Source organism: Syngnathus acus, chromosome 12 (assembly GCF_901709675.1).
Source record: "Syngnathus acus chromosome 12, fSynAcu1.2, whole genome shotgun sequence".
Lineage (NCBI taxonomy): Eukaryota > Metazoa > Chordata > Actinopteri > Syngnathiformes > Syngnathidae > Syngnathus > Syngnathus acus.
In genome coordinates this window covers 9304426-9376514 of record NC_051097.1, presented here as the reverse complement: position 1 = coordinate 9376514, position 72089 = coordinate 9304426, and the positions used below count along the sequence as shown (strand labels likewise).

The 72089-nt window shown below is 40.9% G+C and overlaps 3 protein-coding genes across 6 annotated transcripts; 1 reads left to right on the top strand and 2 right to left on the bottom strand.

Moving 5' to 3' along the window:
• Positions 1–13835: 13835 nt before the first annotated feature.
• Positions 13836–22334, bottom strand: smad2 (SMAD family member 2). 3 transcript variants are annotated; one of them, XM_037265608.1, is made up of 11 exons: positions 22174–22333; positions 20242–20777; positions 18893–18982; positions 18553–18746; positions 18296–18430; positions 18106–18180; positions 17969–18022; positions 17649–17861; positions 17434–17571; positions 16862–17006; positions 13836–16789 (listed from the first exon to the last, which is right to left on the bottom strand). In XM_037265608.1, the coding sequence occupies exons 2-11, from the start codon at positions 20496–20498 to the stop codon at positions 16666–16668; spliced, it is 1425 nt and encodes a 474-aa protein (XP_037121503.1). In that variant the 5' UTR covers positions 20499–20777; positions 22174–22333; the 3' UTR covers positions 13836–16665. The 3 variants fall into 3 exon arrangements, with proteins under 3 accessions (XP_037121503.1, XP_037121504.1, XP_037121505.1); XM_037265609.1 differs by having other exon boundaries at positions 20242–20612; XM_037265610.1 differs by lacking the exon at positions 18893–18982 and having other exon boundaries at positions 22174–22334.
• Positions 22335–23471: 1137 nt separating this feature from the next.
• On the top strand, positions 23472–25037 carry LOC119131296 (N-acetyllactosaminide beta-1,3-N-acetylglucosaminyltransferase 2). The gene has a single exon (XM_037265611.1). It carries the CDS (start codon positions 23492–23494, stop codon positions 24821–24823), a length of 1332 nt encoding a protein of 443 aa, XP_037121506.1. The 5' UTR covers positions 23472–23491; the 3' UTR covers positions 24824–25037.
• A 12345-nt stretch (positions 25038–37382) lies between these two features.
• On the bottom strand, positions 37383–67291 carry LOC119131215 (ephrin type-A receptor 5). Of its 2 annotated transcripts, XM_037265455.1 has the most exons (19): positions 67019–67290; positions 65026–65090; positions 60033–60747; positions 51326–51481; positions 50624–50962; positions 47227–47351; positions 46611–46700; positions 46233–46302; positions 45983–46085; positions 43914–43981; positions 43343–43468; positions 43088–43273; positions 42958–43019; positions 41459–41526; positions 41218–41364; positions 40310–40460; positions 38924–39117; positions 37720–37884; positions 37383–37646 (listed from the first exon to the last, which is right to left on the bottom strand). In XM_037265455.1, the coding sequence occupies exons 1-19, from the start codon at positions 67104–67106 to the stop codon at positions 37535–37537; spliced, it is 3030 nt and encodes a 1009-aa protein (XP_037121350.1). In that variant the 5' UTR covers positions 67107–67290; the 3' UTR covers positions 37383–37534. The 2 variants fall into 2 exon arrangements, with proteins under 2 accessions (XP_037121350.1, XP_037121349.1); XM_037265454.1 differs by lacking the exons at positions 37383–37646; positions 37720–37884 and having other exon boundaries at positions 39062–39117; positions 41223–41364; positions 67019–67291.
• Between the last annotated feature and the right edge of the window lie 4798 nt (positions 67292–72089).

Here is a 72089-nt window from a genome sequence, read left to right as displayed (position 1 = left end):
CTTTTACCACAGCTCGACATTTTGCCTGCGAGCTGTCAAATGAACATAACGGAAACAAGCATTAACATATGTGACGGCACAGATCTCAATTCTCAAGTGTCATCGGCAGATGTGTACGCATACCCTCATCTCGATACAATACGGATAAGCTAATAGCCTCTGAGGCTCCCAGTCTGCTTCTGATCTCCATAATATCACACACTCGGGGAAGAAAAAAAGTCTACCAACACACATCTAATATCATTTGTCAAGATGCACTCGGAGAAAGAGAAACGTATACATCCATATATACCGTAATTTTCGGACTATAAGTCGCGTTTTTTTTTCATAGTTTGGGTGGGGGGGCGACTTATACTCAGGAGCGACTTATATACATATATATATGTTTTTTTTTCACTTTTCTGGGCATTTTATGGCTGGTGCGACTTATACTCCGGTGCGACTTATAGTCCGAAAATTACGGTATATAAATATTTGTATATACATCGCTATATAAATATATAATTCTCAGGTGGTCTATGATAACGGTAAAGAAAAACATATTGTCACGGGCCCGCCAATAAATAAAAAGGCACGGCAAAATCAGATTCAGTGGGTGGCTCGGAGATGATCTGAGGAGATCTGATAATCACCTGAGGGATTTGCGCGAGCATCACAGTGTCTTAAGTGTGCTGTTTGATCTCAGGCGGAAAAGGGAAGGGAAGGGACGGCCGGAACACTCTAGATGAGCTCGGAAATGGACAGTTGGACAATGAAATGTCAACGAATGGTTTTAATTTGCTGCTCGCTGATGTGGTCGAGCTTCTGAATGTGTGTCACTTGTCTAGACACACACACACACACACACACACACAAACACACAAGCAGTGTTTGCCAAAGGCCATTCTATGAATTGTCTTGGTTTGGATCAGAGATATTGACAGCTTTCCCATTGGACCTTTTGAAATGCATCATTGTGACACACACGCACACACACACACACAAATTGTCTGGGGTGCGCTCCACTAATCAATCTCAAATTACGACCACATTCTTTCTACCTGCTTAAACGGAATAAAAGCGGCGGGTCGGGTGTGCGACTCTTCACTGTCACACAGCTGACCCACCCTAACCTTGACCTCTGACCTTTGGCGGGCCTCGGTGTAGCGTTCAAGAGAGGGGAGTGGACAAACGAGAGGGTGAGGTTGATGACGGGGGGGATCGATAGATATGTTCTCTTGGTCACGCCTGCTTGATGGCAACCAAAGGCATTATAGATCAATTAGGTGTGACATCTGTTTAGCACTTTCTTTGGGAATGATATCACCTTTTAATTAAAATGGCAATCTACAGGTTAACCAAATTAAAAAAAAAAGCTTTTTAAAATGATTATTCTTGTCTGGTTACAAAAGGATGGATGCATAATTTTATTTTTATTTATTTATTAGTTTTTTTAATTTATATATATTTTTTTAAAATAGTAAATTAAAGAAAACAGTATGAACTTCACTAAAAAAGCTTCACTAAAATAAATAAATAAATAAAAAATGTGCAAGATGGTTTCCATTTGTTTTTTAAATTTCTAATTTGTCAAATTTCGTAAACGGGACACGTTCCGCTCGCTTTAAGAAATCAGCACGTCTTACACCCCAATAAACGCATCTCCCCTTCGCTCCTTCAGCCTTTTGTCTTTTATTGCATTGTCAAATTCTCTCGAGACAGAGGGGCGCCATCCCCCCCCCACCCCATGTGTTAAGTGTGTGCATGTGTGTGTCATTGTGTTGTCTGAGGAGTAAATGCGGAGTTAAACAGATATATCCAAGCGTAAAATCTAAAAAGGCTCCCCAGCGGGTGCCGGTTTGGGGGGGGCTGGAATCAAATACGTATCAATTTAGAGGCCGGAAAAAAAGACACAGGATTGCGCTCCGATAACAACTTTACATTACACAGCCATTTTGTCAGCTGTTAAATTGCATTTTTCTTTTTTTTCATAAAGAATATTGCACACTCTTTCTTTTAGCCCTGCGCTGTGTGCAGTGTAATGCTCTACTTGATTATCTCATTGTTTTCTGTAAGTACAAGCCCAGATTGAATCAGCCTGCCCTCCATTGTCTCTCCTCAGCTGGGTGTGTGTGTGTGCACGCGTGTGTGTGTGGCGCTGGTAATGAATGGCCAATCTAGTCTATCTAGAGAAAACCTTCTCATCACGCCGCTCCCGTAATTACTAAGCTGGGTGAGAAAACGACGCTCTTCTTTATTACTTTGCAATGCAGTGCAAGCAAAGCTCACAAAATGAGATCAACACACAACTAGTGTTTTGTGCGTACACAATCACTTTGCAGGAGTCGTTTACTGCAAGTGATGCTCGCCCACCTTAAGTGACAAGAACAGCAGCGTTATTTGGAAGAAAATGTTCGACGTACAGCTGTATAAATTCACGCAAGGGCGAGATTGAAAGTAGGAGGAGTGTCGCAATTTCCAGACATTGGCGAAAGGCACTACTCGATAATTGACAGTAGGAAAATTAAGGCAAGTGAGAACATTCGGATTTGCATTGCCAATGAAATTATGTGAAATTTTGTGTAAAATTTTGTATGTGTGACCACAAACGGTGAAGCAAAATATATAGACAGACAATATATCAATAGTACATAATGTCGTAGCTCAGATAAGAACGGATAATAATCCAAAGCCCTTTTTTTGCAATGCTATATCAATAAACATATTTTAATAAAGCAGCTCCTCTCACTGTTGTTCTCCGATGAGTCAGTGTGAGTAAGGGAGCAGCGCAACAGAACCTCCATGCAGCCAAAAAGTAAAAACATCGCTTATGCAATAATCATCCCGCCAATTAATTGGCCTGACTGTAATTATTTGAACAAGAAACAAAAACATTCCTGCAAATGAGTGGTGAGTGAGTCAACAGTGCCCGTGCGGCCAAGTACCTCAAAACACCATGAATCAAAATTTTACAACTGAGACGATGCACAACAAAAACAAAGAGTTTTGACCGGTGTCACGACGTTTACTTTTTAACAACCCTACTTAACACAGCGAAATAGTATATTATTTAGCATTATGCGTGTTTCCGGTAGTCATGCATCCTAAGTCCTCCCTCCTGCTGGGAGCCATCAGACCGATGGACTAGCCCTGAGGCTTCTGGGAACAATGAAAGGAATAATAAAAGATGGCTGCGAGGAGAAAACAGAATAGAAGAAGGGATGAGGACAAAACATCTCCTTGCATTATAACTTGTGTTACACTTAGATTATTTAAATTGACTAGGAAGTTAGATCATCTTTCAAAACCTGCACAATTTATATGTTGACACGGCTTTAATTGCAGCGAAATAAGGAAGTAAGTAACGTGAGCCTTGATAATAAACTCTCCGGGATGAGTCCATTAGGCGCTGCTTAGCGGCTGTAGCAGGAGTGATTAGTACAAAGGCAGCCATCCATAGAGGATGACAAATAGCAGCGGAGACAGAGCGTGATTACAAGCGTGGATGAGGCCAGAGACAGTATCAACACGGAGCATGACGGATGGCGCCTGCAGCAGCGCAGTCGGTGCCGCCTCGTAATTAGACCTTCCTGCCATTAGCTGCATCGTTGCTATGTCACAATTAGCCGCCTGAGATGCTAATAGGAATAAGGTACATATATACATACATAAATTATCTAGAAATATGTTCAATATTTTACATGAAATATAATATAGATGTGTATGTAAATAAATATATATGTATATAAATAAGTATATATAAATATAAATGATCTAGAAATATTTTCAGTATTTTATATAAAATATAATATATATATATGTGTATTTATGTAAATAAATATATATGTATATATGTAAATAAATATATATAAATATATATGTAAATAAATATATATGTAAATAAATAAATATATATATATATATATATATATATATATATAATATAAAAGAAGGAAATAGAAAGAAAATAACAATCCCAATGCGCATAGCTACCCGTACGCACACACACACCAAGTCAGTGAGTGACAAGGCCTCATTGCAGGTTTAAATTGAGGCTGTGAGGTGCGTGTGTTGTTCATTAAAGCCGAGTGAATCTCGATTGGTTTTCATTAAGGGGCCGGACCACACCGACGAGATGGTTAATCTAGATAGCGACGCTTGTCCGCTCAAGGCCTCTCTCCCGTCATTTGTTTTTTTTGCCTCCTCCAATCTCACCCACACATACACGCAAATGGACAACTGTATATATATACACACACACTTTAAAGTTATTTTCCAACACATACCAAACTAGATTGTTATTTATTAAGCGGAGGTGACAGGTACTGAATAAGTTGTTTTCTCGCACAGTGTGCATGTCCAAGCGCCACCAATTTTCTACACATCCATTCGAAGCGTGAGTTTTACCGCAAGGAGGTGTCCGCACATTTTTGTTCTTTTGGATCGTGCATGTCGTGTGTGTAGAGTGCAGGACAATTGCTGTGTGTGTGGTTATGACTTAAGTCTTATTTCCAGGGGCCGTGTCCCGGCTAAACAGAACTGACACAGTTCTGCTTGGACCACTTATCTGTCACCGGGAATTAGACGCTAACACATACCGTGAGAAATGAGCTGGAACACGCACACGAGCCACACACACATACACACACACACTTTTTGCAACTCACATATGTAGACACCTGGACCTTGGACCAGCGTGTGGCTTACAGATACAACGGACACTTTAGAGTGCCTCATTGTCAGCCCCGAGTGCATGCATGTTGCGGAAATACTGAAGTTATATTTTTAAAAGTTTGTAAGGAAAATATATAAAAAAAAAAAAAAAAAGGCCAAGTTGAACCAAGAAAGACTTGTCTTTTGATTTTTCGTGATAGTATTCCCACAAGCACATACACAAAGGAGCTTTTAGAAAGTGTGTAAGAAGTATGCCTCGGGGCCCAGATGGGATCGCCAATATACGGCGTCTGATCTCGCCGTCTTATTATTCCGGTTCATCCACTCGCTCTCCTCAAGTGGGTCTGGCTGCGCTTTTAGCCGTGCCTCCATTCAATCTTTTGTAGGCTCTGAGAAGCAGTCCTGTCATTCCGAGAATTTGTACACGACGTCTTCTACGTACATGGAGGAAAATTACATCTCGGAAAATCTTGGCTCTTACGTTCGAGTGGAACTGAAGATTTCTTAAAGTTATATAAAATAGATTTTGCGTTTAGCCAAGTGCCGACACAAAAACTCACTAAGTATTATTTTTTCTGTTGCTGAATGAATTTGGATCATTTCCTATTAAAATGAATTTAACCTTTAGCCTCGTCTATAAGTAATCGTCTCTTAATTGAAAGATGGCATCCTTGTCAGCCGTCACTGCATCGTCGATAAATTTCATCGTCTCCGTCGTTAGTCAATTAATCTTTAAATCAGTGAACTTGGGCCTGGTACGGAACGACATATACGTCCAGACGGGATTTATGTCACGAGCATACGAACATTTCTAATCACAAAGGCAGCATTTTTCTTCGTTTTAGGATCAAGCTCAATTTTTATTGGCTTCAGCGTCACAGATAAACACATCAAGGCGAGTTTGTGTGTGCGCGAGTGCGTATTCCCAAGACCCCGACAGACTATCAAGCATCTATCTATCCTTTGAAACAATCAATATTTATAAATCCCAAAGGACCTGTGGTATGAAGCTATAAACAAGCAATGGAGTAGAGTACGGATAGACCACGAAGCACCCACACACACACACACACACACACACACACACACACACACACACACAAGCGGCAACACATTAAAGTGCTCATGCAATCAAGATCACTTCGACAAATGAATAGAAAAGCTCGAACACAGGCAGCGATAGTGAGAATTAGTCAAAAAGGTCCTAATCACGTGAATATTATAATCATTGATTATCACCACAAGTCTGCATTTAATTACCAATTCCAAAATGTTCAAAAAGTTGTCTGCTCTGGATTTGTATTACTCTTGTAACTTGAATTAAGATATTTTTTATAGTAATAGAAATAATTTAGCCAGGTGGAAACAATCTAGCCTGTGATGTTTAGGGTCAAATTCTGAGAATCAGACATTCGTGCGGGGGCGGAGCTAATACACAAGGAGGGGGATGAGCATCCTGATGCTAAATTTAAATCTCAAAACTAATTTTAACACTGCAAACCTCTACTTTAACTAGTTGTACTAGGTTCATCTTGTTTTTTCTTTTTCAATTACTTCACTGGTTCTTCTATATCTAACAATTTGTTTTCTACTTTAACTGTAAAAAAAATATAACAAGACGCATTTTTATAAATGACAGAAACTTTTCAAAGCATTACGACGCCTCAGCTGGCTTCGATGACGACCTCGGGCGAAGAGCGCCGTTTAATACTGAATTTGTTGTGTCATCCGAGCAGGTGGAGGAAACATGGTGTGTAATTAACATGTCATAATCAATGTGGGGGAGTTTGACACCTTGTAATCACTACGGGGAGATTAGCCTTGGTAGCCTCTGGACACACATGCATTTAAAACACACACACACACACTAATAGTTCAACATGCCTCCACTCAAACAAATGGTCAAACACATGCACGCAGATTGAAAACGCGTGCTCATGGCGGTTCAGGCTCACATACGCGGGGAAAACGCACACACCAGCACGCAAAAGAGGGCCCGTTTAATATCATTTACATAATGAGAGAGCAGCCACAGTAATAGCTTTTCCTTTCTCTTATTATCATAATTTCACCCTGGGCGCCAAATGACAGAAAAAGAGACAGCAAAACCAGAACGGGAGAGCAACACGGCAGCCGCCGCCGTGCGTCGTCCTTGCTACCTTGAAACAAGTCAATGTCAAGGCCCACCAAGTCTATTGACTTGCATGTTACTCTACAAAGAAAAATATATGTGCAACTTTTTTTTCTGATTGTACAAAAAAAAAGGAAAATTAATTATATAAAAAAAAAATAAAAATGCAGGTCATGTATCTACATCTGTAATTGTAGCCCACAAAACCACACACGCAGCATAAAATGCACCATTTTAAAAGGCAGGTGCATGTTCAAAAATCAATATTTAAATGTCTGAAATTGAATTGAAACCCCGAGGGGAGAGGTGGGTCATATTCGAGTGAAATCTAAAGAGTACATCATCCATCCCTTTCATTTTCTCCTCTTTCTTTCTCTCCTTCCTGCCTTTTTGTCCGTTCCCTCCATCGCCATCCCTCCTGTTCTCTTCTGTATTGACAGAGCAGGAATGCATTTTGCTAAAACATTGACTTATGAATCATTGATGTTGCTGTTGAGGTTTCAGTGGCGCGGGGGCAGCCGGATGTAAATAAGTGAGGACGAGCTATGGTGCATAGCTAGATGATACTTAGCCTGGCCTCTGAAACATTGATGAGATTGTTGGTGTGTGTGTGTGTGTGTAATGCGATGGCTATTTAAGAAGGCTAGATATGATAGTTGTTTACAAGTCCAGACAAGACACTTTAGAACTAAGGAGGAGGGTGAACAAAGAACCACAAGGGTTCCCTTCATGATACAACGTATTGGCATAGGACAAATGCACAAAGTGAGTGACGGAACAAGGAGCCGGGTGAAAGATGACAAATTATTTTACTTCTCCAAGGGGACAAAAGTGGAAGATATAGTGGTGGCTTGAGATACGAGTTTAATCAATTTCGTGACCTCGTTGAAAACACCCGTATTGCAAATCATCTTTTACAATTGAAATGAATAGGAATCCCATTAATCGGTTCCAGTCTTGGGCACTTGGGGGCAGTATAAAACATACATACATCAGTATATTGAGGCATTATTATGAATCCCACAACAGCCCTGTCCAGTGAGGCATGTCATGCCTATAAGTCAAGTGGGACTAAGCTCATCAGTACGGCACTAATATCAGTCGTTCGAAGCAAAGCAGAGGATGAAGAATATATGACTGTGTTGCTTGACTATTTATATTCAGTCGGGTTGATTTAAGGGTTAAATCACTGCAGCATAGATGCTAATTAGAGTTTGCATTAAGCTAGCAACCTGAAAGGCTAAGCTCCAAATAATGTGACAAAATAATTCTGTGTAAATTACCTGTCACATGATACGAGTTATTTTACTATAGTCTACTCCACAAGCGTCAGACTCCAAAATGGCCATCATGTAAAGTGCAGCGTGCAGACACACTAACATCCTCATAACCAATCACAGTTGTACACCTTCATTAAAGCATCATTCAGACCTCTTAGTGCTTGGACCTCTCCTTCTCAGCGCCGATCATTTAAGTCCACTATAAACTTAAGTGTGGTCAGAACGGCTGCATTATGCATCAGTTGGGGTCAGGGCGCACTGACCTGTGTTGGTCTTGACTCTAACCACACATTGTCGAGATGAGACGTATCTGTTGCCCACTGTGCAATGCTTGCACACTGCATGCTCTGCCCCACTTTACAATTTAGAATAATTTTTTACAAATCAGGATGTAGCTTATTCAAAACAGATTGTCGCTTTAGCCTCTCTATTGTTATTTATGCAAAATGGGTGGTTTGAGAAATTGACTGGCTTTTCACTCTCAGTAAGAAGCAAAAGTGTGATTTTACCTTATATTATGGATCCGCTGTATCTTATTTGCCGTTTGTAGAATGTTAGCGGTTCCAGTTGGCCTTGAAGGTCATCACACAGAGTTGCAGCTATAAAAAAAAATAAAAAATTACAAAAATGGCTGCTGCTCTATTACATGAAATTTTGTTTTTAAAAAATATATGTATTTTTTAAAATGATTTAGAAAAATATAAGATATTTTTCTTTTTTTAAACATTATATTTAAAGCAGTGGCTAACTTTCAGAATGTTCTGACCGCCCGTTCCCCTGACATCCACATGGCACTTAACCACATCGTGAACCTCCATTATCTTTTAACCACAGAAAATAACAACACCTTAAGTTTAAAGAAACAAAGTCTCTGTAGTCCATTAGCTATTCACCGCAGAGCAGAGCACTTTGGACTGGTGTTTTACTGTTAACCACTGTTTCTAAAACGCATTACCGTACCTACTTACCGCAGTGTGTGTGTGTTGTGTGTGCGTGTGTGTTACTGCTGGCATGTTGTAGGTCTCCATAGGCAAACATGTAATGCGACACTTTAATGAAAGGAGCAGGAAGGGCTAAGGTGGAAGAGAAAGAGATGACACGGGAGAACAATATTGAGCCACATGTAAAAAAAAAAAAAAAATGAATGTGAAGAAAATGAAGACATGGTGGGATATCAATACCAGTAAACCACTAAAGTCACATCAGAGACTTGAGGAAACAATATCTCAGCTGATGTTACTTAGGGTGACAAAGGGTAAAGGGGGTAGAGAAAAAAAAAAAGGAATGAATTGTAGAATAATTAACTTCCACCGTTGATCGGAATTGAATTTTCAACAAGTCGCATCAAAGTATCAATAATGACGGAACTTGGGCTTAAGAACCCCGACCTAAACCCCATCAAAACACCTTGAACAAATATCTGTTGTGTTTGATGCATCAGTTTAAAATTGTAGGGGAAAAATCTCCTGGCTGAAAAGTGGCGAATCCTCACAGAGAAGCAAATAAGTTCAAGTTCTAAGCAAATGAACAACCCGGCGGGAGACGAACAAAGAGAGCAAGTGAAATTGTGAGAGAAAGTCCGACTTGGCGGCGGCAGTACATCTTGATCAACAGATGACTGATCATATCGGCGCCGGCCATCTTTCACCCGCCGCCGTTTGACGACACGACGTGACCCTCGTGTACACGCGTGCGCGTGCATCCATTTCCCCCCGACGTACCCCCAGGCGGGAGCATCAATAACGTGCGGCCTGGCCAGGGGCCTCTGTTTACACACATACTCACAGGCGCACACACATGCACACGTTCATTCATTCACACATATGGGCTGAGCATGTGTGCGACTACGCCTCATTCTGACACTCCCATATTCACGTAGCTGTTTGGTTTTGTGTGTGTGCATGCACACACACACACACAATATGCCCGTGTGGCCTCGGGCCTGAAGACTACACTATAGCAATCCCCACTTCAGGGCTCCCCAATTCTCCTGCCCCCATCTTTAGTGACTAGATGATGGAAAATAAGTGAAAAAAAAATAAATAAAATAAATATAAAATATTAGGGCTGCTCAATTATGTTTTTTTTTTGTTTTTTTTATCGCGATTATTCAAATAATCGATTATTTTGGTGGTGGGGGAAAAAAAACCCTAAAATGTTTAAACATGTAAAAAAATATTAAGACAAACTGTAATTATGTATAGGTTCCTATTTGTCCAAATAAAATTTATGAAATTTGTTATTTTAAAATGTAAAAAAAAAAAAAAAAGGTGCAAATATTTAGAAAATATATACAATTTTTAAGTTTCCTTGTAGATATAAACAATGCATTCAGGTTTTTTTCTTTATATTGATGCCAATATTTTAATTGTGGAGTGTATTAATAATTGTAATTGAATTTCTATTATTGCACAGCCCTAGTAGGTATCATCTTGAATTTAAGAAAAAAACTGCTAAATGCGTTTCACTTTAAATACTGCCAGTCACACACAAAAACACACACATACCCGATAATTATTACCTTTCCGTGCTTCTAGCTCTTGCCGGGCCACCTGACAGCTTTTCTTAAGTGTGTATATTTCCTTATTTAATTAATTAAAACAATTATCAATGAACTTTAAATTAGACAAGAATAAAATAATCATTCTGCTGCTACTCTGTGTGTGTGCGTGTGTACGCATGTGTATTTTAATAATTAGCAGGCAGTAAAGCGACTGTGTTAATTGCATTTAGGATCCTGCCCGGGGAGAGAGGGAGAAAGAGGAGGACGAGGGGGGTTGGAGATGATCTTATATTTCTTGCTCCCAAAATAGACAATTCCCATGTATTCTTAGATATAAAATGGAGCAAGCGCACACATATCATCGCTCACACGCACACACGACACTCATACGCACACGCAGAGGCAGAGGCGCCCCGGGAGGATGGCGCTAACCTTAATTAGCCTAACACTGTGGTGAAATTGATTGAAATGCAGAACATCAATTATTAAGTTTAACTGTTTTCATAACCCTACACACATCTTACCTCGTATCAAATGTAGAGGAGGGGGGGGGGACAACAAAAAATATTAACCGTGTGAATTTCAAGCAATGTCACAAGATTCTTTGACGCTAAGTAGATGAGATTGAGACAACAGCACCTCTGCTGGTGGCAGTCCAGAAGTGCACTCTATCGTGATGTTTTTTTCCATTATTCGTGAATATTTTCCAAATTAAAAAGAGACAATTTGCTTTGACATCTACGTATATTACTATTCGTTTAGCCATCATGATATCAATGGACAACTGCTGTCGTGACCTTTTGACCCCAATTCACTCCCAACCGCACATCCTGCTGCTGCTTTGCGCTTAACGGCGTGTTGTTAGTCTAACGTCACACTCGCAGGTGAATTAAAAATGACTTTGAACCCGTTCACACAACTTTGTGGCGTGAATTGATTAGTGACCATTAAGATGCTCCTATTGTGTTGCCTCACATTTGACAGAAGCCGATTAGTCAAGTGTGTATTTGTTTTTTACTTTTCCAATAAATGACTCATGTTGCTAACCGGACGCCCACACCCTGCTCATAAAATGTTCACCAAAAATGTCCCCCTTGTCCACCCTGTCCATTTGGTAGCTCAAGTGATGTCATCAAGACACCACAGAGGTCTCAGAGTTTCAGAGAGGCCCCCCCCCCAAGTGCACCCTGTTGCATCACTTGCCAAGCTCGCTGTCTCGTCTTTGTCCCAGCGCTGCATCACAGCCACGCACTGACTCAATGGAAAAATCATTCCGGACTAATTACATGGTTCAGACTCCTCCATCTCTCTTCTCCATCCTTCCTTTTCTCTTTGCGTTCTCACTTGTTCTCTCATAACGCTCCTGTTACCAGATCGTGGTAGTCTTGCACCAGCGGCCAGCCATAACACACAACAACAGCGTTTAGAAGGCGCATTGTTATTCGTTTGGGGTCGGACATAGGTTAGAAGCCAGTCTTAATTAGCTGTCATAACTTATACATGATTACCTCTCCTCGGGTCATACGGCCTCTCAAAAAAACACACACACACAGTGTCTGCTTGAGAATTAAAACCAAGAGCAGGGTTTCTCCATGAGCATATCCAATGTCTCTTTGGAAAAAAAATAATAATAAGAGCCCACACATGCATACATTGCTCCTTGTCAAGGATAATTAATTAGTATCAATTGAATTTTTTATTGCTTTAGTCATATTTCCAACCCAAATCTAAACGCTTACATATTTCCAATTGATTATGAATATTTAATCATCAGTCGAATATGCCTGACTGTAATTTACCAACCCGAACTTCCCCGTAATTATTGGAAAGCATTTTACATTTGCACAAGATCAGACGATACGGTTACAACAGATCCGATCAATATCCTGACGCCACAGTCGCAACGTCTACATTAACCAAAATGCAACTACAAGAGAGAGACCTGATTACCACAATGGTATTAGCGATCCATATTATGATTCCAGAAAGTTCCTCCACATTCAGGATATTGTATTTATTTGTTTGGGAAATGTTTACCGCACTGTAATGTATTGTCCTGGAAGAGGACACTTGGGAGCTGATGATGGGCAAAGAGATTGAGCAGCAACAAAGCAAGCTTCATAATTCCGTGCTAATGGTCGTTCCTAGGAAATTACAATGTCAAATGACCAGTGAGCTAACCCCAAACGTGAAAACTGAGGAAGACATGCTGTCACAATTAATCTCTCTGACATCACCATTACCAATAAGTTACTAGTGAAGTATATATAGTGGCAAATTGGGATAACAATTTTTTTTTAATTGGAATATTGTGAAATATAAAAAAAAGTTAGATATTGAAAAAAGGAACTCGAACCTCAATCATCTTACTACAATCTTTTCTTTCATGTTATTTAAAGTCTCATAAAGTCAGTAATCGTGCATAAATCCTGTGATGCTTTTTAAAGAAAATAGTTCAACCATATTAATTCAAGTGACAGTAGCCTACTTATTTACTTCCCTCGGGTTCAGCCTGTTTCTTTAGTGTACTTTTACCACCCCCTTGCGGCGATTGATGCGCAATACAACCAAGACCATAAAAAGCCTTAATTTTCCAATATTTTTTTTGTCACACTTAATTGCACTGCAAAAGTAAACAAAGCATTCGTGCATTTAAAAATACATAAATAAAAATGGCTAATAAATGCCACAAATGTGTCTAAATAAAATCCCGTGGTTTCATTTTGTCGAGAGAAAGCTGCTAAATTCCCGATTTGCAATTAAACAAATAGGCATTACAAGTGTTGCTTTTCAAAAATATATATAACTCGGTAAACCTTTAAGTGATATTGGAAGAAAAGCAACGTGGACAATTACAATTTATTCATTCAAACTAGGTGTGCTTAGCTGAATTAAAACTTCAAACGTGTCAAACCTATCGGTGGTGCAACGTCAGTGGTCTTACCTCATCCTTGAACTTGAAAAGATCACAAATGTTGGGTTGTGCATGATCATCGTCCTTCAGAAACATGCTTAAGTGTCATCTTGTCTGATTTTCTTTGGAGTTTAAATGTTAAACGTGCAGCACACCAACTTCACCTGGTTTAGGATTTGGCCACGCCCTTTCCTTATCACCTGTCCACTCACAAAAAGCAGCATGTCAAAATAAAAGCATGCTCGTAAAACTTGCAAACCATAATTATAGTTTATATTAAAATGGCTGTAATTTCTCTGAATGATTGGCTGATCAATTTGAATCAATGACTAACTTGACACACGCAACACACACTTTGATTTGTTACAGTTTTATTAGTGTACACAGAAGTTGCTCGTTCATAATTGGAACGTTTATGAAGTTCAGTGTTTGAAGAAGAACAGACATCCTTGCAGCTTATTTGCTGAACAGGAAATACTGTTTGGAAAGCAGAGAAGGGTGGATGGGGAGGGGAGGGGGGGGGGGGTGAATAAAAGAAATAGCATATAAAGAAAAACAAAGTAACTACACAATAACACCACTAGTGCCATGAAGCAACTTTCCCCTGCAGAGTAGTTTTGTCAAGAAAAAGAGAGGCTCGTTTGGAAATCCACATTTGTCCTTCACAGAAGAAAGAAAACATTGTGATTGCTTAGCCTCAGCTCATGCTCCGTTTGCAAAACATTTTTTCTTTTCGGGAAGCGAAAAAGCCAACTGCAGAATAAGGTGGCACTCATTTGAAAGAAGAAAAAAACAACAACACAAAGGCTTGCTGGAACCTGGCAGTATGCACACAATGGTAAGAATCGAAGGGGAAACAACTACTATTTTGAAAATACTTCTGAGAATACCATCTGAACAATCTGATGTCAATGCATAGAAACAAAACACTGCATGTGTCACCGATACAACAACCTTAAGGAAAAAAAAAATTCTTTCTATCCTGTACTGACCTTGGCATTGAGAAGTCCAGTAAAGTATTCTCTAAAAAAATAAAAAGACATGGAACATAGATATAGAGCGATAAACATAAATGCCGCGGGCTGGTTTATGTACAAGTGATTTCAATGGATCCATACAAAGGGGAAATTAATCAAGAAAAAAAAAAAAAAAAAAAGGCCGCCCTAAGTGAAATTCATTCACTCAACTCGGACCGCGTGTACATCGCCGTTTGCGTTCACACGCAGAATTTAGGAAATGCGTCGGTCCGTCGTCGGAAGTAAACAATGAATGTGACCCCGGGATGGAGCGAGACAAACACAAATATTTACATGTCCCGCCGGTCATGTTGTGCTTTTGTGCTCTATGTTGGGCCACACGCGAGCAACACATCAAGAAAAAAAAAACAACAACCGGAATGTTGCTAATATATTTTCGATGGAAAAGACACGACTGGAATTCTGTATTGCGCAACTGCTGGTTCACACCCATGAAAACTCAGGATGAAAACAACAAATAAAAATAAGGTCATATCTTATTTTTTAAAGGGGTTTCAATTTTTGGGAATGATTGATTTTAGGATTTCAGAATCAAGCAACTTGTACAAACTTGCATTTAGTCTTTGGGACAGCATAGGGAATTTGCCGTAATGGTCCGAGTGGTAATAATTTGGTTATAATTTATAGATTGTAAATTTATGTAGAAAAGTAATTTCAATTTAATCGCATTTTCATGAAAAGTAGAGAAAAATACAAAGTTGATATTCGGGACAATGATCATGTTAGCTAGTTTCCGATGGGCAAAAAATGTCAACATATTCATTTGTATAGATATAAATTTATATATATATATTTTTTTGAATCACCAATACACAAAATAAAGAAATAAACCACAAATAACTGTGCAGCATAATTGCTTGGTTTAATACTTAAAGCTTAAATAAAGTTTAGTTGGAAAACGTTTGATTCTAAATTGTTCTCCGAGCTTGTAGGTGAGGACGAGAATGAGCGCTTACTCCATAATAAGCCAATTCAGACATAATAAATGACTTTTTTTTTTTTATAGTGACCATTCCAAAAATATTCAATTGGGGGGTTTTCAACATTCCTATCTGTACAATTTAAAAGCATTTCTCGTTCTATTTTACATGAAAGGCAACTTTTTTTTGTAGTAAGAATAAGGGGGTGCATAATTTGGGGCAGTGCAATTTTTTTGATGTCGAGGCCATTTTTCCAAAAATCCCACATTGTAGGATTCTTCTTATCAAAGCATTGTTGACAAATGGAGGCGCGGCGGGGGGGGCAAACCATGCATCAGTTCAAGCATAACAATCGAGAGATTAGCATAACGCATACAAGTATTTGTGACTGTTTAACACAAGGGGGCGCCAGACTCTCTTCCTGCACATGAATTTACGCTACATTCCAGCGCAACTCCTTTTGTAATGTATAAAAGAAGATAATGGAATGGCGACTTGTGCTCGTGCGTGCCGTTATCCACGCTGGAGGGAACACCCGCTTTTAAATTATTCGAGAAACCCACTGAGATTGAGCACTCGTGTGTAGTTGAGTGACAGCTAGAGTGTGTGTCAGGGTTGGGCACGGCAAGCGTTATTAATGAGAAGGTTAACCTTTGCAATCACGCAATCTGTGTGTGTGAGTGGGGGGGGGGGGGGGGGGGGGGGGTCCTGACCAAGAAACAGAACCCGACTTTGGTCACTGAAACCAAGATATTTGAACATGAATTCCAGAGAGTGGCAGTAGGACTGCAAGTCAACTGTGTGTAAACGAAAACTCTTGACACCGAATCCAGCTTGTGGCGTGGCAGCGAGGCAGTGAAGAGGCAAAGGTGACCTGACGAAGGAGCGAGCGAGCGGGCGAGCGCCGCAGACTCCAATTCCCCGCCGGCCGGCTCGTTTGTTGTCTTGAGTTGGAGTCCGGTTCAGTTCAGCACCTCAGTCAAATACCTGAAAGGTGGATGGATGCCACTCTTGTCGTTTGGGATATGCAGAGTGACTTGAGTTTTTAGGTCCATGGTGATAGGAATGTCAGCCTGAGGTTGATCGGTCAAAGGTCATTGTCAGGCTTGATGTGATGTTTACATTCCGCTCCTGTTCTCGAGGTCCTTTTCGATGCATTTCCGTCTCTAAGATGCTGGTCGAATGTTGTGTAATGTCAAGTTTCTTCAGCAGCGGTCAAGACGTCGTTTAGGACATACTGGAGCATCGCACAGAGGGGGAACCCATCTGGGTCAACACCTTGTCCAACCACTGGAGGGGGCCATTGAGATGCAATTCGATCCAACAGGGAGTGCTGGTGACTGTCTGACGTCTGAAGGGGGGGAAAAAAAGAGAAGATTTTGAAGATTTATTTTGTGCACAATGGCCAAAGCGAAGCACACACCTGTACTCGGCGCCCCATCCTTTGACGAAGCTCATCCTGATGGTGCACATCCTGGTCAGCTGGTAGACGGCCTCGAAGCCCTGATTGACGGACTGTGCCAGCAGAGCGGCAAACTCCTGGTTGTTAAAAATCTTCAGATTACAGCCTGGAAGTGAAAGATTTTTGGGATTAGATTTGATCTGATTTGCATTTATTGAAAAGTTTTTTCCTCTGATAAAAATATTGTGACGCTTGCGTTTGTTTGCCTTCCACCCAAACGTGCGGCGCCGGATAACAGCATTCACGCTGCTGCTGCTTTCGCCAAGAATGAAATGTTCTAAATTGCACGGATACATATTAGTCAGCGCGTGTGGGTGAGAGTCTGAGGGAAAAACAAGTCACGTTGCTCTTCCTTGAAGGCTTTATTTTTCCAACAAGTATTCAAAGGGAGATCAGAATGTAATTACAATACCGCAATGTTTTTTTTCTTCTTCTTAAATTCGGCTGCAGCATGCTTACTTAGCCCGTCTTTTTGCTTTTGTAATTGATGTGTAAAAACTTTTCGAAGCATCAGTATAGCGAAAGAGAAACACCTGGCGGTATCTTGCAGACTGTGGCGGGGTGCCACCCGTATCGCTGGTTGCAGTTGGGACTCTGGACAAAAATGGCACTGTCGCTGAGGCACTCAGCAAACACCTCTCCTCCGATATAATACAACCTCACGCCGCGACCTGCGAAATAAATGGATTTATTATGATAAACACACACTAGAAAAAGTTGTACTGGTACGAACGCTAAAAATAGATACCTATATGCCTCCTTGTCATTTCAACAGTTGCATTCCTGTTGACGTTGCTGAGCAGTCCAAGGCAAAAGCGTTCCGAGTTGGAGGGGTCGGTGAAGCCGTCCACGGTGAGGGAAGGCTGCGAAGCGTGGAATGTTTCTCCGACGCGCTGGTTGAGCTCATAGTAAGCGATGGAGCACCAGAAAGCCGGTTCGCTGTAGGTGACCGGCTGAAGGTCTGTTGGGAAACATTTGGCCGCTATTACGCAATCATTGCAGCAGGTCATTCTTTAATGATGCCCAGAGAGGAAACATTTTCAAAAAGGACAGCTAGGGCGGATTTACCCAGGCTGTGGCTGACAGGTGACAAAGTGTTGGGTGAAAGTTCTGCTGGTGAGCCTAGCAAAAAAACAGAGCCACAAATTTCAATTTTCAAAACAAACACTTTTTTTTTTCTTTTTTTAAATACCAGACTAACTTACCCGATTCCATACTTTGATTCATCTGCTGGTCACTCGCCTCGCCATCTTCACTAATGTAGCCGGGCGGGGGAGTCTCTGTAAAAGCGCAATTTTTTTTTTTATCAAGCCGTTAATGTTCTGATTTTGATCCACATCACTGACTTGCCGGTGCGCCATATTGGATAGAGCGAGGCTTGCGATGCTTACGGACCTGGTATGTAATTATTAGGTGGATCTATGCCGGCTGGGAAATTGGTGTTTTCAGGGATGGAGTTTGTAAAGTCATCAAGAGGCGGAAGCTCCGTCAGGATCTCTGTATGGCGGGGCACCAAAACTGGGGGTAGCACTGTGGAAATAAGACACACAAATGGCAGCATTTTTTTTTTTCTCCCCATGCAAATGTAGATCATTTTCGATGGCAGCCTGACGACGGGCGCGATTCAAAGTCGACACCAAAGAGATCATTACCCGGCGTCTCCACCCTCTGGTAATGATAAGGGTTGACGCACACTTCGTCCTTCTTGAGGTTGAAAGCGTACTGGCAGTTGTCGACGGCCCGAAGCTCATGGTGGCTGTGAAGGTCGGGCCACCTCCACAGGCGACAATAGATGACGTGCGGCAGGCCCTTGCGATGAGACACTTGAAGACGTCCATCCAGCGATCTGAAAGCAGAGACGGAGCCTTGAATGGAAAACTGTTTTTATGCTATTTTTAGGATTCAGCTATTTGAACTGAAAGTTGGTTGGCCTTGAAGGACTTTCCCCGCCCGCCAATGATGCACAATTTGTAGACATGCGAGTGTGGTCACCTGTTGTGGTCAGGGTATCCGTACATGCCTGAAGAGTCCCACTGCTCTATCATGTGGCCTGACCCTAGACCCCATAGATCTGAGCAATTGCTATAAACACACACATGCATGCGCACACAGACACACACGCGCACACACACACACACACACATACAAGACATGAGCAAAAACAATGACAAAAATAAAAGTAAACAGACAGTAAATGTGTGATGTCACATTCCAAATAAGATGATTTTACAAACAGATACATCAACAATTGGTCTCTTATCGTTGTCTGCTTCACGCATTGTTTTTTTTTTTTTCATTTCAGAAACAGTAAGTCTAACGCGCAAACTGTTTTAGACAAAAGTCAAATGTCATCCCTCCAAAGCAAACATGACAGTCTATAAACCACCTTAGCTTTTTTTTTGTACACAAAACTACACAAGATAGTGATGGGATAATGAAGCTTCAAATGTGCTTCATGAACCAGTTGTATTGTGTCTCCTCTCGAAGGCACTGAAGGTTGAAATAAAGAGGCAAGTCTAGATTAGTCTGCTTTATTTGAAGCTTAGTTTCCCCATCGCTGCTATAAGATTACCAATTAATGACATGGGGAGAAAATAAAGAAAAAATGCAATGTTCAAAATGTCAAGAGTAAGACCACATTGAACACTTGAAACAACATAAGACAATTAGTGTAAAGATGCTGAATATGGCTTATGATTGACGCAACGCATGCACACAGACACTCCTTCCCACCATCCTTTTTTGTTTTTACATGCAAAGCAATGAAACATGTACTGTACGACCAATCGTAATGATCCCATGCGTGTGATCTTTAACACGCTTCCTCCATTACATGTTGGCGTTCTAACACCTATTTCCTCCTGGCAACACCCCCCCCCCCATCTGAAAGTTGTCTGTGGTGATATGAATCGCAAAATTTCAAAAACAATACGTAGCAGAAGTACACAGAATAGGAATCTGAAAATACCAAAGCGCCCTCTTGTGGTCGTTTTTCATAATGCCCATTCCAATACTTTTCCTCCAGACATTAGAAAACGAACAACGTCAACAATAGAAGCTCGGTTTCACGTGCGAGGTTTTGGTTTCCTTCACCCCCGGTTTCACTTCTGCTACAAGGTTAACCTGCGCGACCCAAATGAAGAAGCGGGCTTTCCGTTGCGCAACTTTTTTGTCCTGCATGTCTGTGATATTGGGACATGTTTTTAACTCCACGTTACGTGCGCTGTGCGGTCGGTCAGCTTTTTTTTTTTATTAGTTCCTTCGAGCGAGATTGGAACCCACAAAGTGGAAAAAGTCGAGAAAACAAATATGACAAAGTTTGCATGTGTGCGCCATCTCACCTGGGTATGGTGACACACTTTGTGTTGATGTTCTGCGTGCTGATGGCTTTTTCCAGCTCATCTAGCTGCCCCGTCTTCTTCAGCTTCTTCACCAGGCTCTTGACGGCTTTTTCGCACCATTTCTCCTCCTGCCCGCCTCCGTTCTGCTCCCCAACTCCCCCGATGCCGCCTCCCGCTCCTCCGCCTCCCGCCGGAGTCTTCTTCCAACCCAGAAGCCGCTTCACCACCGGGGGAGTGAAGGGTAGTATGGAGGACATGTTGTGTGTACGTTGTGTACGTCAATGTTTTGAGTTAACCTCTTAATCTGATGTCAAGGGATCCAGGGAGGGGGGGGGAGGGATGTAAAGCTGTTAGGCTGTATTGCTAAAATCCTTCAGGAAATAAAAAGGACAAAAATGCATGTGGATTTTGTCTCATCCAATTTTAAGTCATTCGTTTTGAGGAAAAAAAAAAAACCTGGACAATATTTCAATTGGAAAGTTTTAGATGGAATGTGCAAATGCTGGTGGGAGCAGAAAGCGGAGTATCCATTAATCCTAAAATACACAAGGGGACAAAGATGTGCAAATGTTACAGTGATGAGAAAACTCATGAAGGCTGTTGTCACAATTTGTGTGCAGGCCAGTTGCTTTGTTGAAATAATTATGTCAACATAGGGTAGCTTTCGGTTACTAGGTCAGCCTTAAAACCTAAGCCATCTTAACAGAGGTGACAAATCTTCTACGTTGATGCTGATACTAATCGAACGCTAATCCCATCCAAAAGTACCGATCCCATTATCAAAACCAGAGTTAACCTTCTCTCGCTGAGCTGTGTCAAACCGCATTAAAACCTGGAGGGTCAAACATGGTGCCTCGCTTGGATTTAGAGAAAACGTGTACAGATTTTTTCGACGTACTATGAGGACAAGGTAGCGACAATTTGATGTGCAAACTCCAAAGGGTTTCTTCTCAAATCTCTGTCAGCAATACTTGCATGTTTACTTCAGAAATCCATTCAGAGAGACACTGCTGAAAAGAAACAGGAATATATTTTTGTTTTGTTTTTCAAAGTATTGACGTGCTCTACGACCTTCACGTGTAACCTCATCTGATCAATTTCCCTGCAAGGCAGTGAGAGTAAGCTGACCAACGAAATAAATGAGATCAATGTTTATTTTACAGGAAAAAAAAAAACCATACTGGATCATCGAGGCTTCAAATTCAAAGAAAAACTGAGAAGAATCTCCTTCTGAGATTTTGCTTGAATTGTTTAAACCTTGAAGTGCTCATAAGTACGACAGATCAATTCAACACTTTATTTGCATTAATATCGAAGTCTTATGATTCTGAAAAATAATTACTCATTGGGAGCTCATTGCACGCCAAAACAAAGAGACAAAAGGAAAAACAAAAAACGCCAATCAGTTGCAGAATGAACATATTGGAGTATGTTTGCAAGGCACAACAAAAACCTCGAACCGTGTTGATACGGCTGGTTCGAACGTCAGAATGAAATGCTAATCGCGACTAGCAGGGCCTTGTGGACAAGATAAGCGGCCGTATTTTGTCTGTAACATCAAATCTCACTCTTTGTAACCACCCACAATATAAACACACATGCACAAAAACACACATGCACTCCTCACACGGTTCGAAGAATAAGCTAATAAGCTTCGCTGCAATCGAGTCAGTCTAGACTTTGAGAAACAGCAAAAAAATCATAGCATATTTTGATATTATTGCCAAGTGTGAAATGCATTGAAGTTTCTTTGTCTCGCTTGTAATTACTGTTACTCCTTCTCCTCCTCCCTTCGGCTTCAAAAGCGAGTGCGAGAAAAAAAAATCGCTAGCAAGCTTGCTACTTTGTCCGACAGACAAATAATCAGGTCTGCTGCATGTTTTTTTGTCCCTTGCAAATTTAATATTATTAACTGTTTTAGAACATACTTACCGACTATGTAAGTGGAAGATAGTCCGGAGGTCACTTAGGTACCTGTCAATATATCCAGCTTTTTCATTTTAAATCGGTCCAGCGAGTCCTTAAAGTGGAAATACAATCGCCGAGCCACCGGAATGATGGCCCCTCATTCAAAGCTCAACCAAACTGTATTGTTTGTATCCACACTAACCCAACGATGTAGCCCCGCCTTTGCTCTCTTTTCATTGGCTGAATTCATTGGTTCAAGCACGGGCCCCGATGCCAGATACGTTTTCTATTGGTTGGTGTCAATGTCAGTTCTGTACTATTGTGACGTATGCGTTGATCGGTGATGTTTACAGTTTACTTTAATTGCCATATTATTAATTATTATTATTAATTATTATTATTATTATTATTAGTAGTAGTAGTAGTAGTAGTAGTATTATTATTAGTATTATTATTATGTTGACATTAAAACAGAAGGATCATGTCAGTGTGAGGCTTTTCATAGGTAGTTTGGTGGCATTATGCAAATACATTCTTACACTGGCAGATCCTGCATGCAAATCCATTGTTCAAAGAAAAAAACAGGTTGTGTGAGCAGCTTCCTGGGTTTAAATTACTTAATTATAATTTAATCTTAATATAGATGTTATGTGTTGGGCCACAAAATGCGCATGCTCAGTGCTTTTTCCATCTCACCTGAGACTTGTTGCTCAGAAGCGGAAGATGCCAAGCAGGGTTTCTTTCTTTCATAGTTTTACATCGTCATCGACATCAGTGATGCTTAACCAGACGGGAATAATAACAACTATCAAGATGGACTCTTTACCTCACTGAGCCTCAGTCAATTGGACCTGTTTTAGAATTTTGTTGTTTTGTAAGTATTGCCTTCCCTCCTTCCTCTGATAATTTTCATGGAATTTCTATATGTATATGAGAAATTAAATATATTTTGTCTTTTAGATTAAATGCTGTAATTTCTCATTGTTACACCAGATCATTAATGCAGTTGACAAAAAAGGAAAAGATATTTTACTGAATGCAAACTGAGGTCACACTTATCTTTACTAACATTGGTACAAAGACAAAATATTTTTTTAAATTGTCAAATATATATTGCATGTCCTCTAGATAGGTAAAGAATGATGCTCTGAGTTAATAAATCTCGCTGGGCCATCACCACGGTAACAAAAACTCAAGAGGGTTGACTGCAGTGCAAGATATAAACACACAGTATGGGATAGAAATTCATTCAGTTATTTGAGGCTTGTTCATTTTTCCACAAACTATATAAAGATTTCTATTTGCTTTGTGTACAGGCGTGTGTCTAATTCCACCACATGCAATGGGCAAATGCTGCAAGTGCAACGGGAGGCTGCTTTGCATGTGCCTGCTGCCTTGCATGATGACCGGCCACCTTTTGATTTACATCCTGGTGACCATTTTCGTCACCATCTCCTACACTCCCCCGAAAATAACCGTCCACTACATCGCTCCGGGGATTTCTGCAAATTCCGGGGCCTTGGCCTCTTATCCACTCAGCCCCTTCTGGAAGCTTCATCTTGAGCACAGCGCACTATGGAATCGGTTGCAGCACTCCTTGGATCGTCACTACAATCCGATACTTCGAGGAAATGCGACTCGTACATCGAAGGAGTCCAGAGCAAAAGATTCATCTCAGGATGAATGCTTTTCTGCTTGTGCGTCACGCAAGTGTTCAGACTCACATCTGTATGATGTCGACAAAATACCGGCACAATTGAGAACGTTTGTCAAGTCGATGCATTGCAGGAGTTACCCGATCCTCATCAATCAACCCACCATGTGCAAAAGGAACAGGACCAAATCAGCTCTTCGTTATCCAATGCTTCTCATAGCAATCAAATCTCAAGTGGGGAACTTTGAAAACAGGCAAGCCATCCGTGAAACCTGGGGGCGCAGTGGTTTTGTGACGGGGGAGTTCAAGAAGAAAGGTGGATTTGTGCAGACTGTGTTTCTGCTCGGCAGGCAGGACTCCAGTACAGGACCTCACCCGGATTTGAAAAACTTCCTGGACCTAGAGAATCGAAAATACGCTGACATCCTCCAATGGGATTTTCGGGATTCTTTCTTCAACCTGACCCTGAAGGACTTGCTGTTTTGGAAGTGGCTCCAGAAATACTGCCCCACCGCTGTGTTCATCTTCAAGGGGGACGATGACGTCTTTGTCCGAACCGGTGCCCTTCTCGATTACTTAAATCAGCAGTGGGAGGATCACAAACGGCGTCTCGCAAATGAAACACGCATGGATTTGTTTGTGGGGGATGTCATTCATAACGCAGCGCCAAACCGGGATCCATCGACGAAATACTACATCCCGGAAAGTTTCTACAAAGGAGCCTACCCGACGTATGCCGGAGGAGGCGGGGTGGTGTACTCTCGCTCACTTGCGTTACGATTAAAAGCGGTGTCCCGCAGGGTTTGCCTTTTCCCAATCGATGATGTCTACCTGGGGATGTGCATGGAAAAACTCGGGCTGTCTCCAAGTCATCACCCGGGTTTTTTAACATTTGACCTCCCGGAGACAGACAGGGAGAATCCCTGCGCGTATAAATCTGTGCTGCTTGTTCACAGGCGGAATCCGAAGGAGATGTTGACATTATGGCACAAGTTGCAGAATCTGAAGAGTCGATGTTGACGTTTCATTCCGTCTTAAACTGACTGACTTTTGGTACTTGTAGTGAAATATTACATGATCAGCTTTCACATCAATGGAAGCAAAAAATGTGACACTAATGATCATTTCACAATGTCCTGAGAAATTTCATATCTTTGTGCTATATTGTGTGGTTTAATTTACTTAGCTTCACCTGTGTTAATGACTCCATGAAAATAAATTGATCTGAATGATATTTCTTATGCTTATCTGCTAATGATGGGGAAAACGAAGCTTCAAATGTGCTTCATGAACCAGTTGTGTTTATTTGACTCCTCTAGATGGCACTGTCTGTTCAACATTACTGACTTGACCTATACTTAGCTTCTTCATTTAAAACAGTGCCATCCACCCCCCCAAAAAAAATATACAACTGGTTCATGAAGCACATTTGAAGCTTCATTTCAGGTTTCAGTCTCAAATTTTTGAACACAGGTGTGAATGGCTGACTGTCTCTATGTGTCGACCCTGTGACTGACAGGTAATCAGTCCAGGGTGTCACCCTTAATCAGATGGGCTAGACCCCAGCTTCACTGTGACACTTTAACAAGCTAAGTGGTCGGGAAAATGTGCAGACCGATGAATTTCAGTCTGTTTTTAGTCCAGTGACTTCAAAGGTTAAGCCTGCGGCTCTCCTGGAATTATCTATGAGGGGTTTACCAGGAGTCTACTTGGAGTAGTGATAAGAACACTTCCACACAAGATCCCGGAAGAGCCTGAGTGCGGTCATGTGACCAGACTCATTATTTGGAAACTGGCATGTCCCTAGAGGAGCTGCCTGCCAGCAAATCAGCAATGGAAGAAGATGTCCTGGAAGACATTTGAGCCACCTGAAGGGTGCTTATCAAAATAAATAAAAACAGTTATTTGCAAGTATGTGTTGAGGAACTCACTAAGCATGCATGAAAAAAAATCCTGCTGTTTTTTTTTTTGCATTTCTATTTGCAGTTACAAATTTATGAAGATCATCCTTATTGAATGTTGAGCATCCAAAAACTAACTCTAGCTAATTCAGCCTCACTCCCAGACAAACTCCATGGTGGTTTTTAAAGCCTGTCATATCCATGTGCTCCCACAAGGTGGCGGTCTCGCACAATGATTATAATCATGATAGGGCGACACTACTCTGCTAGAGGTCAAGTTAATTTAAGAATCAAGATTAAAAGAGAGAGAATGACCTGGTAACTTCAATTTAGAGTAGTCATTGAGAATATATATATTTTTTTCATTATGGACTGACGATGCTACAAATCAACAATGAGAATTGTCTTATTGGCTTATTTCGTTATGCATGTATTTTTTATAAATACAAATTGTTTCCAGAATCATTCCAGTGACATCTTCGTGGTAATATTTGCACTTTAATTCACTTTTTAAACCTCTCATCTGCCAGTGCGTCAGTATGAAGGACCAAGTAGGGCAAAAACAACCGAGAAGGCAGATTTCAACATATTCCGCCTCAAAAAAGAAAAAAAGATGATGAAACATCACATCACTGTTGATACTGTGCCGAGGCCGGTGTCAATATTTTTGACATACAAAGAGAATATGTGATTTTTTTTTCTTTTAGTTGCTTTCACCTTTGGATGAACTCCCCAAAGTGGAGGCAGAATAGAAAAGTAGCAGGGGTAGAATGATAGGTAGCAAAAATAGAGGACGGATGAGGGGGGGGAAGAGGAGGAGAAAGCAAGGATCTGCTCCATGTAAATCATCTTCATTGTTCTCCTAATGCTGCTTGTGGGCAAAAACATGCGGATGCACTGAAGGAACCAGGACGACGAGAATCTCAGGATGCAAACTCCCACTTCCTTCTTCTTGTCTCAATCTGTCCCTAATGGAGCTGTTTTTTTTTTTAAAATGAATCACAATCTTTACCCCAAAATTAAAGAGATAGCCTCCTATCTAGCTTTGTGCTTGTGATGGGCATCATCACACACACACACTGCCGCCAGCACATCAACATGCAGTCATTGGGTTGGCATCGGATCGCAGGCTGCTAATTGGCTGCCAAGGAATGTGTGTACGTGTGTATGCACAAACGTGTGTTCCTCTGCTGCAGAGCCGAGGTTGCTAAGAAATTCCCGTCACGTCTGTGAGCCTCGATTAAGATGTTGCTCCAGTTTCCAACAGACAGACATGTGGGGAGGAGGTGAAGTGAGGTGGGGGGGGAGTGCAGAAGGGGGGAAGATGAGAGAACGCTAGAGGAGGTGGGGAGAGAATGAGAGGTGATGAGGCGGGAAAAAAGTGAAGAGTGAAGGAGCTAGCGAAATGCTGCAGTGGTTCTGTTGTGGAGGAAGTGATAATTCTCCAGTCGTGCCATCCTTATCTGCAGTTCTGAAGGAAATATTTTTTCCGCATGTGGACGGAAAAAAATTCCACTTTTTGATTGGAAACTTGATGAGCATTTTTTTTTTTTTAAATGTAAAAATGAATTAACAGTCGTCATTTCAGTCCTGTCAAGTCTCCAGAACATCTTAATTTCCCGTCCCCTTAAGTTGCATATTCTAACAAGCACGCTGATATTATCTCCACCATGCATCTGGTGTATGCTAAACCATGCAAAGCTATTATTCTCCAGATGAGCCTTTCATTTCGTGGCGTTGGAACAAATTGATGGGAAGTACAATATGTGGCCTTAAAGATAACAAGATAATTAAAAGCAAGTTATGAAAGCTGAGATTATTAGAGCAGCTGACTTTTTGCACTTTCCAAGTGACAAGGAGGGTGATGTTAGGGTGAATGTGTGACAAGGAAAATGATGAGAAGGAATGAGCAATAGGGGAGAAGAAAAATAAACACAAAAGGGAATCTGGGTAATATAATGAAGCCGTGTGAGACTGTTGAATGATTCTAGGTCAAACTTACAAATGTACTTTTATGTGCACACTGTACGGGTTTGCACGCCCTCACCGCAGAGGCCGTTACGTAATCACGCCGGAGAGGGAGCGAGCGAGAGCTCGGAATCTGTAGCCTAATTAGACGCAGACACCGGCAGACACGTCTTACAGCTGTCTGTCTCGTACTTCCACCGCAGCCAAGCAGCTGCTTGTCTGCTTTGGAATTTTGACAGCTTTATTTTTAGTCTGGTGGTTTTTTTTTCTTTTCAATGAGATGCACTTAATGACTTATTTGGATCAGGTAGATTCAGAGAGTAGATAAAGGGGAGGAAATATCCCCAAATTAAAATGTTTAAAATTTGTTTGCAGATTTCGACCCAGAGAGAATGTCAGAGAAATAATACCAGGTTGATCTTTCCCCTTTTTTTATAATTATTCCAAGAATCTATTAACATAAGTGAATATCATTGATTATTAATGATAATATAATTTTCAGCAATGCATTATTTCAAAGGTGCAGGTCACTATCAAAGATGTCATTCTCATTTTCAAAAAAACCTTGCTGACCTCTGGCCTTGTCTATTCCATTATTCATTTTGCCGCCCTCAAATAGTCTTTTAAAAAAAACTAATTAAAATCTTAGTTCATATGGATTAGTTACAACTGCATGGAGATGCTTTCGTTTTATGAATATTAACGATATCTTTGAAATGCCATGAGAGCAAAAAACAAATTTTTTTCGTGGACGGTTTGTGCTTATCCGTGCGTGTGAATGAATGAAAGTCTCCAGTGATCTCAAGGTCCTATCATGTTTGTTTGATGGAGGATAATTAAATCGGTAATGGAAACCAAGCTGTTCTCATTGCAATCGATTTAATTGATGCCGTTGTACACACAAACACGTACACACATATTCAACCTATATCCATTTCTCTTTCCCAATCTGGAATAAGCAAAGACCACTCTCAAGGTCTCAAGGAAAGATCCAACTTGGTTGTGAAATTGCTTTCATGGATCTATTTTCAAATTTGCACCCAAATTTCTTCCATGTTGCCTTTGGTGTCAGCAAGTTCATAAAAAATGCATGATTTGGACTTTTCACCTTTCTGATTTTGATTCCTTGTATAAATCAAAGGAAAATGGAGCCTTTTATGGTAGGAGCTCATCCATGTTTGATGTGCAGCCAGGAGGGAGACCTAGATAATAGAAACGATCACACAGATACAGTCCTGTGTTGGTGTGTGTGTGTTTCATTCCACGGAATTAATAGACTTAAATTAGCGCATAGAAAGAATTGTGCTATGTAGCGTAATGCTAGCATTTAATAACCGGGTTGTCGTCTAATAGCTGTGAAATGCGGCCCTGCAAATTGAAATCCTACAAATGAGGTCAAAAGGTCAAGAGCTTCTTTCAGACAATTCGAAAAAAAAAAAAAAAAAAGATACACGAGACGTCTGCTCTTCCACTCGTATTCATTCCTCAACCATTCAGACAAATCCATTCATTCCAGAGAAGCAAGTGTCTACTGTGAAGATCCGCAAATATAAGAAAATAAAAACTCTCACGGAGTTCACTCGGGGAAAGCGCACGGGAGGATCAGAGCACAGCCGATTGAATTCATCAACAAAAAAAAAAAGCCACTGATTGTCTACAGGGAAAGTCCCGAAGGGGAACATAACATGCGCATATTTTCTGGTGTCCCTCGGGAGCTTGATCTTGCTGTGGGATAAAATCAATAGTCATTTTCAAAACATGACTTAATAATGAGTGATTACACACACGGCGCGGCGGCATGATGTATGCAACCATTTCACTTTTTAAAGCAAATGGGTCAATCGGGAAGAGTTGAAAATGTCTTTAATCAATGGCGAATGTGTTTTTTTTTTTCACAGAAAGGCATCCCCCTTTTTTAAAATGGATGTTCCTTTTTCAATCCAGATGATGCATTACCGTCATTAGCGTGTCTTCATAGCAAGCATTCGATATTAAGACAAATGAGATGTTTCACACTCAAAAAGACATTCTCGCCGTACAATTTATACATGGCAACATTTATAAGGAAAGACACTTATCTCCTGGCCTTAGTGGAAATTTGTTAAAAAATAAAACGCTGGATGTCATTTAAAGTATTTTGGAATTCTGATGATGATGTTTTCAATTCCAGCGTTATAGAGGAAAGAGACAAAAGGAGACATGTGCAACACTGCTGTCGAGGTTGCTGAGGTCGTAAAAAAAAAAAATTCAAGATGATACCTCAAGGCCTTGGATGTTGACATATCTCTAGAAGTAAATCTGCGCTAGTGTTCACCTTTCCATGAAGGGTGTGATCACACTCCTGAGCTATCTGGGGAACGTCTATTCCGCAGCACTGGAGGCAAGCCTGTGATTACAAATTCAAACTGTAGGCTACAATGTGCTTTCCTTCTTAATTGACAGAAATCTCGGAAGCAGACGAGGCGTGATGGAGAGTGTCCACTTTGGTGGAGTGAGGATCTAATCTCGGAAATTTGCATAGAACGTAGTCCTGATGCTTTAAATGCTGATAGGAAGATTATATAATAAAATTATATTAAAATTAAAAAAATAAAATAATAGTAAAATATTGATGTTAAAATTATTATTTTATAAATTATTAAAACTGAAATAATAAAATGAAATATATATATATATATACGTATATATATATATATATATGTCAAAATGTATATGGAAATGAATATATAGGGAAATGACATTTTATCTACTCCTTCTATTGAGGGTTAACATCTCGCTCACTTGGAGTAGAGTCAGTTGAGCTGGTTGTCGCTTTTACAATGGATGAACCTCAATAAGTGAAGCTAGTAAAAATCCATCCGTCCGTTTTATATTCCACTTATCTAGCTCCCTGTTCGGGTCGACCGGGGAGCTAGACCCCCATCCCAACGGACGTCGGGTAATAGGTGGGCTACACCCGAGGCTGCTCACAAGTCAATTACAAGGTGATTGAGAAAAGTGCATTGAGTGGAAATCGATTCCACGTCAGATGCAATCATCGAAGTGACCTACAGCACTAGTAAGGGCTGAAGGAAGTTAAATCATACCCACACTAACAACAAACAATTGGAAGCCGTCCAAAAATTAAGCAAGGGATAAAAACACCCAATTCCTGTTGCCCTTTATAAAATCGTTAGGTGCATATTTATGATTTATCTTTATCATGAAGCTTCTCTAATAATTCTCCTAGAACACATTACAGAGGTTACCGTACAGAATCCCCAAAACAATTATTAAGAGAGACGAATCGGTGCACAGGCAGCAAGTCTTTATTAAAGTACACGGCTGAAAGCTCCGCCAAGCTCCAAATGTGCCGTGCGCGACCTACAATCGCAAACTGCCAGGAAAGTCTGCAAAACACCTTCATGCGTAGCTTTTGTTCATTTTGTGAGCACCAGTAATGTCATGGTTCTTTGTCTCTTGACTAATTTATGTCTTTGGGGTATTATTTAAAAAAAATAGTGGATCAGTGCGTAATATTAAGAAAAAATATATAAAATAATATAAGAAATATAAATGAAAAATATAAATATGCAATAATATAAAATATAAATATATAATAATATATTAAATCTCTCAATATAAATCTCTTGGCTAATTTATGTCTTTGGGGTATTATTTATTAAAAAAAAATTGTGAATCAGTGCATAATATTAAAAAAAGAATATAAAATAATATAAGAAATATAAATAAAAAATATAAATATACAATCATATAAAATAATATATTAAATCAGCATAATATTAAAAAAATCTAGAATGAAAGAAATATACGGCGTTTCAATCTCAAATCTACTCAGCATTGCTTTCCATTTGTGTCAAGCATCTCCACACATGCACGCCAGCACATACATTATTATGAAGCCATTACGCAAGATTTCATCACCTGGTATGGACTCCACTAATTAGGAACCAGCATGGCCAAGAACAAAGAACATCCAGCCGGTGACAAAGCGTGCAAGTCTGCGCTGGCATTCATCAGACCGTATTACCCAAGAGCAACGGCGCTCATATTACAGCCCTTAATATATATTTGTATCCTCCCCGTGTCACCAATTTTTTCCTCCATCTCACCTTGACCGACCTTCAACACGCGTGCAATCGCTCGTATCTCAAAAAGACAGAGCCCATTGGTCCGAAAGGACATCGCATTAGGGACAATTCAGCGCGTGTATGATTGACTGCTCGGGATAAAGGACCTTGGAAAAAAACATCTGGGCAAATGACAAATACCTCCCTCTGGCTACCTTTGTATGAAGGCGACAGGCAAGAGAGAAAGGTGGGGGTGGTTGCCTCGTGTCTGTGTGTGTGCGTTGACTTATCTCCAACGTTACACAAAGACCTGCTGGTGACGTGTGTGTATGTATGTGTGTGTCCTTGCCAGCCAGCCACTTGACATCACACGGCCCTCTCATGGCAGGCTTGTCGGATCACTAGCAGAATGGATAAGGCTATTTACCAGCGGCTTATTTGCTGGGGGGGGTCAGACCAGAGTTTCATGTCAAAGCATTGGCGCTACACTTCGATCATCTTTATCTGCTCGTGTCCACCTTGAGCTAACAGCTACACAAATTGCATTTGGGGAATTAGTATTTTGCACGTATGGACGTAATTTGGGTCAACGGAAACGAAAAATGATACAGTAAAATCTCCAAACTGAGATAATACATGACAACACAGAAACGCCATCATCAATTCCTCTCAAGTGACAGCTAAGGTTCTACTGAAGGTCATTCATCATGATTACCGAGGACTCTCGGCAATGATTTTGAAATGACCCAAGGGATATTTCGACCGGTGGCATGTCTTCAAGAGAAAATTACTTTATCGTACCATGGGACACCTGATTTTAGACGGACCGTCTTGACGGTAGCGGGACGGGGTAGGAACAAAGATGGCAAACAATAGGCCACAGTTGACAGAATCCAATATGGAGTCAAAGCGGTATGAAGCTGTCCGGAAGACGAGGATGAGGGTCCGGATTTAAATCAGATAAATGCAAATAAAAAGATACTGTTTGCAACAGACAGACGGGAGCTGCTGACATCAACAGCGTGTGTCACTCTTGTTGCTTGGGCTTGCATCATAGCCTTTGGAACGACACCATAAAAACCTCTTTGGGTTTTATTACAGAGTATTACTCTTAGCCGCTAATGCATTGTCAAGTCAAGTCACTTTTATTTATATAGCGCAATTCACAACGGAAGTTAGCTTAAGGCACTCAACAAAATGGAACGGCTCGAGAACCTGGCCGAGTCAGTCACAATCGATTCTGCCAAGCTATTCCATCTTTGATTTGTTCAAATATTGAAAATAAAACTTTTGAATGAGAGCCCAAGGACTCCTCAGACTTCACTTTTTTTTTTTTTTCTGTAGCTATTATTCGTTTCTTCCAGTGAAGTTCCACTACTGTTATTAAAAAAACAGCAGTAGTTGTAATTTTCAATTTTAGTCCACCTTTGACAAATTTGACCCTTGACACCCGCAGACAACTGTGCTCACACAATTACCTGCACGGCATTTCTATAAATCTTACATCAGATGCCATTTTGAGTGACATTTCAAATACCCAATTCTGTCTTTGTCGAATCACTTCCTGGTCATCGTCTTTATTACGTAGCCTGCGAGGCAGCAATTTTTCTGCGTAAATTCTGATGGACGACAAAGTGCAGTTGTAACATAATATTCAACATATTACTCTTGGATCTGGCTTGCGAAAGGAAATTGTTTCTTGTGAAAGGAAATTGTTTCTCGTCGAGCTGTGGATACGATTCCTTAATCTATGAAGTCAAGTTTATTTACCCTCCAAACATCGATTCATCCATTTTCTGTCATGTTCGTCCTCATTTGCTGCTCTGATTTGTAGACAGACAAAATAAATAAGATCAGAACAAAGTCTGCCTCCACCAGATTAGGAATCGGATCCAAAAGCAATCCAGAAAGTGAGACACGTATTTTTGTCCAATTTTATTGAAAAAATAGAGCATTTGAGAACACACTACAAAAACAGCAACACAAACATAATACATGACGGTCTCAAAGACAAACTAATAGCACAACAGTTACCAAGTATGTTTCACTGTGCTTTCAATGAATCCAAAACTGTCTGTCATTCAGTTGTTGAAAAAAAAAAGTGTGCGCTTACAATACAATTTTTGTTTTCAGCAAAACCTGATCACCACATGTCTGGAAATAAATCATCGACGCAAAGATTACCCGAGGCCCGTAAGTCAAGTTTCATGCTAACGCTTTGCAAGTTGGCAAACCACGGGACGGGTGGTAAAACTTTTGAGTGTTTGGCTTTTTTTGTTGTTGTTTTTAATGGCACAAAAAAGTTGTCATCATCGGTAAAAAAAAGGAGAACGATGACCATAATAATGGAACTTATTGCGGTATATCGTATTTTCTGGACTATAAGGCACCAAGATAATTTCCTCAAAGATCAACAGTGCACCTTATCCATGGAAATTTCCATAAATAGGCCTTAATAGTCCGAAAAATACGATACTTCTTTTTACAATTGTCGATCATTATTCTTGACTTGCCTTCAGCAAATCTCCGCTAGCGTAAAAGCTAGTCTTTCGTCAAATGACATCAAAAGAATTCAAAGCTAGTTTTCACATAATGTTATTATAAATTGGTTCACATATTTCTACATGTGTATGGCAGTTAATAAATATTTGGAAATTCCTCATAAAATTCAGTCATTCCAGTTTAGCGGCATTGCAGAGAAACAAGTCTTTGCTGGAAAAATGAAAATATTTGATGGTGGTAAGTAGCAATAACATGCGTTTATGATTGATTTTAAAAGCTATGCAAATTAATACGAGCTGTCAACGTAAGACCACTTCGAAGTGGAATTGCTGGAATGCTTAAAACACCCTCCAATAACGTCAATTCATAGATGCTATTCACAAATTGAGCGAACATCAAGTCACCGTCATACATTTGTTCAAGCCATGATCACATTTGTGCCACACACAAAAAAAAAAATGGTGTTCCTCATCATTGGGAATGCTTCAAAATTACGACCCAATTCTTGCGCTCAAGCCGAATATAAACAGAGATAACTTCAAATAACTTTACGGCGGGGAATTAAAAAGAAGGGTGACAGATTTGTCATAAAGTGCAAATGAAATTAGTTCCAACATACACATTGTCTGACATTCTTCTTATTGCCTGGCAAAAGTGAATAAAACGTCGGGGCACAATCAAGACGAAGCATTTTGGCAGGGGAGGAAACGACGGTGCTAAAAAGATACGAGGCACTTAGAAGGGTGTACGATTTTCCAACTGTTCATGCCCTGGGCATACGTTTTTAGTTATAATTAGTTTGGTGGTTGCGAAAAGCCAATAACCACCACGTTTGTGCGGGATCCCCCAAAATCGGACACGTTATTTCAAAATTATGGAATGATTGATGAAAGTAATTTAAGAAGCAGTAAAGCAGCATAATTGCTCGCACCGCCTGTATATACGCTCGGCCATAAACGATGTTAACGATTCAAGTCGGTTGAACGGAGCTGATTATTGACTAATTGTGTTTTGAAGAGAGTCAGGCAAAATGGAGCGCGCTTATTTTGGCTGGGGTGTTGTCAGTCAGTTTCGCTTAGCTGAGATTCATGCACACTATAGCAAGTCCTCGGGGAAGCATTAGTCTGCTCAAAATGACACTTGCAGGAGTCTCCCGTCTCATTAAAAAATAGCTAAAAACAATTTGTTAGTCGATTGATAATTTCCCCCATGACAGCCAAATGTTCATCCATCCAAATAGTCACAAACTTCATTTGTTCCGGGTCTCACTTTCTGTGCATTTACTGAATGTATTCCCGTCTACTTTGATGTAAAGAACAATTCCATTGTCCTATTACATAAAACAAGATAGTAAAATGTTTTAACACCATAACTCCTCCCGACCACAGAAGAGGCCTTGGGTTTGACTTATTTAAAAGTCAAAACATGTTCTTAAAAAAAAAGTGAAATAGCCTTTTAAAATCTTACATTCTTCCAGTGTGCTTTTCAAACAGTCCATTGAGTGTCCCCCCCTACTAAACCATCTCCTATAAAACTACTTTTACAATCTCGATTCAGTACCATCTCCTGAATTACCACACAAGCTATGAAGGAGTGTTAGGGCCACACTGAAGAGAGAAAAACATAAAGTAAGAGGATGGAGAATAATGTTTGAATATTAGGACCGGAATCAGACTGCATTAAGAGGACTATCGTATTCATAGAAATTATGACAATTTGTTGTTAGAGTTATTTTCTTCTAAAAATCCAGTGTTGCCCTAATACTCGTTCATTTAAAAAATAAAATAAAATAGCAGTCATCGGAAAAGATGAGGTTCATGTGGCAAGTTATCTGCACATTTTTTTCAACTTGTAGACATTGAATAGTGTAGTAAAAATATTCACTGTTTCTGTATATAGGCTGCTAGAAATGACTCTTGGGGGCACAGGCGGAGCTAGGCTTTTTCTGTGAGGGGGGCTGGGGGGCAAAAATAAATGTTCTTTTTTTTAAATTAAATTCCCAAACCCAAAATATTCTTGGAATTTTTTTGATAATGGTTCATTACATGTTCCCTTAAGTGGATGGGTTAAAACGTTTGAGAAAATCCCTGGAAAACAAAATATCCAAAAGTCAATTATTCCTGTCCCTAAATTAGAGTGGTCCAGGTCGATCTTTTAAGAATGCTGATATAGAAACGTCGTTTATTAAGTACTGAGATGCTCGATCAATAGCAACTTGACCACCTGCATGGTAGACTGAAGAACAATGCTCCCTGCTTTAAATATTTATCATACATTATATACATGAAATACATGTAGGCAGAGCTTCACAGATTAAACGCAAACACTAACACTTTTTTTTTTTGCATTTTCTATAAATACAAATAAATAATAAGTGATTATCGATTTATTCAATATTGCCTCCGTTTGCCAGTGGTTCCGTTTCGATGAGGTGCACTGTGGTGGAGAGAAACTTGCTGAGGGTTTTTTTGCAGTACCTGAAAGTGGACGTGAAGGCTTCATTGGAATCTCAAATGTGGTTGATTCTTAACTTGAAGACTCATCATGGTTGAGTGATTGTTGACTGTTTCCTTAGCAACGTGGTACATCCGCTGATCAAACAAGTTCAAATTTTTTTTGTCCTACGAAAGACAACATGAAGCGAGCTGACATGGTCATGCAATCTGCGAGCAAACTTTAGAAGAGCGGGTTACCCGTGTCATTTGCTGATCAGAACATAATGCAAGAAGAACTTTACATTCACCCAATATCAAAACAACCGAGAAATTTAGGGTCATACCTTTGCATTTCAGGTTTCAGTCAGTACACATGCTTTCCATTCATTTAAAGATTTGATGGAAATGTACTCGAATGTTGATCTTAAATGAGTTTGATGGCGTCCACCGAACCAAAACCGGAGATGGTAGCCGTTGGTGCCTCAATTCACTTTCCAGAAGACGCTAAGCAAAACATACAGATCCGCTGGACTCAGAAAACCTGAGACAAGCTGAAAGAAGAAATTAACGTATTTGTGTGTAACCAAAAAGTGCTGGTAGCTCTCCATGTTTGAGAACCGAAGCAGTGCTGGGATGTAAGGAATCCCATTCAAATGAAATCCTCTGGATGGAAAGTCTTCAGTCAACCATGTTCCCTTTTTTGTAAAACCACTCCCTTCAGTTTGGTCTGTGACACCCCTAAAAAACAAAATCACTGGTCCATAGAAAGTCTGCTCCTTATCATTTAGAAAGTGCTCAGCCGCTCTAGGTCCAACTGAAGTCTTCTTCATACTAGGTCCACGTATATTGTGCGCATTAGATGTTGACACTGGTATTGGAGCTGTTCATAAGGACTCTCATTTCCTGAATGCTAGTGATGATTTTCTTCTGATGACCTGCTAGGTTCACCCCAACTCTCCGCAAGTCCCTAAAAACAAGAAGACATGAAGACACCATCGGATATCATCAAATTCAAAAGATATCGTTCCGAGTGTCCTTACTCGGATGTCATGTGAGCGACCGTGTCCAGTGACGAGTATCCTCCTTCCATGAAGAGTTCCGTGTAACGACCCATCTTGATGGAATCCAGCCACTCGCCTACTGTTCTACTCCGGACGTTGCAGTCTACATCTACACTGGCATGCTCCACTAAGAGGTTGGACACCCTGATGACATCAATCAGGAAAAAAATTCATGCAGTTGGTGATTTGGAACTTTTGGAAAGTAAAATCTGCTGTCAAGGCAGAAGGCTGGTTGAGATGGTATTGATCAGTTCCTCCCTTAGACAGAAAAACCCAATTTACGGCAATCCTAATTATATTGCGGTCAAACGGTGCTGGAAACAAAATGGCGGTGTATTTGAAGACTGTTAGAGTGACAGCATTTTTTTTTTCGACATATTGCCTTCATTATTCTCTGAATGCATTGTGATGCAAAATATAGTCCACTCATTACGAAGAAAACATTATTCAGGTTATTCTCCATGCCAACAAAGAGAAAGCGCCGAGCTTTGAAATACAAACGTCGAAGGTTGCAAACAGCTTTTTCTAGCTAATAGGAGCTTCATTATGCGGAAGGTCTGGTTTTGCTCGAGCTCCTTTGAACTGTCGAGCGCTATTGCTTTGGTTGTTGCATCGGGAATTTACTTATCTTTGTAGAATAGGCCGAGAAATGATCAACCGTTGTTTCATTGCCTCCACCGAGAAAATGAGGACTTAAATGTCTCCATTACAACACGTTAATGTCATTATACGCTAATGTAAAACTAACTAATTGGATGTTAGAATACTTTGAAAGGCAAGCAATTGAAACTATTGCTTATTCTTAAGAAAATCAATTTCATTTATGCCTTTTTTTTTTCTTCCCACCTCTTCCCCCAACAACACGAAGCGATTGCGGTCTTTTGTCTAAAGTGATTTAATTATGCAGCCACATAAGAATTCGACAGACTCTATTTACATTTAATCTGAATGATGATGAGTTTAGCTCCGAGTTTAATTCACAAGAGAAGGAATATGTAAAGCAATGGGAGGAAGGTGAAGAAAGTCTAATTTAGCAGTAAGGTGATTTTTTTCCAAACCGTCGAAAGAGGGAATTCAATTTTAAGAAAAAATACCATTTCAGTCAGATTAATTTAATGTGAACTTCTGATTCAACGTACATTAAGTATTAAGGAATTTTTCTTTTTTTTTAATTAATTCTCACCTGTGTGAAGAGTTGACCAGATTTTTCAGCGAGCAAGGGTTGCGAATGAGTTTGTCGAGTAGACATACGATCTCATCAAACTTGGGCCGGTTGCTTCGTTCGCGCTGCCAGCAGTCCATCATGAGGTGGTAGAGCGCCTCGGGGCAATCCATCGGACCCGGTAACCGATAGCTCTCTTCTACCGCTTTAATGACCTGCAGAATTGGGTGGGAGTTGTTGAGAAGGATAGGATGGCCAACACCCGAGGACAATTCCTTCATCTTAAAATAGACAACAATAGTCTAAAGGGTAAACCTGAAATTATTGGCTAGCTGAATTGTGATGTTGTATCTCATGAGCACCATGAAGGCATCATCTAGTATCGGCTAGTTAATCATTTGTGCGAGATGGAGCAAATCTGGAGGTCTCGGCCTACTTCTGCTCGACTCAAGACTGACTGGAGGGGATTGGGATGTTGAAGTTCAGTCCAAAAAAAACAAAAAAACAGATTGCATTTAAACGCACATGCGTGGGAGTGCACGGTGAGAAGGCCAACACGCCACGAGGCACAACTACACCAAGCTGACTGGCAAAAAAAAAAGAATGCAGATGAAAGACAAAAGGCAGGATGAGAGGAAAAGCGATGGAGTGCAGGAAAAAATGAAACCAAGGAGAAGGCTTTCAGAAAGTAGCTGCAATTTCTTGTGCGGATCGGAGAAAATCCGCCATAACGCTTTCAATTAAACATCAAACGTCCTCCTCTACTTCCCTTCTTTCATCCTCCCTTACTCCCCCTCTCGCCACTTCTTGGAGACAGACGGCCTCATAAGCAAAAGAAAAAAGGAGGTGGGAGGGGCTGGCGGATGAGGAGGTCACCGCAGGGCTGCGTGTGCACGTGTCTGCTTCCACGCCGTTGAAATCTTGGAGGACTTCTGGGTTGTACTTTTCAGGTCCTCCGACACGCTCCTCACCCGCAAGTGATTTAGGTCGCCGGCTACTTAAAAATGTCATGTCATTTGCTCCGACATGGTGTTCACGGCTACAATAAAAATGGAAGCTCAACGGAGCAAATGTTAAAAAAAAAAAAAGTGTGATATTCCCTCCCACGAGGTTCTGCTTAGCTGTGCAACTTTGTGCTTCGCCTCCCTTCCCCACACACGCTAGAAAATCTAATCTTCCATTAAAGCTATTCATTCTCATTGTCAACACTTTGCAGGAATAGATTGACATCAATCGCTTCTGACATTAGAGGAAGCCTCGTGGATTTCACTAAGACGTCCTTGTGCCATTTTTTTGTACAGAATCCCAGCAACAAGGCATTTTAAAAATATCAGTGATATTTCATGCAAATGACTGGGGAGGACAAATCTGTGTGAGGTGAAAATACACAGAAATTCCAGAACTTACATCTTGATTGGACATCTCCCAGTATGGACGCTCGCCGTACGACATCACTTCCCACATGACGATGCCGTAACTCCACACGTCGCTGGCTGAGGTGAACTTCCGGAATGCGATGGCCTCGGGAGCTGTCCAGCGAATTGGAATCTTTCCCGCCCTGTGACAAAATATATAAGAATATTACAAAAAAATGAAAATTTTTTTTTTCATTTTTATTACCAAAGGTTTTAAACTGGACTCAAACACGAGACAACCCACCGTCATATTAATGAATGCTAATTTTGCAATAAAGATAACAAGGTTGATATTCTTTTACAAATAGTCATGTGATGTGTGTGTGCAGCCGCGTGACTTCATTATAAAGCGTTCATCGCTAAGATAGAACATTTCCCGGGATGACTGCTGAGCCAAATGTGCTTTCAGTCGATGAGAAGTGAAATTAGCTTGATGCGGCATTGATGAACACAGCAGCGGGATATCTCCGAGTCTGATGATGTGAAGGGTGTGGATGATGTTCCTCACGCTGTTCAGTCGGAGCCGAGGAAAACGCCAGCGAGTGAGAATGAGTGGAGAGCAGGAAGAGAGGTGAGTGACGGGATGTTTGGCGCTAATTGAGTGCCGGAGAGGCCGAGGCGACTAATTGGCTGGAAGCTGGAGATTCATTTGAAAGGATGTCACTCGTAAAAAAAAAGACGTCCACTATTGTGTGGCCATTTGGAGTGTGGATGAAAAAAAAAAAAAGCATATAATATAATCCGTCTTTCAGCCTTTCAATACGTGATTTACCATTTATTGTAAACAGAGTAGTTGGTCAACTTTTAAATGTCACCTTGGGCTGTGTGGGACAAGCAATTTCTTTTATGTGAAAATGAAAACAAACTGCCAAGGCGCTTTCCCAAATCAAAATGCAGTGCCTTACCCGTGTGGTGTAAGCAGCCTCAGGGTCGTCCTCCAGAACGCGGGATAGGCCGAAATCAGAGACTTTGCACACAAGGTTGCTGTTGACCAGGATGTTTCGAGCTGCCAGATCGCGGTGGACGTAACCCATGTCAGACAAGTACCTGCATTCATTAGCGAGAAGGAGACGATTGGCTTTTAGAAGCGAGCCGTGGAGAATTGCTGTCAATATCAAATTATGTGTGTGGGTGTTAGTACCTCATGCCAGATGCAATGCCACGTAGCATACCAACCAGCTGGATAACAGTGAACTGACCATCATTTTTCTGGAGTGGAAGACAAAAAAAGAAATTGTTGGTTTGAATTGAGCTTCAGCTGTCAAAATGAACTGATTAATCGACAATCGATTATAGAATTGAGAGGCATTTTTAGGGTCAGCCTTGAAACACAAAATTTCATTTACTGTATTTTCCGCACTATAAGGCGCACCTAAAAACCTCCAATTTTCTCAAAAGCCGACAGTGCGCTTTATAATCCGGTGCGCCTTATATATGGACCGATATTGAGCCACTACGGCAGGCGTGTCCAAATATATGGACTTATATATGGACAAAGTTTTAAAATGGGACATTCATCGAAGGTGCGCCTTATAATCCGGTGCGCCTTATAGTGAGGACAATACGGTAGTTGTTTTTATCACTAAACAATACCAAATAAACAACAGTAAATGGGGAAAATGATTTTGCGATACACTTTCATGCAAAAACCTTTTTATCCGATGAGTCGATTAATCAAAAGAATAATCGATTCTAAAAATATTCAATTGTGACAGCCCTAAATTGATCATCAGGGAACTTGTGTCGGTACATCCCCTTTGTTACCATGAACCTACTTTCCTTTTGTGGTTTCAATTTGATTTTCCACCACTTATCTAGCCCACCAAAGAATCGACAGTGTAAGGTCCCATTTAGAAATTCAATTCCGTGTTAAGCCTGACGTATGAGTATGAGCATCGCTTACTGCATTGTCAAAATGGTGCAACAACTAATCCAGAAGCCCGTCCAGACACTTGGCGGTGTCATTTATACTGTCCTCAGTACAGCAGCCATCCATGTAATTACTTGACAGGCTTGTGCGAGCTGCTCTGCCTGCTGCTCGACCCCTCCCTCCCTCCTTTTGGCACCCAGGACCGTCCTGCGAGCACTTCCTTTGCTTCTCACAACATTCTGAAGGATTTTTAGTACCATTTTGACATTGCTGAGATGAACCACAAGAATTTAAGAAGCTAACCTGAACTGCTTTAATTGAACAAGGTGCCATTGGAAGGTATGAAAAGCTTGAAGTGGTTTGCAGCAAGAACGATTGAGATTCCCGTTGACAGTCGTTCCAGTCATGTTTGCAGCAAGTAGCTACAATGGGCTTTGAATGTCTGAACTTAATGAGGCATTTAGCTGGAATAATAAAAGCTAATTGGCTGTATTGTCATTCCCCGTTGATCCGCTTTGCCAACAACTGCGGTGCAGCATTCAACAAAATCACCCAAATGTATTTATTCATTTTTACATCCAGAGAAGGACACACTTTAGCGACGATAATCCATTCACTGATTAGCTTTCAGACTGTGGCTGCAATCTTACTGCTTTGCTCATTATTATTCATCCCCATTGTCTATAGTTAATGCCATATTTACCTCTATTCAGTTTGTTCCTTATCATCTACTTGTCAGTTGTATCTTACAATATTCTTTTTTTTCCTACCTTAAGGAATGTGTCCAGTGACCCATTCTCCATGTATTCGGTGATAATCATCACTGGTTTACCTGAAAAGAATAAATAAATACATAAATTAATATTATATTATATTTTTTAATTATTAGAAGACACTGACTCTTGGTGACCACGCCCTCCAGACGAATGATGTTGGGATGATTAAACTGGCCCATGATTGACGCCTCCCACAGGAAGTCACGTCTCTGATGCTCCGTGTATCCCGCTTTCAACGTCTTGATGGCGACCTGCATCTCCCTTTTCCCCGGCAACCTTAGCGGGCCGCTGCACACCTCGCCAAACTCCCCTGAGGCACATACACATAGAGCTTAGAGCTGCAAATATCTAAATGGAACAACAAGCTAAAAAAACTTACCAGCGCCAATGATTCTTTCGATGGAGATGAATGACACGTCAATCTCTTGGGCAAATTCATGCACAGCCTGGTTAGGGTCTTCGTAGGTGAGGGGGTCAATGTAGGTACGCACTCCCGGGAACTTTACTGCAGACACACGAATATCATAAAAGTTTTTTTTTTTTATTTGGGGTAAGTCTTTCAGTGTGCTAGTAACACACTCTGGCAGCATTCTGCTTCTTATGAGCCAACACGGCAGTCTCGGTCATCCCTAATTGCAACAGATGGGCTACAGAAGACAATGCCAAAATGTTGCCAAATATATGAGGCAGTCAAGACGGGGAAACCATTATGGCTATGTTTGGATTGGGCCAGTGTGCCAACAATCAAATGCCCCGAAGATCTCTGACTGGAGTGTCATGGAGACACACATGGTCAGACCTTCCGGGGGGAAACTAACCCGTAACGACCCGGCCACCGTTTGAACTCGCCATAGTTAACCGCTGATGACTTATTGTCTCACCCGGAAATCCAGAACGTATTTAGATACACGTTTTCCATTGGATGGTGACAAAATGCAATGCAAACTTACTGTGCCCATTATGGAAGTGCATTTTTTCCTCTTCGGGATCTTGCTTTGCTTTGCTGTAGCCACACCGCCTAGGAAAGAGAAAAAATATATTTGTAGTATTGTATTTATTTATTCTGTCGTTCAATTTTTTTTTTCTAGAATTAAACAGCAAAGTAGAAGGATTTTTTTCTTTTTTTAAAATGTTATGCATGAGCAATTTACTATAGTCATTTTTTTTTGGTTTTTGCCTGTGTACCCAAAAATCCACCCACGGGTTTGCGCCAGTCCAAACAATTTCTCTACGTCAATATTTACACATCCGAGCCATCGGATACAATCAGATAACCTAGATTAAACAAAGAAGATTGATTTTGTACCAAAAAGCCATGGGTGCATACACACACACACACACACATACACACACACACATTCCAATTATTTTAATGCCGGCTAACCATCTGTAATTGAATCCAATCAGGAAATTTATGATGCCTGCCAAAAATGCTCAACAAGAACACGAGCTTCTTATTTTCACGGTTGATCAAACTTGAAATGTGCTTATTTGTCAATTGAGTAAAGCAATGCTGCACTAATTTCTATGTATAATATATTTAAGGTAAGCATAGCTTAGTTTTGTCATTTTTGCGCGGGTAAGTCAAACAAATTCCAAATATTCACGCATGCAGCTCTTATTGTGTAGGACAGAAAATCCAAGAGGCTTTCCATGGGCAGCTGGATATTCACTGTATATATGCGTGCGTGTGTGTTTTGTGTCTGCCCGAGGGTGTCTAGCTTTCCGGATCTGTTGAGTTAAGGGATTTGAGCTTGCCCAGTGGCCACTCGGCCTTCGGACTTCCTGTATGGCCGACGTCCGTGTGTATGCGTGTGGACATGCATCACTGCGTTGAAGTGCGTCTACACATGTGTGCCCTGATTCTATGTCAACGGATGTGCGTTAGCAGTCTGGACAGTAAAGATGGGGAGGGGGGGTGGCCTGGGGCTGGGTTCCTGGCCCAAATTCAACAAGGGAAATTCTCTTGGGCTTCCATTTTGAACCTTTTGTCACACATGTACTATACTTGAGAATTTTCAATTTATTATTATCATTTTTTTATTATTATTGTTACATATATTTGGTGAATATAATCCAGGCACTTTTCTTGAATTATTTTTTTTATTTATTCTCTTGGGCTTCCATTTTTAACCTTTTGTCACACATGTACTATGCTTGAGAATTTTCAATTTATTATAATTTTTTTATTATTATTGTTACATATATTTGGTGAAAATAATCCAGGCACTTGAATTATTTTTTTATTTATTCTCTTGGGCTTCCATTTTTAACCTTTTGTCACACATGCACTATACTTGAGAATTTTCAATTTATTATTATCATTTATTTATTATTATTGTTACGTATATTTGGTGAAAATAATCCAAGCACTTTTTTTGAATTATTTTTTGTATGAATATTCCAATGATAATTGATGAGTTTGGCCACACAGCATATATTCCACTAAAGTCCAGACTTTTTTTTTTTTTTTTTACGAGGCCCATCGGTTGTAGATACTGCATGCTGGGCACTCCCCCAGACAGACACAACACACTGGCAGAAAACAGCGCGTCTCAGCATATTCTCCTACAAGGATCAATGATATTCATGAATCCAAGCTCTGACAGTAAAGCATTGTGACCACAGCAGCTGCTCTACGTGACCTCCACAGCGGATGCGGCTGAAGGCTGCAGCTTGGAGCTGTGATACTGACGGATGCGTCGGCTTCGCTCTTTACCGACCTTTTATACAAACAAGTTTAAACACTTCTCATGCCAATCCAGATCCAATGAGATGAGGAATGCCTTGGACTACTCTCGTCCTCATCAAAGAGCAACGACCGGGTTGTCATAACAACTCCGGGCTACATTTGAAGGTAATCATAACATAGATCAGCGATTTCCATCCAACCACATGAAATCGAGCTACATCAACGTAGGCCGATCCCCGGGGGAAGCATCACTTTGCTTATCTGTCAAATTGATTGAGGGCACGGCTCAGGTGGCGCAGCGGCCTCCGAACCGATTGGCCGCCTTACCGTCCGCTTAGTAGAAATCCAGCCACCACCGCCAGCAGGACGAGCGCCAAAGTGATAGCCACCGCTACTATGGATGCCTGGGCACGTTCGCTGGTGGCTGTTACTGCCAATAAAAAAAAAAAAAAAAAGACAGGGCGGGATGTAAAAAGACTTGGACTATGCTGCTGATACAGGTGTGAGGTTTTTATATCGCCACGCTCGCCCGCTCGGGCTTACACTCCCCGTTTTTCTCGCTTTTGTGTGAACTCACGGTAAGGGCTGGTCTGGAATTCAAAACGCCGGCTAAACGCGCCGTAGCCCGCAGATGTTCTGGCTCGCACCTGCAAAGTCCACACATATTCAATCCTCACATTATTTCGATTATTTCTCAAAGGGGGGATTAATATCAAGTGTGATCAAATTGATCAGCCGCCTGGAACAGATTGCCCAGTATTGAATTCTACTGACTATAACCACTTCCAAATATCTTTATTGGTCCGGCGCGTTATTATTTCCGAGGGACCATTTGTTTGATTTATACGTCACTTCCAATAAGCTAAATCTTTGCAAGTGCTCGCCCGCCTTGCGTAGATTCTTTTCCGTGTCATGTCATTATCATTAATCGATGTCGATATGGATTTTGTCCGACCTGGAAGATGTAGACCGAAGAGGGTTTGAGGCTTTCCACCACCATCTCTGTCTCCCTGGATTTTATGATGGTGTAGCTGGAGTCCTGCTCCTGTTGGAAGAGAAAGTGCATATTTGAAACAGATTTTTTTTTTTTCTGGTGCGCTCAGTGCTCAGCTTTGTTTGAATGTCTGCGGATCAGTTTCCCAAGTGTAACCTCATCAGGTTTAAACAAGGCTCAAAGCCAGTCCATTAGCCAGAAACCATTAGCTAACCACTGACCACAAACCTTCTTTTTTTTTCCCCTTCTCGCTCTCTCTCTCTTTACCTTTATTATGACCTTCCCAGAAAAGAATGCTTACAAGAATGAAAGGGAGAGAGGAGGAAGGGCACAGGATCACTGAACTGAGCTGAAGCATCAAATTGCTCTCTTTAACAATGTCCACCTTCATAACAGCTTTGGGGAAAGGCAACATTATTTTCACAAGGTGCCGTTTAGTAGGTGTGTCAGCAAAATCATGGACTGTGAAGAAAACCCAGAATATGTTCGGCAGTAGAATATTTTGGTTACGTATAGATCGGCAAAATAAAGTATTGCGCAACTAAACTACTAATATTAGTAACATTTGTTCCTTTACCTTCTCAAAATACTTGATCTCATATTCCAAGATGATGCCGTTGGGTCGGTCCGGTTCTGCCCAGGAAAGCGCGATGCTGCTCTTACCGGCATGACCTTTTCTCACCACACTCACCGGCGAAGGTGCTGCACACACCCACAAACACACACACATGCACAATTACAACAACAGAGCTGACAACTGACAGTGAAGTTTAATCAAACAGTCGAAAATATCACACAGGGCCAAAATTGCTATTCTGAGACCATTTCAAAATTATGAAGATATTTCCAATCAGTTGTAATTTGTGACTATGTGACTCATTTCATCCATCAGGTCCCCCCCAACGGCACGACACTTTTTGTATTCAAGCTCCTTCGGGAATTCTTGATTGTTTTCAACCCACTGAGCTGTTCCAACCAATGAGAGGATTTCTAGGCCAAGGCAGCTCAGCGACAATTTTGGCATTGAAATGCCCGAGTGTCTAATTAAACTATCCAGTTAAATCTTGGGCAATTCATTCAATGCTGGCAGAGGAGAAGGCGAGTCCGACTGTATCAATCTGTCACAATGCTGAGGGAGCCGCAACACAAAAAAAATATTAGGAGCAATTTTAGTAGGCTACTTCCTGGTTCATGTAGGGTGGTGTGAAAAAAATGGAGACTCGAACAGTTGAGAATTTGATTGTAAAAAATTCAGGAAGAAAAATTGGAGAAAACGTCAAAATTCAAAAGTACCCAGGTTGGCTTTGCATGCTTTAAATTCAACTACCCTGAGGTTGTGTGAATTCGATTTGAACATTTTTTATTTAGGTAATTTATTCTGGAGCGAGCCAACTTGCGTGAGTGTGCATCCGTCATTGAGCCATCCTGAACGTAACCTGAACGCTTGGCCCAACTCTCCCAGGGACAGTTGGAGAATCTACGACACAAGAGGCTTTTAACCAGGCAAAATGCTCCCTCTGGCAACGTCGACAACGTGTGTGTGTGTGTGTCTGTGTGTGACACCAAACAACGTTTCAGTTTCAATGGTCTCAGCAGAACACCACAGGGAATAAATCACGGCTACATACGACGGTAACTGTATCCTGGAGTAGATGCTTTCACAAAAGTCCTATCTGCAACATCTTAAAAGCCTGAAACCAAAAACCGACACACACTCTCTTTTTAAATACTGTAAAGGCACGGCCGTCATCGTGACGGAGTGCCTTTAGTTTTCCTGCAGATTAACCGGGAGTAAGGCACCCAAAGTACTTCTCATATATTTATAAATTATGAGGGTTTCATAAACAGACACGACGGGAAAGGCGTCGCGCTTCTCGCGCGCAAACATTTTTGGGTATTTCATAAAACGAGCACCAATGTCGGCAATTTTCCGCACGTTAACTTTTTAGCGCTGACAGCTGCCCACTTGTCAACTTCAAGTACCTCCGCCTTACATCATTATCACAGTGCTGAAAATAAAACCCGAGCCAACCACTTTGCTCTGCAAGCTTTAGGAAAAGAAAAAAAAAAAAATCAATACAGACCCTCGAACATCGAGCTCGGGTTTATAAGTACACTGAAAGAAATATCAGTCGAACCAAAAGTGGAAGAGAAGTAGATAAGCTTTCACCGATTTCATCTTGTTTTCTCCCGACTCTATTTCAAACTAATCTTTTGGTTTTATAACATCTGCAATGCACTTGTCAGAAAAACAAAATCCCCAACTTCATAAAGTTTTGTGCTCGTGCTGCATAACGGCCTCCAACATTTCTAATCTGCCGGTCGGTGTGATGGACATGGCGCTTCCGTGAACCTGCCCCTCAGCACCGCCGTTTTATTATTTGACGCGGCTTTACAGGGACACCGTGAAACGGTCTGTTTATCTGACCCCTTATCAAGTATGACACTTCCCCACACTTCAGATCTACTCGTCCTCTGGCTTGTCAGCTCTGGCCTGCTTTCGCCTCCCGATTCAAAACGCAAGGACTGATCAGAGAAATGTCTTGTTGCGACTGCAGCTATAGCCAAAATGGGCTCAGGATTGTTTAAAGTGCAGCAGGGAATAGGATTGAAATGATGCCGAAAGCCCGAGTGGAATGATGATGGTAGCAACATCTGGGAAAGGTGACATCTGTTTTGCATCTCTGGTAACTAACAAAGCTGTCAGCCTTAATCAAGCCATTGAACACAACTCTGTGAGGAAATTAACACGGTTTGCACTGTAGTGAACTGCTACCAGCACATTTTGGGGGTCCTTTGGGGGCTTACTAATATCTTTTCTCACTGTGTGTAAGCAACCTGCTGTCACGAAGTAACTATCATACCTTCGGCGTAATCTTTCTGTCCATCTGCTGGAGGCAGTAATGGAATTATTTTGTTGCTGTGTTGAAGAAAAAAAATCTGATACTGTATTTTTTGGACCGGGTTATAAGGCACAGTCTCACTCAAACATTTTGGGAAATGTCCAAATATTAGCCATATTAAGATTGCATTTTCCACTGTCAATTTTAAATGAGTCTTATAGTCTGAAAAATACGGTAACTACTTGGCCATGATTCCAATCCAGATGACAATTTGACAAATTTCCAAACTGGCCTTTGGATAAAATGATCATGTGATCTATTAGGTTTATGAATTATGATATCTGACAACAATTAACATAAGAAAGGGCTAATTTGTCCAAAATGGGTTCCCAACACTTGAATGAAAAGAACAAGTGTAATTTAACCAGAATAATTGCACCCATTGCCAAGGAGTGGCGATTTTGCCAGTCATATGTAATCTAATGTAATCCCTAATCTCCAATTTGGTTAACTCTAATCCCGCCACAACTCCGATGAACTCAAAGGGAGCTCTGCGCTCTGGTGTAATCCACTCAGATTGCTGACAGTCACAGTGACGGCAGGGTTAGAGGTCTGTCGCTTCTCTTGACTGTCAAACAACCATCTGTCTCGTCTTTTCCCAGACCGAGTGACCGTCCGCTATTACGACTTCCTCCGATTCCACGATAGCATGCAAACCTTTCGTCAATAAACTGTCTTCTTTTTCAATTTATCCCCTAAATGGAAGCAGAACGCAGACATTTTATTCTGCTCGTTCCATCATCCCGCCATCTTGCCATTTCATTACAAACAAAACTAAACTACGCAAGCACAATTTACTTGTTAACAAGAAAAATTGGCTTCCCAAGCAGATGCTGTTGCAATTTTAATCTCCATTTGAATGGAAACCAAAAAAGCTCGTCAGATTGACAAGTATGGTGAGATCCGTTCTCTCTATTATTATCCCTTATGCTCATTGTTGTTGCAAAAAATAAAATGTGAAAAAATGAAATGCAAAACTACCATCATGTAAACATCAGCATAATTAGTCTCAGCGACAAAGCTCCGCCCACACACGACCATTTATGGACAAACAGTAAATCGACTACATACCAGCCTGATTGGTGGTCACATTGAGTGACACATACTGCCTCGTACGCTCTTTAGCCAGCTCCGAAACTCCATTGATGGCCTCCAAGAGGAAACTGTAATTGGTATGGGACTGCAGGTCGGCCACCATCACCGAAGTGTTGGTCAGGCCCACCTGACGTGGCAGAAAACGAACGTTGGCACCGCACTCTTCCAATCCCCTTCCGTCTGGCAAGACTTGTCTGCAAAGGACGTTGTAACGGATGTCCTTCCTGCCACCGGACTCCATTGGAACGGACCACTCCAGGAAGACGCTGGTCTCGTTGACATTGGAGATGGCGTTGCGGGGAGCCGATGGCGGCCCTGAAAGTTAAATTGGACTTCTCAGTCTGAACAAATCAAGTCATTTGTGAAGGTTCATACTGTCTTCTTAAGATACTATTTAAACAGTTCTTTTGGTTAGATTATTTTATAAATATTTTATTATAATAATGTATTCAATATGTATTATAACAAAAATATTTATTCTAATTTTATTTTAAATATTTTATTTAATGAATAAAATAATCTTCCAATAATCTTCAATATTTCTTATAAAATATTTCTTATAATAATATTTTAATATTTTTATTTAATAAAGAAAATAATCTTCCCTGTCTGACCAAAAGAACTGTTTAGACAATAAATCAAAAGTCAATCTGTACAAATAGAGACGTCGAATCTCACGTGTGCAGGCCATATTGGGAGGATCCGAGTCAATCTTGTAATATCCTTCTTCGCAGCTGCAGACAGTTGCTCCGGTGTGCCGGGCCACGCTGTGGGGCGGGCATTTACTGCAGAGAAGAGACTCCAGCAGCGAGCGGTAGAACCCCACTTTGCAAGCTGAAAGACGGCAGCGGATGCCGCAGGGAGGAAGGCGGTGTTTAAAGATGAGATGATAGTCGCAGATGTAGAGATAGAAAAGGGCGGCATGGAGGCAGAGAGGTCAAATGAAGTGGGAGAAGAAGAGAAAGCAGTTAGTTGCTTTGATGGAGAAGGAGGTCACAGTGGCAATCACACTTCCCCGAGGAGTTTTGATGTCATCAGAGATACCGATCGGCGTAATAAAAAGGAAATAAAAACATTTGTTGCATTGTTTTTCTTCTATGTTTCTGTCAGGATCCCTCAAGGGATTACCGGGAAGGAAATTTGAGGGACTTTTCTTCAAATGTTGACATTGAAGCCAACTTTTTAGCAAGTCAATTGTCTTCTGTTGTTTTTCTCGCTATATTGATTGCGCACGGGGCTGTGAGTTGTCACAACGCGGCTGTCAAACAACGGACGATTCCAACCGTTCAGCCCGTCAATCTCCACTTCAGCGGTTTGTCGCCGGCAGCAGATTAAAAATGGGCTCTCACAACAAGCGAGAAACAAGATGTAATCTCCAAAAAAAAGAAACGGGGTGGACACACGGCGAATGTTAACACGCGAGAACGCATCAACAACTTCTGACTTATCACTGCAACATCCTCTCCCTTGTGCTGGCAGACAGATACAAATAGACACGTGTGATAATGGAGCTTCCACAGGGGGAGCCTTGTCCTCTTAAGGCTTCTTGCTTGATCGCTCCTTTGTTTCTTATTGCGGCACTTTTGTGGACCATTCAGACCGCAACTGTGATTAATAACTACATTAAGCGCAGATAAAACCACAGAGGTAAATAGGAATGAAGATTTGCGTGTGGTTGTGTGTCTGCCCGGCCGGGCATGCAGTGAGTCACCTTGATGGAACCTTGCCCACTTGTCACGGAACGTTAGGCTTGAAAAATTCTCGCTTTGACCTTGCCGTCTGACAGGCCAAGCACACGCGCACAGTTTTAGCTTCTACGATGCCACACATGAAAGCGAGCCTAATGACAATTGTTTGTTTTTACGACGACCGATTAGCACGCCTATGTTCTCGTTCTGAGAGTTGCGATGCGATTTGTTTTTTCGAGGTTGTTTGGAAGGTTAATTGAAGAGTAAATCCTCCGTCGGTGTGAATGCTTGTTTGTTTTCTTAAGTGCTCTGTGATTGGTCGGCAGTCCGAGGTGGACCTCGCCTCTTGCCCAACGTTTACCTAATGGGGATAAACCGTCTGGAAAACGGATGGGCATTGTTTTTGCTGACTCGTCATTTAAGTGATTGTGCTAAATGCAAAGGATTCTGTGGGATTTTAATCATGGCGTGCAATGTTGGTCTACAACCAGCAGAGGCGCTGTTGATTCTGCTTCAACCGGTTGTTTCGACATTATTTTCACTTTAAGATACATTCTCTTTTTTCTTAATCCGTCGATGAATTCCAGTCAGAGAAGTAGGAAGCGGCCTTCTAACAAAACTCTTGTTAATGGATAACAACCTTGGCAGTGGTCATCGTCTACGCTCCGTTGAACACCGGCCCGGGAGTTTCGGTCCAAACCACTGAGCTGCTAAACTGCTTTTTGAGACTTTATAAATACCACAATAAAGTTCTATTTTGTTCTGTGTGCATAACCCAGGATGTGGGAGAGACAATTGGACACCTGATCTGTTCTCTCCAGCCCACCCCCCGACACACACGCCAGATTTATCACCACCATCATCTCCGGTAGCTCCCCTTGACTTCAAGCTCCAACTCCCCCACAGACAGATTACAAAGAATGAAGTAACTGTTCCTTTCAAATACAAAACCCGGCAAGGATAAGGATCTTTGGATCCAAACCAATCCAAGCAAAAATAATACAGACTTGGAAAAAAAGTTTAACCAAGTAATCTAAAATTTGTCCACAGGGATGAGTAAATGACCTAAATTCAATGAAATTAAATTAATTCAATGAAAGTGTCAGTCCATTTCATTCTAATTTTACGCATGTTCTTACTTAAATAAAGTCAATTAAGCTAAAGGGTCACATTGAAAATGTATACCTGGCAAGACAGAGGAGGTAAAAAATAAATAAATAAATAAAAAAAAACACCTGCTTTAATGAAAGTCAGTCAGGCAATTCTCATAGGAAGCAACATTATTGATGTTGAGGTATAAATATGTGTTGCTCATTTCCATTTATGTTAAATTCATCACACATGCATAAAAGTGAACACTGATCATCACTGGAAATTAATTAACTACAAGCCGAATTTGTCAAACGTGGCAGGACATATGCTGACAATGTCATGAATATTTCTGAATTAGTGACACAATCATTTTAAATCATTGGAATCAGATTGCTCATTTTCATTTTTTTTGAGGGGGGAGGGACTTTTTATGGTTGACTAAAATATGTCCTACCTTCCCGTGCGCGTTGCCCTTGGCCAAGCTGTCTTTTGATGCCACACAGCGTTTAATATACAGAACAAAGGCTAATAGGTAATTAATATGCAATACACGCTAATGCGCCATTTGTGTGTAGATGTGTGTGTCTAATACGCAATTAATATGCATCACACAAAGCCGCATCCCGGACAATTAAAAAATCCAATGGTGTCCTATGATGGCCATTAACGAGTATCCTCTTCACTTGTCACTTTAAATACCTAAAATGCCTTTTTAGTGTTTCGAATATTTTGATATTATTTATCAGCATGAGAGTTTTCATTACATTTTTGTTGGTTCACTAAATGCTGCAGACAAATTGACGCCAAAGTAATCTTGGACGCAAAATTGGTTCCAATACAACGTCGGTAGGATTGTAGAGCAATAAACGGCAGAAGGAAACAAAGTAAATATCCTTTTCCTGTATTTGTCCCACAGTGAAGCGTAAGAAACACAAACAAAGACTTGATGAATATATTTGGGCGTTTGTGTGTGTATCGGGATTCCGTCGCTTTGTTTATTATGCTCATTCGCTTTTTGTGTACATTTATTTGCCAATTTGCGTCTGTATTTGTGTGTGAACACAAACAATGGCAGATGATAATGTCGTCATATACAATCGAGTTAACGGGGCTTTCCTGTCATGCCGGACAATGGTCCTCTCTGTCATCCAACAATCAGTCCAAGACTAAAAAGGCCAAGCAAAAAGGTCACAATAGCTTATGAACCTAAACCAATTTAGTGGACCAATGAAGCTCGGCTGGGGAAGATTGGACGTTAGATGTCACGACCATAAATAAGTCTGGCCAAAATACAGAGACAAAATAAAAATAGATATTGGATTAAATATTTATGGAATGTTTACTCGTTTCGACCTAGCATAACAAAGCGGCTCACAGATGACCCAAAGCAGAATTGAGGTGAACTTGGGTCAAGAACCTCAATGGTATCAAATCATAGGAAAAAAAAATCAGCATCTCCCATGTGGACCGTTCACAATCTGCATACAAAACATGCGTGTGTGTTTGTGTGTGCAGCTACACGTACAGCTGCAAGTCATTAACTGCACGCACGCCGATATATTAGGAACGCCAACGTAGAACACAATGAGATGATGAGGGAAGATGTTATGGACGTATATTTTGTAAAGCAAAACAACCTGTGACTCAAAGATCAACATAGCATCAGAATGTTAGTTGCATTTTGTTGAATAACGTTGGCCAAGGCTGAATAATCACAATTTGGATCAGAACCAGATTGAAAACTAGTGTAGATACACACCTGCTGAATTTGCCTAAATGACTTATTAAAATTCATACATGAAATTCTTGAGAAAATCGAAAAAAAATATTACATTTAAATTCATTTCATTTTTGAGAGGTGCACCTCGTGGGTATTTTTGGAAAATGATTGTAACCAATTCAAAATCAGTTCGTATTTAAATTCGGACTGGGCCCGTTTGCAGCTCGCTCACAGTGGGGAGGGTAAACTAGAGGATGCCCGAGTGGGGAAGTTGGTTTACCCAACAAGCACTCAGGAAGCACTTTAGTTGTCATGACAGCATCGCCATGTTTAGATGATGGGGTGATAAGCGAGGGAGGGGGGGAGGAGAGAATCCGAGGGGAGAACGCAAAACGGGAGCATGCCAGGCGGTTTCCAGTGAAGCGGGATCTAAAATGATGAATGGCAGCTCTTTTTGCAGCAAATTGACTCAATTCATACTTGAGGAGATGATGGAAAAGGCTTCCATCCGCCCCTTGCAGATTTCTATGCTATCATTCACCGAGGCGCCTCTGTTAGTGCCGCATGACGGCTCGTCCATTTTTGTTCAAGCTCGCTTCTAAGTGTTTGACTCAAAAGCCACATTAGGAAAAGGGAAGCTTGGAGCAACATTGTGTGGGAATCGGGCGTTTTTATAAATGACTCCAAATATGAGGAAAAGAATGCAAATGAGGAAATACAAGTAATACAAACTGAGCTCCGTTTTTCCGTGTCATGATGTTTTTCCTTTTTGTTTGTTTGTTGTCTTTGACAAGTTTGACAAACACGGGAGAACATCAAGGGAGACCCGCCTCTTGAGCAAAGAATCCCAAAGGGACATCCAGCATTGCCCATGACGCACTTAGACGACAAAAAATAGAAGGAACATTCCCTACGGCATTCCAGGAATTTCTTTTCTCTGATAATAAGCGCCGTCCAGGTTTTCCTTTGCATTCTTTATCCACTGGCATCCCGTTTCATCTTTCCCCACCTTAGCATCCTAGCACTCAATTTCACTGGCCATCTTATATAACTTCAAGCGTTTTATCTTTCGTCAGCCTGGTCCGAAACGGAACAGACCAAAGCCTTCAATCACTGGATTCTAGCTTTATTGGCATCATGACATCCAGCTCTCATACCTTTTCTTTCCATATTGAAAACAGTCCGTCAGTGTATTCCACTACTTCAATGGAGCGTTCATTATTTCAGCAGCTCTCCTTTAAGAGCTTTGCAACAATGCCCTTGGTTGTTATGCTTTGAATACAAATGGAGCTTTTCTCCCATTAATGATGAAATTCCATCATTAGTATTTGCAGAACCGTATAAACTTTATTCATTGTTTCTGCTGGTCTTTTATCGAGACACAGGCAAACTGACGCTTAATTCGATTGGCATTTGGTGAGAAGCAGCATTGGACACATCTGAAAAATGATGTCTTAGTGTTGCGAGATGTCAGTGCTGACCATCTAAACTGCTCAGCAGACGACAAAAACGAATATTAAATGCGGAGTTCCACAAGGGTCAATCCTGACACCACTTCTATTTCATTTCTACATTTCTACAAATGGACCGTCAGGTACTGACAAGTTACTAAAATTATCCCCAGGGCAATCTGTAGAGGTAACAGAGAAAAAGAATGAGTTTCTCTGCAATAATTACACTTGGTTTCTTTCAAATACATGCGATTGAAGTCCTACTGAGATTTCTCCCTTTTCTCCACGAGCTCCCCAAATTCAATCTAATCATGTTCTCACTCACGTTACACATCCAAAATTCATCGCTCGAGTTGGGCAGAGCGAACTCAATCTCCAAGTTCTACCCACGCCTCCATACTTCATCTCTCTCTTCATCCATCTGCTCACTCCTGTCCTCAGTTATTCGTCCTCAGTGGCCGTCGCCCCAGAAACAACACTCATCCATCTCTTTGTCTATTTAGCCTCACACCCTGTGGTGAGAGATCTTCCATTTCTCTTCCATCCACTTGTTTCCCCATCATCCTTTTTATCTTTCTGTCCATCTATAGACTCCCCCCCTCCCACCTTGTTTGCAGTCCCACCCCCAACTCGTTCTTGTCTCGCTTCGCGGGCTCGCTGTGCTGACAGTGCTGCTGGCTTTTACCAATTATCTATACATTTCACAAAAGCACATGCAGAATTTTTATCTGTCACCTCACACAACTGCAGTATCACCACATAATATGTAAATATAAAGTTGAATTTTGATGACTTGTTTTGTGTTGAATGAAATCATTTCTATTGTTTTACAGTCATTGCTTTAATTTCGATTCTTGTTGTTGATGACTGACATGAAATGCACAGCTGCGATTTTTATTAGGTGCTCTACATTTGTCGTAAAATAAAGAAAAAAAGTTGTATGGCCGTTAAGAATATCAAAAGTAACATAAAACGGTCAGTTAATCAAGTTTTTTACGATGGCAAGAGATGGAAGGGAATATTTCTGGAACGTGCAAATTTGAGACTTATTTCAGTTTTTTTTTAGTTTTGCATTCAACCGATAACGTTTCATTGTCTTGTCACTGCACTTCACGAAGCAAAACATTTTATTACGTTTGTTTACAGCGTAAAGCAATGACTCCATTTGCTTTGGATTTGGAAGAGCGAAGAGACTGGTGGAAAAAAAAAGCACTTTATCATTCCTAGTTTGTTTTTCCAAGACCATGTCAAGTGAATTTGTAGATACACAAGCAAATAAATCGCACAAGTTTCACCTTTTAAATAAATTCATTTCTTTCAATGGTCTGTGTTGTTTTTCCGCAAACACAGACATAATGTGGTGACACAAAGAGAGAAAAGGCTCCCGCCGCTTATGCCGTTGGAGTGCTAATGTAGGGCGGTTGTATTCAAGAAAAGGCAGCGTGAGGCCGTGAGGAATTGGGAGACAATAAATGATTGACAGTGACATGGAGATAAACGTGGAGCACGGCAAATGGAAAAGAAAAGACACGTGAGCACCGGGGAGATTGGAGGAAGTCAAATGAAGATAAAAACCAGACAGTGAAATAGCGGCGTGCCAATGAGGTAAGGTAATAAAACGCGAGGAAGACAAAGGAGGTGCGAACAAGCTGCCCGCGACTGTTTCCGTCCCACTTTTACAAAGACTGCGTTAAATCACGCTCGGCTCGGCAGCGTGCGACATTTTCTCCAATTGTGTTGAACTCTGACCTGCAACGATTCCCACTCGGCGAGGCGTGCGTGCTTGAAACAGGTGCTGAATAGGCTGAACGTGGCAATAATATCCAATTGTATTATTTTCAGAGAGCCGCGTCTCGCTTTTAAGGGCAAAAAAGGACTAAATGAAGTGAATACAATAGGTTGGTTAACATTGCAAAAAAATTATATATATATATATATATATATATATATATACGTATATAATATATATTGCAGTATATTTAAAAAAAAATAATAATAAATTTTAAAAAATTGTATATTTACAAAATATATTATATATATATATAAATAGATCTATATATATATATATATATAAATCAATATTTTATCTGAATTCAACACCAATCCAAAGTTACACGATTGTTTACGAAAATAAATATTGAGCTATATTAGAGGATATATTTCCTTTCCCATTCGAACATTTCAATAGGCTTGGCAGAGTGACAACCTCATTTGCATGTCCGAGTGTAAAAACGACTGTAGCTTCATTAATTGCTAGAGGAGTCACATTTATTTGTTTTGCTCCGTTAGCGACGTGAGCCGTGTTTACCGGTGAGCAGCGAGATGTCTTTTATCCAGAAATAAATGTTGAACAAGCAGTAATAATTAGCATTTAACACAACTTTTATCATCTCGGAGCCTGGAAACGCCAACACGCCTTCAAACGAACAGCACCTAATGTTTGGTAACCTTCAAATGTCCCTCCCGATATATTTTTAAAGACATCCTCACATTGTATTTTACTTTGACAGTTAAATTCATTTTGGGGTTTTCATGTGAAAGGAGAAATTCTCCTTGAGGCTCAGACAAAACGTGCTCTCCACTCGCTGTCACTTATAAAACACGGACATTCCCGCCACCTTTACGAGAAAGTAAATTGTCCCCAAGTTACTCCTTTTGCTTCTCTGCCATCTATTTTTGCAGATATGATTTTTAAGGTAGACATTGTAGCAAATAATCACGTGAAGCTGGGAAAGTATTGTGACTTTCTGGCGATGAAAAACTAGACGTGCTAAATGGTCCTTGATAAAGCCACTTTGTGCACTAACCTCACATAGCTCGGGGACAATGAAACAACAAAGTGGGCCGGCAGGGCGCGGGAAAGGGGTGGGGGGTAGATTGACTGTCTTGTAATCAGAAGGTCACGAGACTAGCTGAGCTCCGCAGCTCATATTAGGTGTCCTTGAACAACACTGAACTCAAAATGGCTAACGACTGAAGCGCACCATGTTTCTAGGAAGTGTGAATGTGTGAAATATCGAGAGTTGGTAAACGCCCAAAAGGTGTTCGTGAATGAACGGTACGAGTCGATGAGGAAAATCGTCGGCCAGTTTGACTAATGACAGTAGTAACATTGTCAGAATGTTTTGGTTGAATATATTGAGAATAACAATGCTAATTGCACTGACTGTCTTGTTTAAAAATAAAAAGCATCAGAGAAAACAAGAGAGGACAGGATGCACATGGGAATGTCAGTTGACGTCGGAGGCGGGAATGTTTGGGCTCTTGGCTTAGCAGAGCGGCGACTGTACGAGAGCAGCAAAGTGCTTCGAGGCTCAGGGGGAGGAGAAAAAAAAAAAGTCCACTAAGCCGAGGAAAAGCACATGCACTCGGTGGAAAAAAATACAGTCAAGACACCAGATGAACAAAAGCCGGTTCAAAGTTTTTGTGCTCACCTTGACAAGATCCAAGGATTTCTTCAAATCCAGGCTGACACACGCACTTGCCGATAGGAACCAGCCATTCACCCTCGGTGCTGCAATGCATCCTGGGAGGTTCGTATAAAGGCAGCGAGTTGTTGATGCAGCGACCCACCACCTCCACCAACTGCGAGGCCTCCGACCCGGGAATGGTGTCGGAGAATTCAGCTAAGCTCTTGACGAGAAACGGGCAGCGTTTGTAGAAGACGCGAACGGAAACCAGAGCGATGCAGGCTCCCAAATCCTGAAAGGCCAAGAAGAAGCCCTTCCGAGTCAAGGGGCCTAAATCCCGAACTTCGGTGTTGAGCTTCATAACCCGATCCCCGAGGTCGAGTTCGGTGAAGCTTTCGTCGGCCGCGATGGTGTCGATTTTGATGTACTGGCTTTCCTTCAAGGCCCTGTCTTCCTCCTCCGTGATCCCGTCACCGTCCCCCATTTCTCCATCCTCCAACTCCCAGCCATCCGTTTCGTAGTAGTACATGTTAAACGTTTCCTTGCAAGTTCCGACGCCACCCGGGAGGCTGTTGCAGTCTCTCAGGGTGAACTTGAGTTCTATGTAAACACGTTGGGCTCCCTCGGTCAGTATCCAGTTGGTGTGAAGCCAGTTGTTCTGGTTCTGTTCCATGACCCGACACACTTGGTAGGTGTGGATGGGGGCATAGTCTTCGTCGACTTCCCCGATTTCTTCCCACTGGTACAAGAAAAAAAAAAGATTAAGGTGGTGGCGGTGGCCATTGGGAATTTCAGACATTTTCCCAAACGGTCCATGGGAACCTCCGATCCATAGATGAGTAGATCCCTTAAATCATTTGACAATATTTCATTACCATGAAAATCTCGTCAAGGCTTAACATAGAAAGAGGAAAGTATCTAAAGAGCCATGAGTGCCTCAATATGGACGGCAAACTAATCCTCATCCCTTCCACCTCATTTCCCCTCAGTCCAAAGGAGTAGAGGGACTTATGAGTGTACGTATTTACCATAAACGAGGGCGGCGTCCTTGTCAGCAAAAAACGAATTAGCCTGAATCTTGTCGAGCCACACCTGCCGAAAAGTTACAGTCTAGTCATCCCCGACTGTGTGTGTGTGTTTGTTCACAAAGTTGGAATGTAAATGATTTCCGGTGGCATTAATTCCTTTCCGCAACTCTCCTGGGATGTGGCTATTATCTGCATCGCTAGCACTCTCCCATGGCTAATACAGGCGCTTTATCATGTCAGCGTAATATGGCCGGAGGGATCAGACTATGATCTGGTGTTATAGCTTAATAGCCCATATTAATCATCCTTTCTGCGGCTGCTGTACACAACCTTGTGCCTTTGTCTCCCCCCCCACCATGCCTCCCCCTTCATGTCTTTCTGCATCAGTCGCCTTCCACCTGATTACTCCTCATCCCCTCCCCACCTCTCAGCCTTTTGTTTAGGTCGTAATCATCCACTTTCTTTGTTGAGCCATTTAGGTACCTAACACAAGATTGTTGATTTTTTATTTTTTTTTCAATGGGAATGCAAGGAGATTATTAAGAGGGGACATTTCAGGACATGACGAGATCACTGCCGAGACAATTCACAAACATATGCATGTGGAGATATCACTGGAGTTATGTCTCCCCTGTGTAGACGTTAAGCTTCTTACCGGTTAGATCGCACGGATCCTGCAGCCTTCGTTGAGCTTCACACAGCTTAACACGTACACACTGACCGAGTAACCCCACAATATTTTTTATATTACTAATGTGAAAGGAGCTTGATCAATTTAGATGAGTCATTAATTTTTCAAATTACAAGAAACAACAGCGAATCAGGGAGGGGAGGGGCTGTTGAGCGGAGGCAGGACCTGGACTATCACCTGGATTATCATGTATTTTCAACTTTTTGAGACATACCAAATAAATACCGTATTTTGCGGAGTATAAGTCGCTCTGGAGTATAAATCGCACCTGCCATAAAATGCACAATAAAGTAGAAAAAACGTATATAAATCGCACTGGAGTATAAGTCGCATTTTTGGGGGAAATTTATTTGATAAAATCCAACATCAGGAACAGACGTGTCATCTTGAAAGGCAATTTAAAATGAAAAAAACTGCGACTTATAGCCCGGACAATACGATCAGTAACTTAATTATGAAATAAACTCAAGATTGATCTGCAAAATAATCCACATCATCGCTCTAAAGTGAAAATAACGACAAAGTTTGATCTATTTCACCTCGCCATCCCGCTCGGGCTCGCCGTCCTTATCACTCGCATGCAAACACGCGAGAGTCCCCGTAGGCATCCCTCCAGCTCCTCATTAGCGTGTGTATTTGTTTTGCTGACTATTATGTGCATGCGTGTTTGTGTCTGCGTTGTGTCACATCAGTCAGCGGCCGACCCCCCGCGGCTGCTTGGAGTGCCCTCCCGGCATTGCAAAGCTGTCTCCAACTTATTATTACCGCCTATTACAGCTGACCGCCATGACACCGTAATAGAACAGCACCTCCCCGGCTCTTTATCCGTGAAACACGAAACACAACCACGACAACCGGCGGTAACACCCTCACTTTTTTGTTTTTTATCGACTTTTGCACCCGGCTGACTCTGCTCTGTCCATCACGGTAATCATTTTCCTCCCCATTCCAAGTTTTCTTTTCATACAGCCTGTAATTGGACTTCATTCACCATGAAGTCTTATTTTTTTTCCCCCATAATGAAATGGCAAAATTGACTCATCATATATAAAAAAAAAGTTACAATGATGTAAGTGAGGGTTATTATTATTTTTTTGAATCTTTCAGCACAGTTCAGATCCACATTGTCGTGCGTTGGCTACCATCAGGCATCGATGCCATTTTTGTGCTGCGTTCAGAAATTTTGTCGCTCGTCTGGCCTTATCTCGGGCTTCTCACGCTGAATCAGCGAGACGGTCGAATCGTGCCTGAATTTTTTTTATTTTTAAATTCATCGCCCCGATGCCTTTTCACCGACGAGCTCGTAGGAGAGATTTTGAGTGAGGTTTGTGTCAGGTGTCAAGTTTGTGCCGGATTTTATTTTTTGTGTGTGTTTGAATGATGCACCTATGTTGAAAGCTTATTTTGTGTGTTGATGTGGTAAAACTACCAAAAAAGATTTTTAGTAGTCTCCCAAATGTCTTGTAAATATCCAATGCACTAAATTTGAGTCTTTCCGCAATGTTTTCTGTCATTTTTTTGAAAGAACTTGATTCAAAATCATCCATCCATGAGGCATGCACGGTTCATATTCCAAGCATGCACGAAACTCTTTCAGATTTTCAAGTGCGAGAAAAGCGAGTAGCTAGTTTGAGAGTTGTTTTGGTTCCTTCCAATCTGACGCCAGCTGGCAGCTGGCAATCACGTGCCTTTTTCGTGCCTTCAATGTTTCAAGTCCAAATGTTTTCATCACTGGGCTTTTGTCAGCACTCTCGATGAGGCCAGGAGATATGGTCCAGATCAAAACGGGCCTGGAATTGGTTAGACTAACAGCATATAACCGAGACAGGTGACATGGATGGAAAAATAATGCTTATTGTGACAACCGTCGTTTTTTCCGTGCCGCCTCTTTTATTTTTTTTTCTTTGCTTGAAGATGTAACAGATAAAAGCCTCTGTGAAATAGCATGCGAACAGCAGCTCAGCTAATCTGCCATCACTCTCCGACACAATACGGGAGATGAAATGGAGGAGGGATGGTCCCACTGGAAGAAAGAACAAAGTTAAGTGTTCTCGCCAGGACTTGCCTTTGCGGTCTGGCTGTAACTTGCAAATAATTCAGGCTTGACTTCCATCCAGAAACCTTTTACACAACGTTAAAGTAAATAACATTTTCGGGAAATATATGGAGCATCAGGAGTAAATTAATCCCATTTAATTCCAGACAAAGTATTCCTCAAACACACCTTCCATGTGTTTTATTTTTTTCTGTTCAAAGCCAACTGAAGCATTTGGTAGGGAGCACAGAAAGGAAACTAGCAAGGATGGTGAGATAAAAAGACAAGCAGATGGCAACAAGGACATGAAAAGAAACGGGAGGCAACGAGGAGAGATAGAAGAAGCCAATGTAAAAGATAGCGGAGGAGGAGAATGAAACAAACCATCTGGAATATGAGCCCCCAAAAAAGCCCCCTGCTTAACATCTTATTTAGCCGTAGTAGACCGCTGCTGCCAAGTCGGTGTGTGTGTGTGCATGTGTGTGTGTGTGTGTGAGCTAATAGAGCCTGCTCCAAATTGGACTCCATTGTAAACAGCTTCCACAATAAGAATTCTAATAGTGAACAACAGTAATTGCTGTTCCTCCCGCAAATCATTTGAACAAGCGACAATATGGTAAATGGAAAAAAAAAAAAAGCAGCTTGCACTGAATGGATGAAAAAAAAAAGCTAATATGTGGGAATATTGTCTTTTATTAAATAAATATAGATAAATATATACACATGAGTCCCAGTTGATTCATATGATTGTGGCTATGTCTGCATCACATCTCCTCCATGTAGCACCAAAACAGCCTGAGAGGAGCCGTGAGCAGAATATCAAAAAGAGGAAAGAAATCGCTATGGTCAGCGTGTACGCTGGTTTGACGTGTACACCTGAATATTTACAAGCGGGAGATGTTAGCATATACGCTACAAGGTAATCAATGGGGATTAAATGGAGCTTTCTCTTATTGGAGATTGTATTTTTCCCAGGACTGCAAAACAGGAATTCAATTATTGTTGATGTTTGTAGTGACGTGAAAAATACCCAACTGACTACAGCTGATATTTTATTCATCGATTATATTAACGATTATTCCATTGACTAATCGGCTAAAAAATAATTTTGATGAATTTCAATAGTCTATTTAGTGAATTCAAATGACCCTTAGAATTAACTAGGAGTTCTTAGAAACTTAAATGACCTTCAACATTCCTGAAGCAACAATTGTATTATGAGGTGGAATTTTTTCCCTTTGAATGAATTTTATGCACACTCACCCCATTTTTCGGGTACGACACCCATCCGAGGTCTCCCGCCACAGAGCGAGAATCCAGCAGGTTAACTGTAAAATAAAAATAGCAGTGAGTCGAAATCAAAGATATGAAAAGTATCGAAATACAGAGAAATGAATAAAGTGCACAAAGGTAATTTTCACATGGCATACAACATGGGTAACATTAATTAAGAGGAATGAAAACAGAGGTAGGGATGACGTGCCACATAAGATAAAAGCATCTTGAGTCATGTGGGCAGGGTTCACTTCCCCTTATCACATCAGTGATAATGTCAAACGTGTACACGGTCAAGTCCAACTCTTGTCTGTTCATGTTTGCCAGCTAGCTGTTATGCACTTACAAAAAATATATAATCAGCAAAAAAAGAAAAATTCCACATGAACGATGGATTTTGGATTATTTATTATTTTAATCAACTGTGAAAAATAAACACATTTTAAATGACACCACCTAGTGGCCATAAAAATAATCAGTGACGTAATGAAAAAAAAAATCAAATCAATTCCGAATTCTCCGAAAGTAACTTTTCTTATTCTGTGCCTAAAGACTCGCTCCCTTACAAACTCCGCTAATCTTAAAGTCCCTACCGCTCTGCTGAGAATAATAAAAAATGTCCTTTGGCGCTTGTTAGACAACTAATTAGGCCATAAAGAAGAGATAAGTGATGCTGAACTAGATCATATGGGAGACGTGGCTGCTTTCACTCTACCTTTAACCATTTAATTCGTCACAATGATCCATTCCAAGCATTCAAAAGTCATCGATATTTGACATATTTAAGATTTTGAACTCGGGAAGTCCTGTTAAAATAAAAACGCAGGTGGGCGGCATTAATGTGACCTCACAACAACCAACCTGGTCTTGGTTTCTCTTTCTTCTCCAAATTTGCTTTCATGCAAGCTAGCTTGAATCACTCCAGCGTGATCTTTATGGCTAACCTCTCATGCATTTTACACACAGCCACTTTATTTCATGTCATTTAACCAAATTTGGCTAATCCACTCCGATGGGTTTGGCCGACACTAATGTCAAATTATATCATCATTAATAGGGCCCGGTGACCTCTAAAACAAATGTGCGGGCATCTTGCACAACACTGACATGATTAAAAAAAAGCAATCAATTAAAATGTGCAACTCCTCACTACTGGAGCTCATCTTTAAATATTAAAAGAGCCATTAGGTTCTTTTTGGTATTCACAGTTTGTACCTCCAATTAATCACCAGCCTCGCAAACAAGAGAAAGAAAATTGCAATGGGCGATTCGAATGATGGAAACAGCAAATTACAAAAACAAATCGTCAAATGAGAAATCAAAACGGGAAGTAAATGTTCAATAAAAGCAAATTTCTGCCTGCTAATCAGGTGAATTCCAACTTTCTACTGAATTATGGCGTACATAACAAACACCAGTAGCGACCCATTCTACCAACACACAATGGACAAAACACTTCTTCAGTGCACCCGAAACTTTGTCCAAATAAATCTATCATGTGAAGAATAAGCAGGGTGAAGAATGTTCTCTCTTTCTCGCCTGGATAATGCCAACTAATAGCTTTCAACAATAGCCTTCATCTCACACGATTAGAATTCTGCACAGTGGGCAGACAATAGCGTGGGAACACAACCTGACACTCCGTTCCATGCTGTATTGACATCAGCCCCCCTTTTTTTTGTGACAGGTGAATATGACGCGTCAGGTGACTTATGTCATCATGTTTGCATGAGATGATGAAATGATACTGACAGTTTATTGATTAAAGGATTAATTTTTTTTTTAATTATCCAAAAGAGGAAACATTACAGTTAAGACATTGTGTCAGTCCACGCAAGTGACATTAAAGGTAAAAATGTCTTTTGACATGTCAAAAGGAGGCTGAGATCCACGCGCGCGAGACGCGCACGGAGGTCCACGAACTGATTGAACTCTTGTCAGCATCAAGTCAAGCCCAGAAGATAATGTTGAGAGACATTACCTTCATTTGCCGGGATGCACCACGCCACACTCCAAACCCACGTCCACGCCACCAGCGCCGCTCCACAACTCCTCCAACGCGCTTTCATGGCGCATCCAAAAAAATAAAGAAAACCAAAACGATTCAAACGTAAATTGCTGCCTGAAGCTTGGCAGGTTCCCTCAGCATTCGCGTGGTGAAAGCATGAGTGACGTGGAGTGTCCGATCCGTGGGGTGAGAGCTCATGTTCTGCAGCGGGGAGCTGAACGCTAACTGTGCGCTCCGATCACCAGCTGGAGAGACGGGGCGGAAGGGGGCGGGATTTAAAATCCGAACCCATCCAATCAGGAAAAGTCCACAGGTAAACCCCACCGCAGGACTCTCGTGGCGCAAAAGCCTCAAAATTGCTCCTCATAATAAAGGCGTAATGGCTTTACATGCGCAAGTGTGGCCATTTAATTGGATGTGACACACACAGATGGGCAATTTAGAAAATGCAGGGGGGGGGGGGCACATTTTTCATCAGTGGGGCCACCCCCACATAGCCCAGATGCATGACAAAATCCAAAGAACAAAATAAATACTATATTTTTTTTCTTATGCAAAGGACTTCCTTTCAGAAAAATTGCTAGAAACACTTTATTCCATTTTGTGTTGTTCTCCATTGTGTGTGTGTGTGTGTTTTTTTTGCAGACACCCTCAGGCGACAGCTAATGGAGGTGCAAATCTGTGTGGTGTAAACTTTGGGAGTCGTGACTCACTGACAATTAAGTGTTGCTTCACTCCTACTCTGATGTCTGTTGTTAACTACACAGTCGGCTTATTCATTTTTCTTTCTTTTATGCCTTCATTTTAATATTGTGACATATTGTGATTAAACTGCTAAGTCGGGAGAAAAGCTCGATTGTGTGATTTTTTCCCCTTGTAAATTAAATTAGACATTTTATTATATATTATCCAAAAATAATTCTTTATTGTGTACAGCGACTGCCAAGAATGTGGGCAGCTACATTCTAGCTGGCGTGACCTCCTAAATATTCTCACCTTCCTGAGTACGAAATAGAATCATTTCTTGCGTGTAAAAAGATGAGCATCATCGTAGGTGTTGGTGTTGGTGTTGAGTACGGGTGTTTATTTTTTGTGTGTGTGTGCATGTGACAGCGGGTGTGGAGGTGGTTGTGGGATGCCAGAAAAGTGTGTTTTGCTCAAGGTGTCGCTGTTTAATTCCATGCAATGTTTGCAGAGAAGAAGGCCAGAAAAAAGACATCAAGTCCAAAAAACACATGATTTGATTTATTGTGAATTTCTCAAGTCGCATCTTTGAGGTTGGACTTTTCTCATGCATCTTGGATTTTTGTCTGACAAGTTTAAACAGGCCCTGCCGTGAAGGTCACGCGGCATGAGACCAAAGGTCAAGTCGGACTTTTGGTTGACTTAGCTGCGGTTGACCTCGTTAGGAACTCCAGTCGAGCGAAGCAGCAGGTGCCCTGACCGATGACCGGCAAGAATTAATTTTTTTTAAATCACACCGCCAAATCTACTGAATCACCGCGTTTTAAATTTGAGCAAAAAAAATCGACCGCTCGTCCTCCACCCACGAAATTAGAGTCACTTGACCAACTAATTGGCAAGTAATCAACCTTCAAACAAAGTTCTGCTATTCAGACTCTTTGGCCTTTGGTTGAACCCAAAACATGGAACTCATGTTTGAGGCTTATAATGAAGGAAAGCTCCCCAAAACACACGCACACACACACACACACTTGCACACACACACACCCTTGGGCATCGTTAAGCCCTGCTTAGCAGCTCAGCGAGTCTGGCAGGCAGCGCTGCTGATATTCTCGCTCTATTTTGGCTTGTCCCCCTCTTCTGCACACTGCTCCCAATCCTGCTGCTCTTCTTTCACACATTTTATCTCCCAAGTCAGAATATATACTTCATGTGAGAAGGGGCTATGTATAGGACCACGGGGATAGATTCTTCTAAGTGGAATCATCAGAGAGAAAGAAAAAAAAAAGAAGCCTGCGAATGCATGACAAGCCTCAAAGACAAAATATGCTCATTTAGACTAAGTGCAGCTTATGAGAATTTTATTACAGTAACTGAAATAAATATACTGTTATGTGAAATGTAGTCCAACAAAATTAAGACTACTGGTGACAGGGTTTTATTTTTAATCCAATTTTGTATTAAATTAATTGTGTTAAAACGACATTTTCAATGAATACTTGTCATTGATATGCAGCATATTCATTAATGTGGATTTTAACAGAGTCAAATAAAGTCAACTTCCTCGAGCCCGACGGATGTACGGATAATATCGCTCTTGGTAGGGAAGTGGTGGCTATCGGGAATATGATTTTTTTTTTTTCTTGATTTTTCTATATATCACGTGACAGGTCAATGTCGACGTTTACCTTTCGTTGATATTTACAATGCAGCTTAAATGGTAACTTCTGCTTTTGGAACATCACGGGACGGCCAATACTGGCACGCCGCCGCCTCGTGTTGGTGCCATCGTTATTTGCAGAAGGCGATGTTTGAGGTGCGATTAAACAGTCAGCAGAGGACAACCACACATTTGTGACATGGCGGCCATGTTGTGGTTATATAACTCGCCCATCGTTCCTGCCAGCTTTTTTTTTTTGATTGATCACATCTATTTCCTAAAGGCTTTTACTTGCCTTTTATCTCGTTTAGCTTTTGTTGTTCTCTGCCCTCCATTTTGTTGCTCCAAACTTTGCTGAAGCTTTTAAAAAAAAAAAAGGAAGACATAATAGGTGTGATAGACAAAGTTAGCAGGAATGCATAAAATTACTAAATCAGTTTTCATATTTCTGTCTTTTTTTTCTTTCCCCCGAATGCGTACAACCAATTTTCATAATGACTCCTGTATAATTCCAACTAGGGGAAGACAAAAAGAGCCGGTGGAATATTTTCAATCTGCGTAGGCATGGAAGGTGTGATAATGGGCTTGGATAAATTGAGACGTGTTCAGCAAGGAAAACGTCTGGACAGGAACCAGAGCAATAGGCGCGTTATCGTGCACGGTCCACATTATATAAATTCTTTCAAGGCAAACAGGTTGGCTAAGGTCATGTCAAGAGCCTCCAAACAATTTGCCACAGTCGAGGATTTACTGTGGACTTGTATTACGTCGACCTTTTTCACTTGGGACCCGTTTTATCCCGTAGCTAGCAAGATTTATTCAGCTTGCTACCACAGCCACAATAGCAATATAATACCATACGATAATTGTCCATAAAATCAGATTTGAATAAATCACCACTACCCGAACCAGACGAAGACATTTCATCTTAGCTAAAATAGAAAAAAGGTAAACACAGATGCAAGCAAGCCTGATTTGGACTGAAAAGCATTTGCTGGTTGCTGTGGAGGAGGTATTGCGTCGCTTCCAGATCTAAGGAGGACATTTATATCTACTTGTGCTTGCTTGCACACACAGATGGTTTCATGACTGTCGTAAGTCTGCCAGGAGAGAGCTGGCACAGCTGCTGGACACTGCAGAGGAGCTCGAAGAGCACCTTCGATGTGCAGTTACTCCATTCTCACAGTTGAATGAGTGAAAAAAATAAACAAAAATCAACCCTCAGTGGCTTTGTTTGTTATTTATTTTGGTGTGGTATAGGTCAATAAAGAAATACGGTCCATTCATTATTCTCTTTAATCATAGTTTTGGTGTTTTCCCCCTATTGTTGTATGTGTATGCCTTATCTCTATTATAAATTTTTCTTTTTTTTCATCTGTATGACATGTATTGGGATGCATTGTTCTCTATCCATTGAAATTTTATCTTCAATGTCTTCATATTTCTGGAGAATGCCACTTCGTAAGCCCCTGGAGGTTTTCTTTTTTACACATTCTCCATCACATTTATTTAATCTATGTACATTTTAAATTGTTTTTGTATGTGAAAATAAACAAACAAACAATGGTTTTGGTTTATTCACATGAAGAAGGCATGGTTTGTTTGTTTGTTTGTTTGCTTTGAAAAAACTGTGCAATGTTCATTAAATTTTTAAAAACTTAATTTTCTCCTTTTTTTATTCATTCACAAGGAGAATGGAACCATTACCGCTACCCAAGAGAACAAGAGTTGTTTTTTTTCCCAGTTAGCATACCTGTGGGTAATTATTAATACAGTGCTCGGCAAAATACTGTCCAGCTAAAAGTTTCAGCTCACCAGTAGTTTTGTTTTGATAATGACCCCTTTTTCACAGCAGTCTGTATGACTTGTAAAACATTAACACCAGGACACCACGCAGCAGGTTCCAACAAGTGCAAAACCAATGTCAACAAAACTTTGTCGAGGTACACAAAGAAAAAAAAAGAAAAATGTCATCCTGGTTGGTTGCCTGAAGGTCAACTTGTTAATCATTCGCCTTTTTTTTTTTTTCCATAAGCCAACATTCATTATCTTCCAAAGTCAAAGTCTGCTTTATTGTCAATTTCTTCACATGCCAAGACACACAAGAAATCGAAATTACGTTCCCACTATCCCACGGTGACAAGACATCGTACACAATATACATACAAGTAAACAACACAAAAAATAAAAACAAAAAGGCACAAACAATGAATAAATAAGAGTGATGAATAAATAATAAATAAACAAATAACATCATAAATAAGAGGAGCAAGTGTGCATACAGCAGACAGTCAGAATATAGCGCAAAAGTACAGGACGCTACGCAGAAGGGGGGAGATTATGATGATTTAAACTTTTATTTTATCCCTCACACAAGCCATAAAGTGTCTCAAAATAAAATGAAAAAAGTAACATGAGAAAGGAAAGTCAGTCTAAATTTACCCGCTGAAGGGATTTATTGTCACTATGTGAATAATTATTGTGTAAAAGAGGTTACATTCCAATTTACCGTTGAGCTTCCTCTTTATAAATAAATAAAAACTAAACACAGGCACAGATACAAGCGAGGCTTTAACAAGGTGATTTATGTTTGCATATTTGCTGTTGTTATTTTTTGTGTGTGTTTGCCCGCGTGTGTGTGTAAACACAAAATGGACGGGCTTATTTTAATCTTGCTTTATGGTGGTTTGGGAGTGCTTT

What these genes read in the sequence shown, in the direction of transcription:
- smad2 (XM_037265608.1), bottom strand. Translation starts at nt 20,498, where the DNA reads ATGTCCTCCATACTACCCTTCACTCCCCCGGTGGTGAAGCGGCTTCTG. An exon ending in AAGTGTGTCACCATACCCAG is followed by an intron (nt 18,983 to 20,241) that starts GTGAGATGGCGC and finishes GTGTGTTTATAG; the next exon opens with CAATTGCTCAGATCTATGGG. An exon ending in CCAGAGGGTGGAGACGCCGG is followed by an intron (nt 18,431 to 18,552) that starts GTAATGATCTCT and finishes TTATTTCCACAG; the next exon opens with TGCTACCCCCAGTTTTGGTG.
- LOC119131296 (XM_037265611.1), top strand. Translation starts at nt 23,492, where the DNA reads ATGGGCAAATGCTGCAAGTGCAACGGGAGGCTGCTTTGCATGTGCCTG.
- LOC119131215 (XM_037265455.1), bottom strand. Translation starts at nt 67,106, where the DNA reads ATGAAAGCGCGTTGGAGGAGTTGTGGAGCGGCGCTGGTGGCGTGGACG. An exon ending in TCCCAATATGGCCTGCACAC is followed by an intron (nt 50,963 to 51,325) that starts GTGAGATTCGAC and finishes TTTAACTTTCAG; the next exon opens with GGCCGCCATCGGCTCCCCGC. An exon ending in GTCGCTCACATGACATCCGA is followed by an intron (nt 37,647 to 37,719) that starts GTAAGGACACTC and finishes TCTTGTTTTTAG; the next exon opens with GGACTTGCGGAGAGTTGGGG.